Raw genomic sequence first — 52,254 nt, 5'->3', positions numbered from 1 at the left:
CACCCTCACTGTTTGTTTGTTTTTTTTTTTATAAATAATGTGCACACGTAAACAGACAGACACTTCTGCTGTCTGCTTGAATGAAAGACAGAGAGGTCAGTGAGAAAGTTGATGTGGGAGAGGCAGTAACAGTGACCGTTGTTCTGGGTTAAAACCAAGCCTCCTACTGAAACACAAACTCGGCAAAAGAGATTGTTATCGTAATCCCCGCCTCCCTTTTCGCTGCGTTAGTAGAACCCTGAAAAATGCTAGGATGTGGGTGTGTTTATCTGCTTTTTCACTTGCTCTGCTGGAAAGTGGGTGCGGCACTGTTGGCACCGGCAGCAGTGGCACTTGCACTCGTGAACCCCGTAGGAGGAGCTGTGGAACTGTGACTGGGCTGTACATCTTTCGGGATGCCGCTGTGAGAGGCAAGCTGATGACCGAAGGCTGCGCTGAATTGTGGGAGCTGCAGTTTGGGCTGGCTAGTGCTGAGAAGGTCATGGGGGGAGTTTGGAGGAGAGGAGGAGGGAGCAGAGGGTGGATGTGTAATGGAAGGAGGAGTGGACAGAGAGGTGGAGAGGAGATGAGTGTCTTGTGTCAAAAGGTTCCCAAACTGCATTGGTTCTGTGAGGGAAAGGGCGAGGTTGCTCCAGGAGGAGCGAGGAGCGCCTGGTAATCCGCTGAGAGGCACCTCCAGTAGGAGAGGAGGCTCTGTCTGGTAGGACGCAGAGTGTGGGGAGGAGATATGATCGCTGTAAGGAGACGGCACATGGTCACTGCTGTAATGGCTGCCTGGAGGAGAGGACGGCAGCGTGGGCTCGGGTTTAGAGAGAGCCGAGTGAGGGAACGTTCGCTCGTTCAGTGTACGATTTGAACCCGCAGGAGGCGCTGAGGTGGTGGCTGGTGGTGGCTGAGGAGAGAGGGATGAAGGGAAATGATCATCTGTCGAGTGATGGAGAAGATTATCCTCCAGCTCCAGACTTGGGAAGTTGTCCGATGATATTCGGCCGTTTAGGAGATCGCCCATGGCTGTCACCGTGACCCCAGAGCCAGAAAAGACACTCATGGCACGATGGTCATCAGCTGGTGTCAGTTCAGCTATTGAGTTTAAGCAAACCAGCGTGTCAGGATACGAGCCCATTGCCTGCAGCGCACGAACCAGCTCCTCTGCCTCTTCTGTGGTGGGAAGCAACTCGCCATTCTTACCTAAACGCAAACATTTTACCTTTTAACTCGCAAGATATATACATAACACAACAATTACAATTTAATTCTAAATAGCCTAGCAAATGGTTAAAATGGCGTTTCTTTGCCATTTCTACTGTTATGTAAACATTTTTATTTATTAATTGCTTACATAATATCAGAGTTTAAATTAATGCCTGCATTTGCATGCAATTACCCTCAAACAGGTCAAAGTCCTGTAGGTCATCAGGCAATCTGGGCAGGACGTCAGAAAAGTCCTCCTGATTTAACTCCAAATCATTTGGAATGTCTGCGATATCAGTGGTGATGTCATCAGGAAGTTCATCTGCACTGAGCTCAGGTGTAGAGGGGCTCCTGTCGCAAGAGAAAGAGAGAGAGAGAGAGAGCGAGAGAGAGCGAGAGAGAGCGATCTTAAAAAACGAGTATCAGTGAAGTGCTACAGCTATTCCCCATCGCATAATTTCCACCTGACGGTGTAGTAATGCAGAAAACTGAAACCCCGTGTCCAATACTTAATGCACAATGATAACTGTCAAACAAAGGACTACTCTAGAGACAGGCTTTTCTAAAGAACTCTGGACCAGGGAATTAACCCTCTCTAAACATATTTATTCCAAACTATTAGCTTTACACACACACAATCATTTTTGTTTTAAAGCACCATGGAGCTTTTTATTCCTGAACTTTATACAATGCAAACGTTTCAGGTCGAAGAGTGACTGAGAATAAAGTTTGATTCTACTAAACAAACAAAAACAGACTCAGGTGAATGCCACCAGTGTAAATGTTTTTAAAGAATCATGGACCCTAACTAGGTTGTAGAGACCAAAATATTTGCAAAGATGAAAAACTCACTAGATTGAGATTATTACACACTTAATCTGACAGACATTTGATTGCCCAGGGAAAAAAAAAAAGCATTCCTTGTAGCTAGTACTGACACGAGTACTGACTCACAACAATGCGTTGTAAACCGTACATGATAAATGATCTACACTATTTCTAGAACCAGATATATTCTCTAGAATTATCTAGAAAAATTTATAATAAAATTGCTTATGGTTCACACATGGAAACAGAAATAAACGTGTGAAAGAACTTTGTGAGGCTGAAGTGGTGTGTGCAGTAATGTACCTGATGCTGGCATGGTGGGTGGGCAGTGTCAATGTGGGTGGCATGGGCAGGTTGCCCTGTGGTAGTGCTGGAGGAATGGGTTTCTGGGGACGGCGCACTACTTTCCTCCGCTTTTTCTTGTGTTTCTTAGTCAACGCTGGTGGTTTGGTCTTTTTACGTGGCCGTCTCTGCTGCTGCTGTTGCACCCGCCTGTTACTATCCCCACGTAGGAAATTATCCTGCAGAAAACATACAAACCAAGCCCGTCAATAAATTCCTTCAACACAGTAGCAAACAGTACTTTTTTTTTTTTTTATCTATTGTACTTCTGTAACAGCCTGGTTTACAGCATAACTATATAGTGAAATGCAGTTACACGTTGCATATATAGTTATGAGTAGTAATAAAGTACTCGCAAGATTGATCCTACAGCAGAACACGAAAACACACCCAGGCAGAATGCATGATTATGTGCTTTCTGTTCGTATCCTATGACCCATATAATAGCACTGAGATAGTCTGCTGGAAAAAATTACGTTAGCAGCATCATTATCAGTTTTACTCAAGCCTGAAATGATGCAAGCAACCTGATGACAACCGAGGAACATTGTGTACCAGCCAACCCGTGTAATAAAATTGAGCTGATTGATAATGCAATTAAAGACCTCAAAACTTTCTGCTGTCATTGATAAGTGTAGCACTGCTTTGCCTATTTTGCTCAAAGCCTGTGTTACTTTTAAATACTTGCAAATCACACATTTGCTAATATATTAACAATCCGTCTTGTATCATTGGGTTTGTAGTTCATCTCCAGAAAAATGACTACAGTAATAATATTCATTTTTTTTTTTTTTCTTTCTATTTACCATTTTCTTGGCATGTTCATCACAGAGAGGTGTCTGGTGTGTGATGTCGAAGACGGGGACAGAGCACTGCTGCCCATCAGCAAATCGTGCTGTGCAGCTGGAGAAGAGCTGCTGTGAACGGTTCAGCAGGATATCTACAAAGCAACACTCAAGGAATAATACAAAACCAAAATAACCATCCATATAAGATGTGGAACGTGCCGTCGCTAATAACCAAAATAAGGCAAACTACAAAACACACATATGTAAAATATAATTGGTAAACTGGTGTTCATGCAAACTTTAGACAAAAGGATACGTTGGAAGCAGTGGCGTGTGAAAGGCAGAGATGGGTTGATGCAGGGCTGACCCTTGGTGCTACCAGTGCACACAGATTTTTCCACTTTCTGTTGTACTGGATGCCTAGAAAACATGAAATAACTAACATAAAATCTAAATCTTTCAAAATAAAATCTCTAAAGCCTTTCACACACACACTTTTTATACCTGCTGGACATGTGTGATGTTTTGCTGAGATGCTGAATGAGTTCCCCTGTGCAGTCAGGGTCTTTGCTGGCTGCATGGAGCAGAGCTTTCCTGAAAGCGTATTTGTATCTGGTGTGCCGTGTGGCAGCTCGCTCTTGCCTACACAAGTGTTTGTAGCGCTCCTGCAGGTACGTACAGAGCTGAGCCAGACGAGACCGCCGAGGCTCCTCGCGTTCACCGACAGAACTGAAGAAAAAAATCAAAACAAAAAATAAATTAGCGGAAATATTACAGCAAAGAAAAAAAATCCCCTACAGTTATTTACAAGAAGGCCTACAAGAAACTACAGCTGATACATGCTTTGCCTTACAATATCCAAAAAGAAGTGAAACTTTCACATTTGTTTTTTTGCCATTTTAAATTAATTCCTTACTGGTGTTGAGGACTCCCATCCTGCAGCCTCCTGGCCTGGGGCAATGAAGGAATTCTCTCATCATCTTCTTCTTCATCCTCATCAGCACTTTCATCAGACCAGTCCAGTCCTGAATTTACAATTATAAGTATGCATAACTCCATGAATACACTATCACTTACAGCAAAGAGCCATTTAATTGGATTTCACTAGAAATATTTAATTACAGTTTCTTTTATAATATATTTAAGTGGTAGGTAGTCGAGGTATTTAAGCATATTAAAACTTATTTAATGAGCTTTTAATACCAAGATGAGGGAAGAGGTCTCCATGCTCTTTGTGTCTGTTTGCACAGAGCTGTATAAGATGCTGTAGCCTTGACAGGCAGGCAGGGGGAGCTGTAAAGGCAGTGGGTCGCATAGTGATGGTGCGGCTCTGTGGACACTCCCAAGCACCAGCAGGTGGATAACTGGGGGAAGTGTGGAGGGTTTTCCGATACTGCTGGCCTGCTGAGGGTGGTGTGGTGGGCACCAGGGAGGCTCCTGTTGGAGCTGGTGCTGTCTTGCATTGCAGAGCCTGTGATGGCCCCTGCTGAATAAAGGAAGCGTGACCAGCATGCTGCAAAGGTGGGGGAGGTGCAGGTAGTGCTGCTGGTGTTGGAGGTGGTAGATGTGGAGATTTGGGCAGTGTGCAGGCCACCGTGACAGGTGTTAATTGCTCTGAAGTGGGTGATGGAAGGTCAGCGTCATGACGTGGCCCTTGCTGACTGAGCACCAGCCGACTAGCAGGCTTCCTCTTAGGTACAGAGTTCTTGCGTGTGGCGCTCTCCACTCCATCCACGTCCTCTTCGTAAAAGGCGAAGGGGTCAAACAGGTGTGTGCTGGATAAGGCAAGGGGAGGCAGACGGGTACAGGGTGGAGAAGGAGGCAAACCGTCTAAGCCATTAGAGGCTTTGAGAGCTAGGGAGGGCACGGTGATGTTCAGTGCTACGGAATCCAGCGCATCATGTTTCTTCTTACGCTCCTTCTTGGGGATGAAGCCCAGCACTTGCAGGTGGCTGTTACAGTATCTGAATAGAAAATATTGTAGCATTGAAAACTAATAAAAACAATTGTAATAAGCGTGTCATAAACTTTACCAAGTTAAACCAAAGTCATTTATTATAAATTAAACTAGAAATCACATTATTTGATCACTAACGCAACACTAATTATGTAGTCTTATGCCATTTGTAATCGTCAGATAATTCTGTACGGGTAATCACACACTTTACAAGCTGATCCAGGCATGTAGTTGTGAAATGTTTCTGCAAAAATAAAGGATCGACACTGTTTAGTTAGTTCCTCTGTTGAAGAAATAAAGGGCTGTTATTGCCTCATTACTTTATTCTACTATAGGTAACCAGCCAAGCACCCTGTACAGATGCAATAGAATAATGAGAATGAATGCTTTCTGAAAACAAAATTACTACTACTCTACTGTAAAAGAATAATTCAAGCCACACTGTGTCATTATTCGATGTGCAAACATTGGTTTGAATGCATACCTGCAATTTTGTAGCTCTGCCCCAGTAGTTAAGCTTCATATGCTATTCTAAAATAATACATCTTAGTCACAGGACTGTTTTGTTTCTATGAGAGTAACCTCATATCATTCAGGTGGATATAAATTACAAGTACAATGACAACTCACCTGCGGTCCTCGGCTTTGGGAATGGGGTTGGTGCATCGCTGGCTGTTGTACTTGGCCACATATTCACATTGTTTAAAGGGAGCTGTCTTGTCCTCTAAAACATGCCGTATACAGAAGGCGTATCCATTTAGTCTACGCTGCTTGCAGAGTTTTGGGCTGTATGAGCACAAAGGCTTATTGTCCACCTCCGAGAAGTGTATGTGTTTCCCCTCATACATCACGTGACTCTATTCCTTGAAAACATCAGCTGACAAAAAAAATAAAATAAATAAATATTGTAAGATGCACTTTATCAAAAATCACAATACACAACTCGCATACCAGGATGAATTTTGGGACTGAATTATTAGCATGTGCACATTTCACAATTTACATTAAATGTTAATAAGATTAAATAACCTGTCAAATTTTTTAGACTAATCAAATGCGGCCTATTTACACCAGAGACCAACAGCTGGCAATTTCATTAGACTTGACCTAAATAAATTAGTAATCGGTCATGTATTAAAATAATGCATTGAGAACTAATTTGCTAAAGTTCATTAAAACAGACTAAGGAAATAAAGCATCTATCAAACGTTTCTATTATACCACATATACCAGTCAAATTCTTTCTTCGCATATCCCAGTCACTGGGGCTTGAACCCCTGACCTTCTGATTAGTAACCCAGAGCCTTAATTACTGAGCTGCACCTCTGCCCATAAATATTATGTGCGTCATTCCATGATATATTTAAATATATACACAACGAATAAAAGCATGATCCTTACATGACATCTAATTGCACATAATATGGCCACCATGCCGTAGATGAAAAGCAATTATATGACATAAGGAAGATAGATATTAATGTTTATATGTTTGCAGGATGCACGTCCGTTACACAGGGGGGTTTGTCACAGGTTAAGTGTCAGGTGAGGAGACTAACACTCGTCAAACAGGTCTGTCAAAACCACAGTGCAAATACACTGAGGTCACTGAGGACACTAAAGCATGGGGACAGGAGGAGACTTAAAATAAATAAATTTAAAAAAGACCATCAGATCGGCAAAGCTCAGGCGAACCTGTACCATCTAGTATATGCATTATCAAATTATATGCATACAAATAACAATATTTTAAAGTGATCTTATAAATGATCCGAACTGAATTCCAGTTAAAACTAAGCGGGAAAAAGGGGGCACGGGTGTACATTTTGTGGTTTGCGTTTTACTTTCGGTTTGTGATTTCTTACACACGATGAGTAAAAGCTATGAATCTCAACACCGGACAGACCAAAAGCTGTGAAATAACACGAGATCCTATAATCAGTTTATTGAAACCTAGTTTATTAGATAACCTTGTAATATTAATAGAGATTAAATCAAAATACTAACATACAGAAATACATTTATTTTCAATAGATTATTAAAACGACTTGTGTTGCATGCAGGTTATTATAATTTATCTGTTTACACTGATGTACACCGTCGGTGCAGATGCAGTCAGAATTAAATATGAAGTAATGATAACCAGCTAAACAACTGTCACCATAACCGACCAAAATAAGCGAAAATTGTAAGGGGAAATGTCATTAGTTTGCGTCTAATATAACCAATGTTAGCTAAGAGCTAGGTATATATCATAGACAGCACTAGTTAGCTTAGCAAATATATTAAAAAACCCGCTGCGGTGGCTGGAAAACTAGCGATCAGTGCTAAAAACAAAGCCGCCGTATCCAGGAAACGAAGACACAAACACAGTTCTTGTTTATTTTCTGTCTCCTCAGTGCCTATATTAAACTATTATATTTTATACAGATTTTTGGGATTCCCTTCTATTATTTAAATAGTGTGAACTGTGTTCATTAATCGTGTTTATCTTTGTCGCAAAAAAAGTCGAAGGCCTCTGCACTCAGGCCTACTGAACACCGCCGCTAAGATTAGCCAGTTCCGCAACATGCTAACTAACGTTCCGTTTCAATACCGTGTGCATTATCGCGGTCTTAAAAAACAAAAAGATAGTCATTTTTATGTGCGAGGATAAACTCTGACATATGTGTACTTCATGTTGTTATTTTTAACATAGATATAGATCATTAGTAGAAAGAGGGACGAAAGCAGCGGCCTACAGAAAGCTCGCAATCCCCGGCCCTCGAGTGGGAAGCGTAACGGACTATAGAGCGCAGGAAAGCGGATGCCTCAATAAGAGAGCGGCCGGATGTAAGACAGTTAGGCTTACCTTCAATTAGTACAGACTGTACAGGGTATTCACTCCTGGTACACTGTGGAAATGCCTAATCTCATCAGCTGGACCAGTTATGCGTCAGTACTCGACATACCACGGAAAATACTGCTTTTTGAAGCCGCTTGCCCGCAATTATAGCGTAAAGGTGCATTAAAATGTATATTACCCTCGGCTAACATTGGAAGTGCTAGGCTGCTGGGTTTTTTTTTTTTTAGTTCAGTCCTCGGTAGACTCCTCACAGCACCACTATCGGCACTGCGGGGACATGACAACACCGTTAAGCTCGACAACAACCTCTTCTACCATATTGGAAGTTGGGCTAGGTATTAACTATAGGCGAAATGCCGAATCATTATACACTTCCATTTCTTTAAACTGTCACAAGTCTGTGGGACAGAGGATGTCCTGAAATGTCCGGCAAGCAGAGAGTTTGAGTGGGTTCTGTAAAGCATTTTGTAAGGCTGACTACACGTCCTCCCTGATGTCGAGCTAAGTTGTGTCTGTGTGTGTGTGGGAGAGGGAGAGAGAGAGAGAGTGTGTGTGTGTGTGTGTGTGTGTATTAGTCACTGCATGACAGAACAGCTCGCTCTTTCTTATTGACCAGGAGCACTTTTCGTCAAAGAGGTGAGAGCTGTAAAATTTACACACACTGTGACCTTAAAGCAGTTTCAACAGTCAAGTTGTTAGAAACTTAAAATTCTCAGTCTAAATTCTCACACACACACACGCATATAGATAGATAGATAGATAGATAGATAGATAGATAGATAGATAGATAGATAGATAGATAGATGGATAGATAGATAGATAGATAGATAGATAGATAGATAGATAGATAGATAGATAGATAGATAGATAGATCATGTGCTGTGATAAAATATAATATTCTATATTACACCCACATGGATGCATTTATTTACTTAATTACCTGATTATTTTAATGCATGTGGTCACAATTAATTACCGTCTGAATTGTTTCTAAAAATTTTCCCAATTTTCATACCTAATATACAATAATTGATAAGTGATGTAATGTATGGCCATACATAATAAAACTAGTAGCATTGACTTGTGTGAATGTAATGTATCTGACATTTAGAATTATTCCATATTCTGCAAGAGCACAATGGACATATTGACAAACTAGCAGAATGTTTCATTGTGTTTGTCTGTCCAGTCTCTTTTCTCTCAAACTTGTATGTGATGAAACAACCAGTGCATTAAAAAAAAGCTCGTCTTCATCTTGGGACAAAATAAAGGCTGGGTAATAGCACAAATTTAACAAGAAGGATAAAAATCCACTAAATACCATATTTAAATCATTAGCATATTTGTCTTTGGTTTAAAACCCCCACTTAATAACACAACTTTTAAAGCTAAACCTCAGTCTCTGATAGAGGTCTGTGACTGTTGTTTGGTTTTTTTGGGAAAAATTTTTTGTGTTAATTTTATTTGTACATGCTCATGATTTTCAGTGTCATCATCATTACACATTTTTAAAAACACTCCACACACTTTTAAAAATATTTTGTGAGAAAGCCCAGCTTTTTGTTGGGTTTGGTAGGATCCCAGTCCCTACATTCATCTCTACTTTGACTTTTCTCTGATTCATGTACCATCTCACACACTCTCCTTCCTCACTGCCTGTCACTATAAAGTCAGATGCATTTGTTGCGTACATTAAAGGCATGGTAATCTGTGTTAATGGTATATGTAGCCAAATTTTTCACCAAGACCCTTTACTAGAAATCATTATTTCTGACGGAAAATAGTCTATATGAGCATAAATCTATAAAACAAGGGACTGTTGTGTACTTTGAGAATAATTATAGCTTTTAATAAAAGTTGGCATAGTTTTCAGAGAAACAGGATATTTTGGACAAAAGTAATAAACGTTTCACAATTTGTCATTATTTCTGCTACATCTGAAGTGTCTGTCCTTGTGTGTTTCCTTTACATTTTAATGTCTATATCCTGTTGTTCAGTTCTTTTAAATATTTTTAATTCATTCCAGCTTCTAATGAAAACTAAATATTTGTTAGGTAATTAATTATCTGTGTATTATTCACCAAAATGTATCCATATTTTAAGATTCAACATTTTTGCATGTATAAAGTGTATTTTCGTGTTGGATAATAGATAAGCCACCAGCCCAGGGAAGGAAAGACACACTGGGTGGGTTTTCTTCCTGCTAATATATATATATGACAGCTTGATATCCAAGCACAACTGTGCTTAACAGTACACTTTCCGATTAAAGGTTTATGAAAACTGTTGTTTTTCCCTAAATATAATCAATGTGTTTGAATAAATAAAGACCAATATGTGAATGTTGTATATAGAACCATACAGCAAAGGGCTTTCTTTTGAAATATTTCAATTAGAACCAGATACCGATATCCATTAATCCCACAAAGAACTAACAGCTCCTATCACGAGTTTGTCACAGCACTGTCTTGCATATGCAGGAACACAACACTTGAAACACTGACTTAAATATACAGGTTTATACACCATTTACTTTAATAGGAACACATGTACATTTGCTCATGTATGAGTTATCCAATCTTTTAATCATGTGGAAGCAGCACAATGCAGAAAATCATGCAGCTACAGCAGTCACTGTTCACATCAAATGTCAGAATGGGAACATTTTAAATCAAACATGACTTTAATCTTGGCATGGTGGTTGGTTCTTAATGGTTATTTCGATAATCTCTTATCTACTGGGATATTTACACAATAGTTTGTAGAGTTTACACACAGTGGTGCAATAAAGAAAATAAATGTAAAGTGAACATTGGTTTCTGAAGGGTAAAACACCTTGTTGATAAACTAGACCAGGGGAATGGCCAGACTGGTTTAAGCTGATCTGAAATCTGAGAAAAGCATCTCAGCATGCATTAAACAACACAATTTGGTGCATGAGCTACAACAGCCGAAGACCACGTCAGGTTCCAACTCCTTTCAGCCAAAAACAAGAATCTGAAGCTATCATAGTCACATGCTCACCCAAAGTGATAATTTAAAGATTGGAAAAAGAATTGGCATTTTTTCCTATTCTTCAACAGTACTGTTTGGTCTGTGCCCTTGATATCGATCAACAATGTGTCTTAGCAGACCCTTTGTTCACAATGTTTTTCACACCATTTTACGAACCATTTTCCTCTGACCTCTCTTATCAACGTCATTTCCACCTTTAGACCTTTCGTTCAATCAATAATTTTTGTTTTTCACAGCAACTCCAGAGACTGTGTGAAAATCCCAGGTAATCAGCAGTTTCAGGAAATCTCCACCTAGCCCTTTTGACACCAACCACCATGCAACAGGTCACACTTTCCCATTTTGATTTAAAGTGGATGGTGAGTATGTCTTTCTGATACACAAGCAGAAGAAACTGAAATAAGCTGACTGAATAGGGAAAGAGGCTTTGCACTGACAGGTTAATTTCCACTTAATACCTTTTAAATGTTGTGGAAAAAAAGAGACTTTTTGCTCAGTAAACCTGTGCCTCATGCAAGCACTTTTATAATGTCTGTTTTGCAGTCTCTCATTAGTTCGGGCACATGCAGAACATGTGTAACTTTACTGTGACTCATCTTTAAGGCAGCTGGAATCTGTGTACATGAATAACAGGAAAGAGCACCTAATTAAAACAAACCGAAATTAAAAAATTCAATCTGGACAGCAGATTTATTATGAATATATTCATTAGAATATTTTTTATAGTATATTTATTACATAAAAGCAAATCAGCAGCTACATACTCAGAAAATACCTGCCTTGGACTGCCTTGACTTCTGCCTTGCAAATCTCTCACAGCACTCCAGTGTACACATTATTGTTTACTAAAAAAAAGACATTTCTTAACAAACTTCTAAAATACACAGTCCAAACTTGGGAGTGTGAGCAATATGCTGTATAGCAGTTTCAAAACATGTTATTTAGCTTTTTTCTCTGATTCAGTAATAAAAAACAAAACAAACAAAAAACCACAAGGGGAATCTGATTGCAGTTTGCAAAGAACAATCATGGTATTCATACATATTCCAAATATTGGTTCCATTTAAAAAAAAAAAAAAAAAAAAAAAAAAAAAAAAAAGGAACACCTTTGCTGTTTTCAAGGACCACATTTATCCTGACAGGCAAAAAGAATATACAGCATGCTGGCAGTAACTTATATTAGCATACACTCAATTCATGTGGACTATTTACCTTAGTCTTCTAATAACTACTTCCAGGATAATAGCAAGTTCAGTTCTCTTCAGTGGCCTTCCCAGTCCTCAGTTCCGAACCCAATAGAACGCCTCTGTAATGTGGCGGAAAGAAGATTTGCAGCATAAAAAGTGCACCTTGAAAAATGCAGGAATTTTGGACCAGAATGTCAATGAAAGGCTTCAAATTCTTGTGGAATCCATGGGATCAAGAATTGAGGCTGTTTTGAGAGCAAAGGGAGGCTCCATGCTAAAATAGTATAGTGTTCCCATTAAAGTGCTTTTTGAGAGTATAAAAGTACACATAGTTCAATAAGACAATATGAAATTAAACATTTCTTTTTAAAAATTGTGCCTTGTTTGTATAAAAGGGGTTGGAAACATGTCCTGTACTAAAGTAGATTTTCAGGTTCTTCACTTTCCCCCAAGTCTGTGAGACGTGGTCAGGACAAACCTTGCTCATATTTTCCTCTTTGCAAAATGTACAATCACCCAAACAAGACTGGCTTCAAATAAAATCAAATTATAAAAACTCCCTGGTATTAGCCCTGTATGAAATAAAAGAGAAATTTGCAAGTTTCAAGATCATTAAAAATGTTAATGATCTCAAAAATAGAAAATAGAAATAGAAAATAGATGACATAAAAATGTATATTTTCTATATGTCATCAGATTTCTAAAGCATGTACATACATACATATACACACCATATTTTAAATGTTAAAGAAGTTAGCACTTGTGTTTAACTCTTTTCCTTTAGACACTAGTGTAGACAGTGGGTTCTTCAGGTGAGCAGCTTCCTGGAACTGAAACTGTCTCAGTCTCAGATAGGTTGTGGCTGAGCTCTCTCAGTGAGTTCTTAGTGAGTCTTATGCAGGAACTCTTGACAATCCCCCACACTTTCTTATTTAACAGCCCATAGAGTATGGGGTTGATGCAGCTGTTGAAAAAAGCCAGGCTGGTAGCCAGTGGGAAGCCCACAGTCAGGACATGATGCAGCGTGATTGAGTGGTGCATAGTGAGCTCCATAAGGCTAAAGGTGTGAAACGGTGCCCAGCACAGAAAGAAAACCACAATAACCACTGAGATCATTTTGGAAAAGCTGGAAATGCGTACACTGCCAAGCTGCTTCATCTTTCTGGTCAATAAAATAGCAGTCACCGTGATGGTGAGGAACGGCAGAAGGAAGCCAACTGCAGTGCGGAGAAACACCATAGAAATGTGTATCACCTTACTAACATGTAAATTCTCATGGAAGTTGTTGAAACACACAACCTTTTTGTGATACTGTAGTGTTTCTCTAAATATTAGAGCTGGACTACTGAGTGGGATAGATAAGAACCAGATTAATGCACAGACTACCCAGGCCCCCCGCACAGTATGGAAACTTCTGTTCCAACTAGTGTGTGCAATAGCAATGTAGCGATGTAGACTGAGCACAGTGAGGAACAGCACACTAGCATACATGTTCATTGTACACACAAAAGAGTTCAGCTTGCACAATACCAAGCCAAAGTTCCAATGAAAGTCATGCAGCACATAATCAATGGAGAAAGGTAGGAAAAGGACAAACACAAAATCAGCAATAGCAAGGTTCAGGAGCAACACACTTTTAACTGACCATTTGATTTTGAATCCAGTGACCCAGATCACAATGCCATTCCCAATTACACCAATCACCATTGCTAAGGAATAGATGACCACAGAAATAAGATGCAGAGTCTCTTTCTGGACGTAAGTCTCTTCTTTCAACTCCTCAAAATCGCCATATTCCGAATATTCATAAGAGAGATTGCCATAGTCAGTTTCCTCCAGGTCCATCATTGTGGAGTTTGTATGACTGTTGCTATAAATTAAAAAAAGGGCAAAAATGTCAGAAAAAATATCAGTGTGAAAACATTCAGCAAGAAAATACCAGCAACCTACTAACTATAAAGTGTAGCAAGTAAAAATGATACTGTCACTAAATTCTTCCGTTATTCTGTTATTCAGTTTTTAATAAAAATTTTGCCTGAGACAGATCTCAAATCTGTGTCTTACTGTGTGTTGTTGCTCAAAGGTTCTGCACTAATCCACAGTTTTGATCGACTCAAGAGTCTTCAGGTCTCTTCCTGCGAGAGAGAGAGTGAGAGTGTCAGGCAGAAGGTAAAGCATTGATTAAAATGGTGGTACTAACGGCACAACCCTCTCCCAAACCTTGTGTATGGGTGTAGAATTTACACATTGTTATGCTTTGCTAATCACACCTACATCCTGTCTTCCATCCTATTGTGCAACTATGAGTTTCATGAATGCTTATGTCAGTCAGCTAACCCTTCTGTCCACAATCAGGGAAAATCTCAGCCACAGGTCACCCACACAGCCAATATTTTCACCTCTCTCAGCGCATGACTAATCCTTATTCAAACAACATGCATCATTCAATTTAAATACCTTTATATATGTGTGTTTTTTTGTGAATATTTTCTGCAGAGCTCTGGCTGTTATAAATAGTGTTAGGGTTGTAGTATATTTGTTTATACTGGATGGGAAAGTGGCCTTCTGACTTGCTCCTTGCATGACTTTTTGAAAACTGGGTAAAAGTACAGCTTTTCACTGATCATGTGAGATGGACCTGTAAATGAAAAAAGAAAAGAAAAAAAAAAAAAAAAAAAAACATCTAACAGTATAGTGGAAACTGTATTGAAGTTTGAATGAAGCAGTGACAACCCTAGACCAGTAGGGTATGAAAACCACAGTAAATATTTTTCTTTCACAAAAATTTGACAAACCAGTAGTGATGTAAATAAATAATTTCTTGTTCCATGAACTGCCCAGATATTTTGTTGTATTTAAATATATATATATTTTTTTAATTTTTAGCAGTTTATCAGGAATGAAATGTCACTATATTGAATCACATTGAAATTAGAACTTATTCCTTATTGCATAACATAACCACAGAAATGTCCTCCTTCAGATGTTTTCACACTGATTTTTAAATGGGTGTGCGAGGAAGTGTGTGTGTGTGTGTGTGTGTGTGTGTGTGTGTGTGTGTGTGTGTGTGTGTGTGTGTGTTGGGAGAGGGTAATTGATAAATGTACACTTTTGAAAGTTAAACACAATACTAATCAGGTTTAAGATGAAAGTAAACGAATAGATTTTCATTGACGATTAATCCTAAAGCACATTTTAGTAGATCTTATCTGCATGTACAATATCAGATTCTTGCATTGAGCAGCTGGTTATCTGATTTTCACATTTACAAAAGCAAGAGGAATATACAAACAATCTTTAGGGTGTGGTGCTTCACATAGTACAGATAGTTACATGATATGGTAAGTCATGTAATAGTGAAGTGGGTAAAAGAGCCTGTTATTCCGTTATGAAGCAGTACAACAGCTCGTACATTAACGGGAAAGATATTTTAGAAAAAAAACCAAACACTTACCGTTCAGCACTTCCAGCAGCAGTTCCTGCAGTCTGTGACAATGCTAGTAATATTGGAAGTGCAGCTCTTCCTCTTTGTGTTTAGTCTGCTGTGTTCAGTATGTTAGATTATGATGCGGTCTGAGCGATAGCGGTGTAGGAAGATCGTGCGCGCGCGCGCGTGCGTGCGTGCGTGCGTGTGTGTGTGTGTGTCTCAGTGCGCAGATCCTGCGACACGTCACACGCTGCGGCTGCAGAGGAATGCAAAAGAGCCTCTGAGAAAGGTCAGAAAAGAAAAACCAAATCGATCCCAAAACAAGAAAGGCCAAATACTGCACTGCAAAACAAAGACAAGTGAATATCTTGCATATATTGTAGTATGAAATGTATGTAGTATTTTTTAATTTGTGAGATTATTAAACCCCTATTCAATCCATTTGTACTCAAGTTTAAAACCCCCCAATTTTATTAGCTGATAATTTGTTGCTCTTTTTTTTAACGTTTTCAAGAAAGAAGCAAATTTGTCTGCCAGAAGAAGAACTACACGGTTGGTGTGAAAATGTGTGGAAATATAAGTTTATAATAAGATTAATATTAATAAAAAAATATATATGATGTATATATAAAAAAATATATATATATATATATATATATATATATATATATATATATATATATATATATATATATATTAGATATATTAGTATATACTAATTTATATAGAAACAAAGATTAATATTCAACATATTCAAGATATTTTCACTTGGTAGTATGATTTTTTTGCAGTACAGAAATTACAGTGCAATTTAAAAACAGGCATTATCACTTCTCTTACTATTTTTAGCAGTAGTAGTAATGATAATCATCATTATCATCATCATAATTATGATGTGTGGTGCAACGGGTAGTTTTAACACTTTATTTCATTAAAAGACAAGCTGAATCAAGTTAGAAGATTTGTCAGTTATCAGCATTAATCTAAGACAAAGTTTATCCAGTCAAATGATTCAAGTTTGTAACCAGATTGCGCAATAATTAGGACAAAAAACGAAAACAGACTTTATATGGGTTTCACAAGAGAAGGCAAAGTTAAAAACAATGCTGAAGAGAACTTAGCATTAAGCTTTGCTATCAGTGAAAAGAGTGTTAGAGCAAAGAGTGTTTAAATAAGGGCATTACATAAAATCCTCTTATCTTTCCAAAATATTGAATATACATTAAGGAATAAGAACTTCTAAGCACAGTCAAGATAAATATAATAGACATCCTGGTTCACACATTCGGATAGTCATTCTCATCGAGGATATAAAGCATCTGCCTTGATCACAAAGCAGCCTAAGCTTTCTCTTTGATCCCTCAAAACAATTGCTTGACTCTTTCAGGCCGGTAATGTGACATGCTGAAGCAAAGATCCAGCCATAAAGCATCTGCTGATATGTGCTTGAATTCTTTTTAAATATGTGTTTTGATTTGAAAAGTAGATACTGGCCATTGTTAACATTTTATTTAAGGACTGTGTGTGTGTGTGTGTGTGTGTGTGTGTGTGTGTGTGTGTGTGTGTGTAGTCAGGGGTGGTGTGAGTGTTAAAAAAACATTATGCCAGCCTGGCTATAGTTTTCTCTACAAACACAGGCTCAGCACATGCAGACTGTAGAGTTGATGACAGACTGAGCAGAAATAAGAATTCAATTTCTTTAAGTTTATATGCTGTACATATTTGTTTGATGTAACAATACAGTGTGAAATATTTAACAATATATTTTTACAGGCTTTAATGAGATAGAGGGTGCATGCTTTAAGAAAAACTTGAAACTCAAATCAATTAAACCTGCTAAAACAGATAAAATACAAATAAATATATAGTCTAAAACAAAATGACTCTTTTAAGTTCAGAATTCTGCATTTCCCAGGTTTGTTCATGAAGAAATACCATATTATTTCAGAATTCTAAAAGAGTAAAACAAACACACACTGTGTCCCCAGGGTGTCTATGCATGAATGCCAACAGGTTTCTTTGCCATGAGAGAGGGAAAGTCAAGGATATTGCTTACATGATAGTATGTTTAAAGCTGTAAAAATTACATACCGACTTTATGCCTGAATATACTTTCTTTTCTCTGTACTTTTTAACTTTTTTCTCGAAATTTTAAAGCCATGAACTTATATTTGTTAGATACTTGTGCTCTTGACTGGCACAACTGCAATGCGTTGGCATTTGAAGATTATGAAATTAAATCCGGACATTGACACAGCCATTCACATTCATGTGCCAAGCAAAATATGGGTTACCAAGCTTTAAGTGAAAGAACTTGGCCTGCACAACAGGACACTAAATATTAACCAGAGCCTAATAGATACAGACCATCTTGCATATACTCATGCACTCTTGTGGATCAATGGGTACAAATACCTGTAGCCATGGTCCAAAATCTATTCTGAGAGAATCTTCTGAGATGACTGCAGTCTGTTATAGCAGCAGAGGGAAGAGCAATAGTCAAGTGTCCACATATTTTGCCCTTATACTCTCTGAGTGCAATTTTACTTGTATAGCACATTAACAGAGTACATTAACAATGGTCCTTGTCCCAAAGCAGCTTTACAGAAATAGATTACAAATATAAATGTCAGCATCATAAATAAAGTCCCTATAAGTTTATCCCTAATGAGCAAGCCAGTCGAAAATGTGTCAAGAAAAAACTCCCCGAGATGATATGAGGAAGAAACCTTAAGAGGAACTAGACTCAGAACGTAACTGATCCTTATTTGGGGGACAGTGAATGCACACTGATTTTAAGTCATTGTCGAACATCAGCTATTCACTTGAAAGCAAAACTGTTCATGGCAGTTGCAGTCCCAAGCCAGTGAAGCAGTTTAAATTAGTTTATATACTGTTTATATTAATTACAGTCCAGATCAATCTTCATGGTTCTTGAGTTTAAACTTTCACAGTCACCTCATGGATCTTTAGATTGTTCATGTGGAACCATTCTTAGCTGTACTGAGGGGTCTCTAATTGAGAACACCATTCAGAGGTAGGGCATCATAATGAATCAGGAGGTCTGGAAAGAAGAAGGATCACTGGTACCCCAGAAGCACGTTTAGCTCTGCAATGAGAAAAAGAGATAAAGAGTAGAGGGAGTGTCAGGGAGCGAGAAACATGGGTTTTAATGTCTGCTTATTATTACATAATAGTTAAGGACACTGTGTCATGTGATCAGAGTGCAACTAGGGACTCCAGTAAGACTAGCTATGACAAAAATTATTAGGTAAAAATGATTAATAAGTATAAAACTTAGCCTTGTGAAATTTGAGTCTGATGTTTTAAAAAAAAAAAAAGAATACAGACTATACCAAGTAAAACAGGATTTATGACTACTCAGATAGATGGTCATAAATAAGAATAAGAAGTCATTGCCAGAGGGGCCTGTCTACTTAAGTAGATGGACAGACATAAGACTGTTTTAACATTTCATTAGGAAAAGGGTCTTAGAGGCAAGTTGTGTGTTTTTATGGGGACAAAATGTGGTAGTTATTTGATTTGGTCAGCGCAATTTTTAAATAAGCGACTGGAGAGAACTCTCACTGTTTATTCTCCAGAATGCTACAGACTTTTTCCTTGCAATTAACAGGTGGAAAACTCAAGCTTAGAAAACTATTCAGTATTTACATTTTTTTTCCTATATTTTTGCACAACGAAACATAAACTAAAATCTTTGTGTATTGCTTGTCTCCTTCTTTTTGTAATTTTAATAAGTTATATTTATTTATTGGCTTTAAATATTCCTGTGACAAGCTTGCTTTTTAAAGTCACAGCAATATAATTCAATTCAGTGAACTTGGAATTAATTCTTAACTATAACAAATTGCACCTAACAAGTAATGAAAAAGGGCCCTAAACAGGAGCGTACAAGGCACTGCACAAAATGGGAAAAATTGAGAACAAAAACAACAGATGTTATACATCAGCTAACCCAAAATTCCAAGATAATACATTTGACTCATTCTTTCTTGCTACATTAATCCAGAATTTCCCCAAAGCAATTAAAATGTTTAGACATTTAGACATGTAAAATGTTTTAGATATAGAAATATATAATGTATAACTATTACCAGTGTCTATATGTACACTGTACACTTTTACACTTTTTCCTACTTACTCAGATTTATTAGGATTGTCATCCATCCATGTATATTCGATTCCCCCCGATAGCCCATTCTCTTCATTTCATATTTTTTCCCTCAGGCTGCTTCTGCGCCACCCATTGACTGCGGTTTGACCATTTCAAGGCCCCAGGCTTACAAAAATGTCAGCATTTTCACTTTTTCACATGACTGTTATACTTTGTTTTTGTATATTATTGATAGTTTCTATATCCGTGGTGTCATATAAGTGGTATTAAGAGGTAGATTGATTCAGGTAGGACACCACTGAAGGCCTAGGTGTAAAATGCATGGCCCACTGCATTTCAGTAGATGCTGACTTGCTGCATTTTAGTTAACTGCAGTCTGGCCAAACATATCAATACAAATGATATTTGTTGACTCTTATTCTATATATTAGTACTTTGTTGCTAGTTGATTGTTGCTAAACTATCGCTTTCATAAATGTGATGGTAGAAAATCTAAATGTTGAGACATCTGAGTAATGTGATCTTTAACCAAAGATTTCTACATAACATGGCAAATAATATATGAAATTCTGGTTTTATGATAAATACCATTCTGTTAAATATTATGTGTACATATTTATATGAATAGTAATAGACCAGAATTATTAGAAATTGGCTTTAGAGTAGTTTTACAGTATTTACAGTTATTTTATAGTCAGCACAGTATTCTCAGTGTCAGTATTACTAAATTTGTTTACTGTATTTATACATCTAGTGCATTACCATATAATTGTTTGATTTTAAAATGCCCTGTTAGGAAAATAATTATTTAAGTTTTCACTTCTCTGAAAAGTTTCTCTTGTTATATGGAAACATAGGTTCCATATGTAGGTTTAAGGGTTCCTCCTGGTTAACAACAGGAAAAACTTTAGGGGTTTTAGGATTTGAGTTTTGGGTTATAATCAGTTATACAATGTTCCAATTAAAGTTTTAAAACTTAATGTCATCACAAATTAATTAACATGTTGCCATATATTTCTATCCACAACATATATCTAAGTACTGGAGTTTTTGTGTTTGTCTAAGTAGTATTTTAAAACTAGGGGCTGGTCGATAATTTTCATTTAATTTTAGGACAAAAGTTTATTTTATAATGGCATCTTTTTTTTGTACATTCTGATCTGTAAAGGCACTCAGCACACAGACACTGTGTGTTCTTAATATTTTTGACTCTTCCGGAGCAGCCTGTAATTTGAGAAGTTCTTTAGTCATAAGGTCATAAACTTGTTTTTCTAAACATACAGCTACAGCATCTGCAAAAACATCTGTTTAGAAACGCAGCACAATGAACACACATGTTCATGGTCAAGGTTCGTGGTTTTTTTGGGTTAGGGTTAGGGTTATGAAAAGCCTCTATCAAAGGCTTTGGAGCCATTACAACTATGACCAGGATAAAGCAGTTACTTGAAATGAATGAATAAACAAACAAATGTTGGTATTTGATGGATAAATGTAATTAACCCAGTAGGTCATTACAGACATAAAACATTTTAAAACATTAGATATCATCCAGATGATTAATTCGAAACAGACTTTATTTAACCCTGTTGAAACTTTTCCTTACATTTCAGAAATATTTTCATCTTCCAGCTGCAAACTGTTTATCCAATGAGTGTGAGGGACCTTTCTTTTTCTTTTCTTTTTTGCAGCATTTTCTTTTTTTTAGAGTTGCTCTGCACTTGTTACATTTTTGAGATATCTTACTAGTGATGTTTCATTCATTCTCGAAAAGGATATTATGCTAACACCACATTTGAATTTTGTAATCTTTTTTCTGATACCCAGGCAGAGAAATATTTCTGCTTTCATGGCTGGAAGATAAATAATTAATACATTTTTGGAACCCTAGCAGATAGAATGTATAGATATACAGTATATGGGCACTCATTTGAATTTGAGTTTTATCTTTATGGAACTCTCAATGGCTTGCATACATGACCTAGAGACAGGAAAATGGTGAATTGCTTTTGATAATTAATTTCAATTAATGAGAAATTTTAATTTCTAAAGGTTAATATATTTATTCATTTATGTTTTTCCTCTGATTTTTTTGTCCAGCGCTTCCCAGAGATGCGCAAATCAGATTGGCAATTTGGAAGTCAAGTAAACACTTTGAACTCTTGTTTAGCTCTTGTTTTAACTCTTGTTTTATCTTCCTCAAACCATTCCTAAACAATTTTTACAGTGTGTCAGGGCACATTTTATTGCTGAAAGAGGCCACTGAAAAATTTATTTGGTCTCGGACATTCTTAAAAATACATTTTCGAGAAAAGCTAGACATCATGAGGAGAAGTCGGCCAACCCTGAAGCTATCTAGCATGTCTAAGCTCGAAAAAGGGTTTGTTCGCCACTTTCAGTCCAGTGCCTACGAGCCGTACAACTGCCTTACAGCCTCTGAGGAGCGGTGCAAATTATGTGAGTATGCATTATGAGTATGCATCTTTGGTGAGTAGGTTGTATTTTTTTTTTCAATTTTTTTATGATTTTGTTATATTATTAGACAAATATTGATTCTGAACTGATCCAGATGATGTAGGTGGCACAGTTGCGGTGGTAATGTAGAGGTTTGAAGTTGTTTTAACTGGGTTTCTTGCTTTAGTAAAATGGTATTCACCCTCCATATGCAAAATGCCACTCTCTCTGTAATGCCATGCGATGTTATATTGCGTTTTTGTATAGATTTGATGGTTTCTATTATTGCGAAGTGATAGTGGTGGCATTAAGAGGTGGATTTAGTCGGGTAAGCGTCCACTGAAGGTGGACCCAGGTACCAAATGCACGACCTGCCACTGGTAGGGACTAACCACTGAATACCAGGAACACCGCCTGCCATTTTGGAGACTCCTTGACCCAGTCTTGCCTTTTTTGGCTTCAAACACATCAATGCTGAGAGCAGTTCACATATATATTGTCATTGGCTTATTTCATTTCTAATGTTGTGGCAGCACTTTTGATTAATGGGTCTAAAATTGACAACAAAGTACATGATTTTTTTTTACAAATATTTCTGCACTGACCCAATAAATAGTACTTATTTATTATAAATAAATAAATAAATAAATAAATAAATAAATAAATAAACCTACTGCAGCTTTAAACTAAAGTCCCTAATCAAACGTTCAGTAGACTACAAATGAGACACCCGCTCTGCGCAAGTGTGGCGCAGTCAGTGCCCTCATGAGCTCGACCATGCTCACGGAGCAGCAGTACTTGCGGGCAGCTGGCCACCGCCTCGCATTGCGCTGCGCTTCAGCACCCTGCATAGACTATGTAGAGCTGCTCACACTAGTGACACTAGGATGGGTACTCGCCGTATGCATGCGCAGACCTAACACTATTCAAACCGATAACTATGAATCATGCATCGGACGCTTCTCTTCCTTTTGCTCGTGACCATCCTGGTTTCCGGCTTGCAGTCGCCTGTAACGACAGCGCAGAGCGGTATGTACCTTACCCTAACTTATAGTGCCTGCTGTCATTAACTCCTACAGTTACAGCTTGCTGAAGGGGCTTGCTGCAGGGGCTTGCTGCACCGTGTGTGTGTGTGTGTGTGTGTGTGTGAGAGAGAGAGAGAGTACCATGTGTAGATTTATTTTGGGTTGGGTTAGAACAAGGACATCCTGAGTGTGGATGCTGAGGGCAGTACAGGAGCAAAGTGTCCTGAGTGGAGAAGGGAGGGAGAATTGATGCTTATCACAGTCACAATGCGTTTTTCTAGATGATGCATAATGCATAAGATGTATTCTGCAAGCATATGCATAATATGTTCAGCTATTTGGTGTGAGCTATCTGGAAAACCTAAAACCTAAATAAAACTGTTTTTTTTTTTTTAAATGATTGTTTATGTCAATACAAATGAGCGAGTATGAATGAGTCATTTATGCTACTGATGCATCATCATCATTTTTCTTTAGATTACGTAGGATAATCTCGACAACAAAATACATTACGCTGTCATCGCAAACGTGCGACACCATTTCTGATTGTTATATTTCATTTCTGCAATATATTCAAAAGTTATATATATTACTCCATGTCAATTTATCTATTACTTTAACCAGTAGAATTAGAGTTGTAATTCTTGCTTTTCATGTGTATATATATGTTTGTGGATGTGTGTGTGTCAGTGAAGAACAAGTCGGATGCTGTGTCAGTGCGGGTGGAGCAGGATGCCACTGCACCACCTTCCACACACAATGGGAGCACTCAGGAGGCCGAGCACACCATCACATACCCCTCTCGCCTCATTTACTACCTGAACGAGGAATCTGAGAGCACTTACCATAACCTGAACACTCAGACCAAGATTCCCGGCCAGCAGGGCCAGGTTAGTGTGTGCATTATTGTCCCAGTTAAAGTAATTGATGCAAATTTAATTATAGTGCATTTGGGGATCAGTGTAATAGCTTTACTAAGGATGTCAAGGTAAGAGATATGGGGCTAGAGATATTGAACTTAGAAGACTGCAGTAAGGTTTTTTTTTCCTCTTGGGGGAATCTGCCTTTTGTCTGTCTGGCAGCTGGCTGCAGCTAATCTTCTTGGCAAGCTCCATGATGCAAAGCTCAGTCTACTGCAACGGTGTAATGGCAAAAATGCATTATGTTCATGTGACCCAAGATTTTGTGGGATAATTTGAATTAGGGAGTTCCTAAATAAATTCTCTTACATTTTCCTGCTCTCTTCTATTAGGTAGTTCATTTGGCTCAAGCCAGTTTTCAGCTTGAAGCTTTTGGATCTAGATTCATACTAGACATCACATTAAACAAGTAAGTATTGGATTATAACGATCTATATTCTCAACCATTCTTTCTAGGTCCAGCATTGTTATTGTGTATTTCAAGGTGAAGCAAAACGATTGTGTATTGTTTCATTCACTACACACATGTACACATACTTAGTGTATCAGGTTTCACATTATCACAGCCTGGTCAATACTAGACATATAATGTATGCTGGCTCCATCTAAAAGACAGGGTTACAGTACAGATGGTCTATGTTATAGGAAATGGGCATCATAAATGTCTGCACAATGTAATGTTTATTCCATTGTTTTTGTAGTTTTAGACTAATTACAGAGGCTTTCAATATGTAAATGTAACAAACACTTGTTAGCAGGATCCAGATACTTGTTTACTTTGAACTGTTTTAATATTTCAATATGAAAATTTATAATTACAATATGTATTGAATATTAATTAAGGGGCAGAATTGAGCAATACATAATTAATACTTCTGTTAATTTACACTATGAAGCTGTACCTACCATAGAATCCTTAATAAGTAGATTAAGGTATTAAGACAAATCCCTTAAGACTTCAGTATGTCTTTATAATGTGACATTCAATACTGAGATGACACTAACTATTGAAGTGTGACGTGTGTTAAGTGTTGAACTTAACCATTAACGGAAAAGAAGCAGATGCAGTGAGTACAGAAGATTGAACCCTCAATTAGAAGGGCCAGACTGGCAGGCTTTCATAACTATGTACTGAATAGTGTGCTTAAAGTTGAATAACTAATTATTAGTCTGAGACTTTAAAAGGGTAAAAATTCAGCACAGGCTCCACGTTGGATGCAACTGAATATCTGCCAGGCATGAATGATGACTATTGTTCTTTCTTTAATTAAATATCACTCGTACCCCATTCCCTTGTTGGTGTCAGAGCAGTAGTGTGATAGAGCTGCTATCTGTGGGTGTAGGGACTGCTGGCTCATGTCCTGAGTAACTTTGATTACAGCAATTGAATAGAGAATGAATCGTGTCCCTGCCAGTCCTTTAACTTCATTGATATGCGGAAGAGAAACTCTATGTAAATGACTGAGTGCATGTTAACTCTCTGTGTTCTTTTTATTCTCACGCTTCCTTGCATCTTTCTTAAATTTCAAAAGAGAAAATTTACACATATAAAGGAACTTGCAAATTTTTTAATTGGACTAGATGCATTGATTTAGTGATACGGTGATTCAGACATATATAGTGGTGTAAATTGTGGGTATTTGTTTTAATGGTTGGTGTATAATATTGCAGAAAAAGGACAGCGCAGTCCTTTCCCACTTTAAGAATCCTATCCATATTACAGCCTTCGAGTCGATGCACTTAGTATGTGACATCAAATGTAAAATCACTGCTGCTGTGGCTGTGCAGCAGCAATGATCTGATCTAAATATAGAAATCTCTCTGCATGCAGCCAGTGACTTCTGCTCCTATAGTGCTGCTCTGGCCTCCTCCTCTCACTGCACCTGTGCTGCACAATTCTGCTTAGTCGTCCACATCGCGCCGCAGCCAAAAACTAAATTTACTTTGCGCTCAGACGCTTCCGGCCTCTCCTCTGCAGAGGAACAGAGGAACTTACAGATCGGTCAATTGGAGCATGTGTAATTGGGTCTTTGCTGATTCCTGTCCAGTCAATGGGGAGATTTATGTAAGGTTAGAGGTGTGTTTGGGTTGTGAAATTGAAAAAGACGTGTTTTGAATTGCCAATTGATCCATTAATGCAGTTTGTTTACGCACGTTTGTTGAAGGAAATAATACAGAATTGAATACAGACAACTATAATTGTGAACATACTGTCCCATTTAAGTTATTTTAAACCATTTAAGAGAACACAGATGAACAGCATTGTCTCAGTTAGTCCTTCTGTTTTTTTACACTTTCTCACCTGCAGCCTGCCACATAAACAATTTCCCAACACCCTCCCCAAACTTAAAAATACTTTTAATCCGATCTGTATTGTCCAACACATTCTATATTTGGATACCTATATTTAAAGCTTGGAGTGTGTGAGGTCTCTCTCTCTTTCTCACACACACACACACACACACACACACACACACACACACACACACACACACACACACACATATATACATAAGCGAAGAATGCATTTTAGGTGATGAAACTGTTTGTGCCCTGAAAACATTTACACAAGGTTGAAGAAAAATGTATCTGGGCCGAAAAGAGCAAATTAAAAGAATGTTCTATTTTGTGCGTGTGTGCGTGTGTGTGTGTGTGTGTGTGTTCGCTGAGTCAGACTCAGAAGCCTGTGAGGAAGTGTTAGAGGACATAAGAGCTGAAGGTGAATCCAGCACCCAGCAGTCTAATATTTCCATCATTGCTGTGTACCAGGCATAGATTGTTCATTCCCAGCAGTTCTAGTACAAATGAAGGATTCCTATCGTTTTAAACAACATTGTAGTGCTGTTGCTGTAAACTGACACTTCTCCACTAGATGTTCTGGATCAGTCATTGTAACGTCATTGCAAATGAGTTTAAGAATGTTAGAATGCCATCAATGTGAATGTGTATTTTTTTATGTCATGTGAACATCAATAATGAGTACTGGGAAGACATATGGCATTATCATATATATATATATATATATATATTCTACTGGAGAAATGGAGTCTTACGCAGGGCTGCAACTAAAAATTATTTTGATAATTGATTATTTATTTTATTGATTAATTGGATAAAATATATATATATATATATATATATATATATATATATATATATATATATATATATATATATATACATTTATTTTTTTATTTTTTTATTCTATCTTTTGCTTATTATAACTACATAAAACCTTAATTCATGGTATTTATGTAAAAAGTGTACATAAAAAAATGCAAAAGCCATATATTAAGATGAATGATCTTTAATGTAGATATTTTAAAGCTTATAGTGGCTGCTTGTTGAGGAGTGCATTGGGGATTTCTCTTTCAACAAATTCACTCATGCTGGGTTGTTTTTGTAAAAACAAAAAAAAGAAAACAGCATTTAAGTATGTAAGGTGAAACTATTTTGAAAATTACCATTTGTAGTTTTTTTTTTTTTATTATAATTGCAGATGGCAAGTTAACAACATGCTTTGAAAAATATATATAAAATATAATACAACATTGTTTTGACAATTTAAAAAGAAATACACAGACATTTTGCTCGGTTGTGAACATATAAGCATCTAGAATATATAATTAATTAAATTTTGTATAATAATTAAATAATACATGTAAATCATATTTGAAAACAGATAAGTTACTGTTGTAATAGACAAATGATATAAAAAATGGAACAGAGAAACACAGGCAATGCTAACAGGCCTGAATAAAAAGCAAGGAAAACATATACATTGTTGTACAAATGCAAAATCATTTGCTGAAATCCACAGCAGTAAATAAAAATGTAATCATTTACTGCTGCTGTTATTAGATTTAGTGTTTGTTTGCACAGTTTTAATTGAATCCATCACTATGTCTTGAGTGAGCTGATTGCGCAACCTGATGCTCGCGAGTCACGACAGAACAGATCCAGAAGTTACAAGCAAACAGTTTACACAATAGCACTTCATTAAACTACACCATTTTCACATGATGAGGATTAAACAGTTTTTACTTACCGAGCTGATGTTTCACCTTCATCTGTGATGCACACTTTTTCCTGCTGCCGGATGACCTGTACTCTCTGCCATTTCAAAAAGGGGTTATCTTGCCATCACACTAAGCCACATCTTGTGCAGCCCAATTATTCGATGACGGCATTCGTTGAAATAAAAGTTAGCAGGTAGAACACTGACGAGGGTGGTGTAGAACCGGTGAATCCAACATACAGATGTCATTCTTTTTCTATAGACATGGAAGCTACGATAATTGTGTTATAAGGCAAGCAAGTCTGATGATAATGAGGAGACAAATTATTTGTCCATCCTGTAATACTCTTGGGATTTGATGTTGATGCCAGTGTACAGTATGAATAAGAACCTTTAGTGGATGCACTGAAGTCTCAAATTAAAGACATGACATCAGTTGTTCACCTGTTCCCTTGTCAACATTAGACTCATTCAAAGCATTGCATTCATCCAGACACCAGTGGCCCAGTAAAAGGCCTTTCTAGTAAACAGTGTACTTCATCTTTGCCAGACGTAAAAAGAGAAAGTCTGTAAATACTAAAGTTGGAAATGTAGGCACTTGGAAACATCTCATAAAGTGACGAGCGGCTGAAAAAGTGAAGTGGCAAGGCTTTCTAATATAATATGGGTGGCAGAGGTTGTTTTTGCTGTTTGTAGGCTCTATGGCCTCGAGCAAAAAGGGTTTGACTGACTTAATGTTAGCCTGCTTATTCTGTATATTTTTTTCTCCAGGTGAAGTCTTCTTTCATAATGCAGATAGATAGATGCAATTAGGTGTCCTGGTTTCATTAAAACAGTTGCAGCAGATGAGCCAAAATGCAAGGCAATGTTTTGAAACCTAAGGCAGGCAAGTGGTCAGACAATTAGCAAAAAGGCATTAAGTAAGACCAACTCAGCAAATGTAAAACAAGTCTATGGTCAAACAGGCAGATGAAAAAGCTTGGAATAATCACAAACCCAGTGCTGAAGCCAGACTTTGCAGAGTTTGTTTGTTCCAATAGAAATCAGTAAAAGTTAATTGGGAATAGGAGTTTAACCGAAGTTTGTCGAAAGGAAATCATATTTCATGGTTTTTGCTGTTATTTACATTTACAGCATTTTATCAGTTTAAGTGGCACTGCAACACAGATTGCTAAACCAATATGTACCTCTAAATATAAAGATTAGGGATGGTGCATTGGCATAAAAGTTGCGGATGTGATGCGTCGATTTAAAAAAGTGTGCAATGGATACAAGTTGCCATTTTTATTGTGATGCATTGTTTTTAACATTTTCCGTCAGTAAAAACGATTTATCTACATATTATTAGTAGCTGCGCTATACTTTTAGATTGAAAGTGACCAATAATTTGTGACAAATATTTTATGTCAACAGATTTCCCTTGGCTAAACTTTTTCTCACTGCGTTCTCTCAGCACCAGAGACCGAGGTGTGTCCTGAGCCTCATAGAATATAGATTAACATGGCAGAGGTAGAGCTGCATCTTCTTGGAGACAGTACAGGAATAGAATGTCTGGTTTTATTAGAATTTGTGCTTTTTTTTGAACTACAAACGCCTGTTTGTTAAAGGGTTACAAAACAGAAGGCACTTGAGTACATTTATAGTTTGCTGTCTGTCTGAACCAAAGAAGTAAAAGTGATCTGTACCACATCAAACATCATATTGTTTTCCATTGCATCTTATTGAATTAAATCGCATCGTGTTGAATCAAAGCTAAATTGGACGTACTGTACCGTAATAGGGGTGAATCGTATCGTATTTATTAGTAGCTGCTTTATATGTGTTTTTAATGTACCGTATTGTTGGCTATGCATCGAGATGCAAATCGCATCAGCCTCAGTTATAGAGATGCACATCCCCAAAAAACATAATCAGAATGTCACATTTATAATTACTATGGGTTCAGTATAACTGTCCTTTACTTAAAAAGACTGCAGAAATTAAGGATTTATGATGTTTGGTTATTTTTGTTTGTTTTTTTTTTGTTTTTTTCTGAACACTACAACTGCTTTAGTGTTAATGTGCATGAACAAGAAAGCCAGTATTGTCTAACTTCATTTCTACAGTATTGTCTTCTATCAGAGATTCTCATATTGTGCTCTGGAATATGAATACTGAGCAGAGGAAACCCACTGCTGTAGAAAGTCATTACATTTGTTTTCTGTCTGTGTTACAGTGACCTACTATCCTCCGATTATGTGGAGATTCACTATGAGGAAGGAAAACCCATCATGTCGAAGGTAGTGGTTTATTCTTACAGCCTGCTGCTTTTACTCTAATGACCTTTTTATTGACTCATAATGGGGTTTTTTTTTTATTCAGCAGAGGTTTTTGTGTTCGTTCAAACAGTTTGTTGTTTAAAGTTGTAATACACGAGCTGCTCATTTTAGCATCAGTGATCATAAGCCTCATTTTCAAATCAATTCTGGAACAGAGAGTGGAAAAGGATGGGAATCAATAATAAGACAGACAAAGAATAGGCAAATATATTAAAGAAATATATATATATATGTGTATAAGAAATATATACATTTTTGGGACCATCAGCAGAGGCATTAGTGGTAAAATTTCAAATGAGTTTGATTAGAATTAACAAACGTTTTACTCTCATGTGCAATCAAATGAACTTTTCTCATTCTGTTTAAAAAGGCCAATTTTTACCACTGTCTCAGAAATTGGAAGATTCCATGCCAATTTGTTTTCTGTCTTGTTATACACTTTCACGAATGCACATTTATGGTGTAATAAGGACTAATAATCTGAATGATGAGAACAAATTGAGCATGTCTGCTGCTTAATTTAATCATTTACTAGACAGTAATTAAAGATCGTTGGTTTACATTTAGTACTCATCACAAATTATACAGTTATAAACATTCACAAAACCAGTGTCTATAAATTGTACGTTTTCAGAACAATACTGATAATACTGTACTGCTAAGACACTGTAAGTACTGCTATAGGTGGTAATACAAGCGTAAGTAATTCTTTGTGACCACAGCTAAGTAGCAGCCAAATGCAAGCAGAGAAAAAATGAGCTAAATTTACCTTTGAATGAAAGTTTAAAACAGAGAGAGAAACTGAATAATAAAGAGAATGATAGAGCTAAACAGCATTAAGTAAGGCAAAATGATTAGTCACTGATTCAGCATTGCTGCAGCTCAGATCCCATGACCATTAGACATTACTCTGCAGGAATAATGCAGTGTGAGAAATCTGGCAGCGTGGGAGAGGAGAAAATGAGAGATTGAGTGGGAGAAAGTGACTCAAAGATAAACACTGTTGTGAGAGTGTTACTGAGAGGTGAGAGAGAATTAGACTGTAATGTCAAATAAACATAGCGAGTACTCATTTATGGACAGGATATATAACCTTGACTTAATAATCAGAGAATATGACAGCATTGTACTGGCGATATTTAACTGACTTTTAGGTATCTATGTCTCAGAAGCAACTGTGATGTATTACTGAAGAAATGCTTTAGTATAATCGTATTATGGAATATTGTAAAAGTTGGTTGGAAACTGCAGCCTTTTTTATTCACCTAATAAAATTGTTTTGTCCTTGTAACTACTCAAACATGCTACTTATTGTGAGAGCAATTATCATGATCACAATGGTTTAATTACACTCATTTCAGTATTTTAACCATACATCTTATTTTGATTTCTTATTTTATTCTCAGTTTACTTGTTCTTGGCTCTACTTTGTTATTATGGCCTCTCTCGCAAATCTGATGACCCGGCACATAAATCTAATCTACAGAACAATAGTCCAGATGAAATAAAGCAGCTCTGCTTTCTACTTGTGACTTTTTAATCGCTTTTCTGTTTCCTGCTATTTTTACCCTGCTCAGACATGATATGAACTACAGCTTGATTTCAAACACTGTTCTAGGCAATTTTTTGTAAGATTTATGATCTATGTAAGATTTTAAGGTGCCTGCAGTAAGATTGTGTGTGTGTGTGTGTGTGTGTGTGTGTGTGTGTGTGTGTGTGTGTGTGTGTGTGTGTGTGTGTGTGTGTGTGTTTGTTCTCAGGGCGGAGAGCACTGTTATTACCGTGGCCAGGTGAGAGGGAATGAAGCATCTAGTGTAGCACTATCAACCTGTGATGGCTTGCAGTGAGTATAAACACAACAATTAGTCTTTGTTAGAATCACACTTCATAAAATCCACATCTAAAAAAAAGTGCTTGTACTACTTCTCAGTGCTATTTTTCCTCTCTCTTTTTGCTGCTGCCAGTGGCATGTTTGATGATGGCATTCATGTGTATTTTATTGAGCCTTTGAAACACTTGATTGTAAGTATGTTTAAAAACCACTGATAATCCCAGGGAACTATAAAACCATTTATTACTACTGCTGTTTTCATTACTGTAATAATCTTTACTAATGTTCTGTTTATAAGCTAACATTTACTTAACATTAATGCAATTACTAATAGTTTTTCCAGCTGCCTCTAATGAACAGCTGCTGCATTATTTACTAATGTATTCCATTTTATGTGATACGCAGAGTTTTATTGGTAATGAAACTGGTTCAATATGTAAGGATGAAAACTTTAGGGATGTGCTGTAACAGGAAGATAATGTTGAGATGGTTTGCAAAATGACAGATCTTCCACCATGAAGTTGAATATTTTTCTGTATCAATACATCCTAAAATGTTTTGTTCTTCTTATACCACAAAATAATTTTTTTTTATTAATTAGCAAAATTCTCATTTACTTTATCAAAACTTTAAACAGAGGTCTCTTTACCAGCCTCTTACTTTAATTTGCAAATGGTAAAGAGTTAATAATGCAGAGACCTTTGTCTTAAAGTCTCTCTCATGGCAGGAGACATCATGCCCATTACACAGTTTTTGTAAAACTAGCCATATCAATGATACAAAATGTCTATATAAGTATATCATTTTCTTTGTTACCAAAATGAGTAATAGAAGGTTTCTAAAATCCGCTTATTATTAGTCTTAGATTACGTAGTATCTGCCGGATTCCAGTGAGCAGGTTGAGAAACAGCAGTATATTAGAGTGAGCCTATTATGAAAAACCTGTGATCATTCTTACAACCACTACTGTTACAGTTAAGTTAACCAACACCAGTCAAAATTGAGTATTTAAAAGTGCCAAGGTAAAAATATTACTACTAAATTAAATAATGGTAGTATTTGTGTACATTAATATGTGCATCATGTGTACAAATTGCAATGTCTGGTCTTTAGGATGGAGCAGCTAGACCCCACAAACTGCACAGAATGCCCAGCTTTCTAAGCTCTCAAAAGCCCAAAGATGCAGGTATACTCAAACACTTTTTGGCCTACTGTTAGGATTCAGGTTCATTACAGCATATTCATCTATTGCAGATGGTAGATGCATCTTACGTACGTACAACTTAAATAGTTGTGTCCGAGCTCATTTTCGACTTTATTTTATTATAATTTTTTCCTACAATGTTTTTTTTTTTCTTTCGGCTTCTCCCATTAGGGGTCGCCACAGCGGATCATCCGTCTCTTTACTACTCTGTCCTCTACATCTGCCTCTTTCAAACCAACTACCTGCATATCTTCCTTCACTGCATGTCTTCCCTTCCCTCACTCCATAAACTTCCTTTTTGAGCTTCCTCTTTTCCTCCATCCTGGTGGCTCCATCCTCAGCATTCTCCTACCGATATAGCCCATGTCCCTCCTCTGCATGTCCAAACAGGCATTCTCCTACCGATATAGCCCATGTCCCTCCTCTGCATGTCCAAACAGTCTCAATCTAGGATTCCTTACTTTGTCTCCAAAACGTCCTGCATGTGTTATTCCTAGACTGTATTGCAGCAAAAAAGTGTTAGAAGAATGGCTGTCCCTGTTCCATTAGACACAGAGATAGGAATATGGTAATGAAGTAATTAGTTTCGAAGTACACTATATTGCCAAAAGTATTGGGTCACCTGGTCATAAATATCGTATGTGATATTTAAACGTTGCATACCAAATTTAGTCCCAATTTGTTCTTATAATTCTCTCCACTCTTCTGGGAAGCTGTTCCACTAGATTTTGGAGTACGCTTATAGATATTTGTATTCTGGCGTAGGGTGAGGAGAGCTGGGGTGCAGTCAGCATTCCAATTCATCCCAAAGGTGTTCAATAGGAATGAGATCAGAGCTCTATAGCAGGCCACTCAAGATATTTCTCTCCAATGCATGTAAACCATATCTTCAAGGAGCTCACTTTGTGCACAGGGACATTGCCATGCTGGAACAGGTTTGGGTTTCCAAGTTCCAATTGAGTGTCTCCAGCTTTGTGTGAGCAGTTTAGAAAAAAACCCACATATAGCAAGAAAGGTCAGGTGACCCAATACTTTTGGCAATATAGTGTTTGTGTATAAGAACACATCAATTAGACAAAAACCTAACTGCTCATAAACAAGTACAAATACAAATTCACATACCAAGGAGTAACAGATGTCAGTAGTAAGAATGTGTTTCTTTAGGTGTTGTTAAGTATTTACAGGGTTTCACAAACAGCATATATAGAAGCACTGCATGTGCTGTATGAACCCTTGTGTGTAGTGTTCTTAGGATAGGCTGTGACCAGTATGAAGCAGTTTTTGAAACATTACATATGTGTGTACAACATAAATGGGTAGGGCTTGTTGTTTTACATGTTACTTAGTTACTTATGCATGCACCCCTCATATGAGTCACTGAAATTGTGGAACATGGATGAGATAAAGAAAATACAAAAATTAAGAGCCACAAAGGAATATGTCATAAAGTGCTTAGTGACAGGACAAAATAAAAAACACATGTTTGGGATTGTGTGTGTGTTTTATTTTAGATACTGAGGACCAGCTGGATGACATGGCTTGGCTCCGGCGCAGGAAAAAGCGTGCTGTAAGTCTGGGGTGGGGCCTCCCCCGCACCATGAGATCATATAAATGCAGTAGAGCTGTAGTCAGCGGCACAGGGTGTGTGGTATTCCCCAAAATCTGTATTTATCATGCAAACCCGATTCCAAAAAAGTTGGGACACTGTACAAATTGTGAATAAAAACAGAATGCAATGATGTGAAAGTTTCAAATTTCAATATTTTATTCAGAATACAACATAGATGACATATCAAATGTTTAAACTGAGAAAATGTATCTTTTTAAGGGAAAAATAAGTTGATTTTAAATTTCATGGCATCAAAACATCTCAAAAAAGTTGGGACAAGGTCATGTTTATCACTGTGTGGCATCCACTCTTCTTTTTATAACAGTCTGCAAATGTCTAGGGACTGAGGAGACAAGTTGCTCAAGTTTAGGAATAGATATGGCTTCTCTTTTGACCTATAGAGTTTTAGCCGGCAACGGCGAGTGGCACTGTGGATTGTGTTCACCGACAATGTTTTCTGGAAGTATTCCTGAGCCCATGTTGTGATTTCCATTACAGTAGCATTTCTGTATGTGATGCAGTGCCGTCTAAGGGCCCAAATATCACGGGCATCCAGTATGGTTTTCCGTCCTTGACCCTTACGCACAGAGATTGTTCCAGATTCTCTGAATCTTTGGATGATATTATGCACCGTAGATGATGATAACTTCAAACTCTTTGCAATTTTTCTCTGAAAAACTCCTTTCTGATATTGCTCCACTATTTTTCACCGCAGCATTTGGGGATCCTCTGCCCTTCTTGACTTCTGAGAGACACTGCCACTCTAAGAGGCTCTTTTTTATACCCAATCATGTTGCCAATTGAGCTAATAAGTGGCTAATTGGTCCTCCAGCTGTTCCTTATATGTACATTTAACTTTTCCGGCCTCTTACTGCTACCTGTCCCAACTTTTTTGGAATGTGTAGCTCTCATGAAATCCAAAATGAGGCAATATTTAGCAAGACATTTCAAAATGTCTCACTTTTAATATTTTATATTTGAACTATATTCTATTGTGAATACAATATAAGTTTATGCGATTTGTAAATTATTGCATTCCTTTTTTATTTACAATTTGTACAGTGTCCCAACTTTCTTGGAATCGGGTTTGTATACAGAACAAAACAGTCAGTTACCATATATCAGTTACCAAATATTGTAAAACTAATCTTTCTACAAAGCTCTGATGTGGTTTATGGATTAATGCACAAACCTGAGATCTAATAAAACAATGCTCAGAAAGTCACTTAAACAGTGTTTCAGCTATTCTAATGAGCAAGCATGCTTGATCTGTAACTTCTTTCACCATGCTATGTGACTTAAGCAGTGGTACCCACAAAGCTGAATTGGAATTCAGGCAGGTTAAATGTATTATAGTAAATTGATCGAATTATAGAAGCATGTGTCTAATAGTAGACTACGACTGCTAGGTTTGATGTCTCATAGTTGCAGAGTCTATAAACCTATGCAAGTAGGAAAAATAACATCAGTCTTGCCTGGTGTTTAAAGCTTTGGGAATGCTTTTACCCAAATTCCTACAATCCAGATTAAACAGAAATTCAGAAAAAATATGTGCAGACCATGCAAATTTATCATTTATTCATACTGCATACCAGACAAAAGATAAACAACAACTAATTGAGAGCACACATCCCTTGGTACTGCAGAAATATTTAATAACCACTTTAATGGGTTTTTTTCCCCACTCTTTAATAGTTTTGAAATGTGGCACTTTTCTGGTTTCTATCATTATTTCTCTTTCTGTTTTCAGATGCCAAGGAATGTGTTTGAGGAGATGAAATATATCGAGCTCATGATTGTCAGTGACCACAATATGGTGTGTGTTTATGTCTGTGTTTTTGTGGGTGGATGGATGACTGTGTTTGTGTTTAGGTGAATTCACGACTTGAGAGGTTGTATGTGTAAATAGTCACACATTGCATTTTACTCTCAAGTGGAATATGATCCAGTTTATTTCAGACATAGTTATTAGATGGGAATTTTTTTATTGGCTTGAGACGTTTGGTCTTTGGGTCTAGACACATGAGGTTTGTACATTGGTTGTGTAAGACACATTGAAAGCAGTAGCCACAGGAGGGCGCTCATACCACTGTCATTTACATGTCACATTCAGGGAAGCATTCCATTTTACATCTCAGTGAAGGTAAGTAGGAGTAAGACAATGTACATGTGTGAATGAGAGGGAGGGCAGTGAAGTGGTGTGGTTGCAGGGAGAAGAGGTGGTGAAGCTGGAAGAGTTTAGGTACCTGGGGTTAACAGTGCAAAGTAATGGAGAGTGTGTTAGAGAAGTAAAGAAAAGAGTGCAGGCAGGGTGAAGTGGGTGGAGAAGAGTGATCGCAGGAGTGATTTGTGATAGTAGGGTATCTGCAAGAGTAAAAGGATAAGTTTCTAGGACTGTGGTAAGAGTTAAAAATTAGTTTATTATTACTACAGCGCATGTAGGACGTTTTGGAGACAAGGTGAGGGAGGTGGTTGAGAAGGTTTAAACATGTGCAGAGGAGGGACATGGGGTATATCGGTAGGAGAATGCTGAGGATGGAGCCACCAGGAAGGAGGAAAAGAGGAAGGCCAAAGAGGAGGTTTATGGATGTGGTGAGGGAAGACATGCAGGTAGTTGGTTTGAAAGAAGCAGATGTAGAGGACAGAATAGTATGGAGACTGATGATCTGCTGTGGCGACCCCTAATGGGAGCAGCCGAAAGAAGAAAAGGAAGACTCCATTTTACCTCTCAATCTACATGACAGTAACATTTTCCCAATACATGCTAATGGTTTTATAGTTTGTTTATCTTATCTCTTCAGCTGTTTTTCCAATCTGAGTGGGTTAATAATCTGTAAACAATTAACATCTTAAATAACCTTTTTATATTAGTTCAGGATTTAAGTTTAAGTGCAGTCCATCCCAATGGTAGAAGCTTAGGAAAGCTTCTACCATTAAGCACTGTTCTTTGTGGTTCTTTTGCACCTCAGGGGAACTCTTAACGCTACAAGAAGTTTTTGCCTTTTAGTAACACTGCCAAAGAATCCTTAAATAATGACATAAATTTGAATAACTGTCTCTAGAAGTGCATCTTTCAGTATTTATTAGCTGCCTTTAATTGAGTTTCTTCTTATTATTATTTCGGCTGCTCCCATTAGGGGTTGCCACAGCGGATCATCCGTCTCCATATCACCCTGTCCTCTACATCTGCCTCTTTCACACCAACTACCTGCATGTCTTCCCTCACCACATCCATTAACCTCCTCCTTGGTCCTTCTCTTTTCCTCCTTCCTGGTGGCTCCATCCTCAGCACTCTTCTACCAATATAACTCATGTCCCTCCTCTGAACATGTCCAAACCATCTCAATCTCGCCTCCCTCACCTTGTCACCAAAACGTCCAACATGCACTGTCCGTCTAATAAACTAATTTCTAATCTTGTCCATCTTTGTCACTCCCAACAAAAACCTTAAAATCTTCAGCTCTGCTACCTCCAGCTCCACCTCCTGTCTTTTACTCAATGCCACTGTCTCTAAACCATACAACATCGCAGGTTTCACCACAGTCCTATAAACTTTCCCTTTCATTCTTGCAGATACTCTTCTATCACAAATCGCTCCCGTCACTCTTCTCCACCCACTCCACCCTGCCTGCACTCTTTTCTTTTTTTTGCTTTACTTCTCTAACCCTGCAACCACACCACTCCACTGCCCTCCCTCTCATTTATGCACATGTACTCTGTTTTACTCCTACTGACTTTCATTCCCCTTCTCTCCAGCATGTACCTCCACCTCTCCAGCATGTACCTCTACCTCTCCAGGATGTACCTCCACCTCTCCAGGCTCTTCTCAACCTGCTCACTACTCTCATCACAAATCACAATATTGTCCACAAACATAATAGTCCAGGGAGACTCCTGTCTGACCTCGTCCGTCAAACTGTCCATCACCACTGCAAGGGCTCAGAGCCGATCCTTGATGCAGTCCAACCTTCACCTTGAACCAGTCTGTCGTTCCTACTGCACACTTCACTGCCGTCACACTGTTCTCATACATGTCCTGCACCACCCTCACATACTTCACTGACACACCTGACTTCCTCATACAATATTACAACTCCTCTCTTGGCACCCTGTCGTACGCTTTCTCTAAATCCACAAACACACAATGCAATTCCTTCTGTCCTTCTCTTTACTTCTCCATCAACATTCTCAAAGCAAATAAGGCATCTGTGGTGCACTTCCCCGGCATGAAACCATACTGTTGCTCACAGATGGTCACCTCTTCTCTCAGCCTGGCTTCCACTACACTTTCCCATAACTTCATGGTGTGACTGATCAACATTATTCCCCTGTAGTTACTGCAGGTCTGAACATCTCCCTTATTCTTAAAGATCGGTACCAGCACACTCCTTCTCCTTTCCTCAGGGATCCTCTCACCTTCCAAATCTTGTTAAACAATCTGGTTAAAAACTTCACTGCCATCTTTCCTATTTAGTTTATTATTTTTTAATTGTATTTTTCTTTACTTTTTTACTTTTACATTTGTATGATATACTAAATGTGATTTTTATATTTTGTATAATTTCTTACAATTGCTCATAAAACTTATCCAGATTTTTGGCACTTTATTAAAGGAATACATTTACATAAAAGCCTGTGTAAATATAGGTTATTATTCGTGCTGGTGTTGCTATGGTTGTTGCTGTTACTTGTGGATAGGTTTCTAATATTTTTTCTCTTTTTTTCTAACTGATATTATTGGTGCAGTTTAAAAGACAGAAGACCAAACAGCAAACACGCAACTTTGCAAAGTCTGTGGTCAATCTGGTAGATGGGGTAAGTTCCTTAGTACTTTATACTTAATACTTTTTTATTAATTGTTCAAATTCTATTATGCAGCATGCTGATAATAAAATTATAAGTACATACATAAATATTTAAATAGATACACTGTTTATTAGGAACACTATTATAATATAGTGTATGGCTTCCCTTTGCTCTTAAAACAGCCTCAATTCTTTATGGCATGGATTCCACAAGATGTTGAAAACATTTCTTTGAGAATCTGGTCTATGTAGATTGAGTCATGCAATTCCCGCACATCTTAAGTGTTCTATTGAATTCAGATCCAGTGACTAGGAAGGTCACTGAAGAGCATTAAACTCATTGTCATGTTCATGAAACCAGTTTGGGGTGACTTTTGCCTTGTGAGATGGTGCATTATGATGATCAAAACAACCATCAGAGATTGTAAATTGTGGCCATGAATGGATGCACATGGTCAGCAACAATACTCATCTTGGTTGTGCCATTCAAGTGATGATTGTTTGGTATTGTAGATCATCTGCCCCATGGTTTGATGTTTAATATAATCTGAAATGTTTTTCTGCTCACATAGAGTGATAATCTGAGTTCCTGTAGCTTTCCTGTCAACTCACTCCTGTCTGGCCTTTCTCTGCTGACCTCTTTCATCAGCCAGCCTTTTTTGCAGAACTGCTGCTTACTGAATGTGTTTTTTTTTTTTTGCACCGTTAACTAAACTCTAGAAAATGTGTGTGTAATACAGCAGTTATACGTATGCACAAACCATTTTTTTTCTGTCTGTAGGTCTTTACTGAACAACTGAACACACGTGTGGTCCTGGTTGCTATGGAAATATGGACTGATAAGGACCGTATTCCAGTCAGTGTGATGCCACTGAACATGCTAAAAGACTTTGCCAAATATCGACAGCAGCACATAAGACAGCATGCAGATTCAGTGCACCTTCTCTCGTGAGTCTGCTTCTTTTCCACACTCCTGCATATTTTTAAGAAATAGGACTAGTCACACACTCAAATAGTTTCATGTTCAATTGAATGTCCAGGCTATTGAATTAAAAAAATATTGTAACATAGGTTTTGGAATTTGTATTATTATTATTATTATTATTATTATTATTATTATTATTATTATTATTGTAAGTAGCAGTAGTAGTAGAAGTGGTAAATAATGAATCTATTACATTGTGCACTATGCTACTAGATTGTGAATATTGCTAAGCATACGGTTCATAAAGGTGCCAAATTCTAGCTTTTAATTTTTGTCATTCAGCACAAGATGTGTTTTTTTTATTACCTTCTTTTGTGCTAATTAACTAATAGACACTCTAGTCAAAACAGCTCAGTTAGGACTTATTCCATATGCTGATCACACTCTATTATAGGTCTGAATTTAGGACATGATGAATCAGCATACCAAAAGATTCCACATAGCAGCAGCATAAAATATCAAAATCCCCAAAAGGCTTCTCAAACTAGAGAGTTATATAGTAAAAAGGCAGCTGCTGACACAGTTAACAGTTATAATAAGCTGCATATCACTGTAAATACAGAGGTATTCTCTCAGTTTAGTGTACTCTTTGTATCCAGAGAAAACCAGTAAAGTTCAGAGAAAACCACAAAAGTGAAGGAAGTACCCCTTCCCGCTCAGCACACCACACATTTTTTACTTCCACCTACTGCCAGTTGATACGGATAATCAATACAAGCAGCGATTCCTGGAGTCCAACCATAACCGCACTTACAATCAATTTCAAAATCATTGGGACACTTTAATCCATAAACTACAGGATGGCTACATTGTCATAGTAGAAGAGACCAGCTGGATAGAGACTAAATCTAATAGTATAACAAAGCCAAATTGTTTCTTTATATGTAATCATATATTGGCAGAGACTGAGTCTGTTTTATGTATCTACAGTAATGTGACATTTCACTACCGTCAGAGCAGCGCTGCATTCTTCGGCGGCATGTGTTCACTCAGTCGTGGGGTTGGAGTTAACGAGGTGAGATAATAAAACAGGTTTCCAGTTATGAATTAATTCAAAACTACAGTTTTGGTTTCTTCTGTATATGCTCAATAGTGCAGCAATTTAGTTTAGTAAACATACAGGTGTATGCAGCAGATGTAATTTTTAAGTATATGATAGAATGAATTTTCATTTTATGTTTATGTATAATGTGTAGTATGGATCTGCTTGGACTGTGGCTGTCTCACTATCCCAGAGTCTGGCCCAAAATCTAGCCATTCAGTGGGATCCTACATCCCACAAGAATAGTATGTACACGCATAGAGACTTTCAAATTATAAAACCATACTTGGGGGATTTTGTTGCTTTGTCATATTTCATGTTAAGGATCTGTCACTGTGTGTTGCATGTGCTTTCTGTCTCAGAGGAGTGTGGCTGTGCTGACTCATGGGTGGGTTGCATCATGGAGGACACTGGGTGAGAATTTAATCTACCGTTGCACACACATATTTAAAAATTTTCACACCTGGGGTTATAATGACAGGGTATGGAGTCGGAGGGGGTTCATTAACACCATTGTTGTTATTTAGATGCATCGTAATTATTTAGATATGCCACAAAGTGTTTTTATCCCTTTCCCCCCAATGCATAATTGTATGTGGGTATACTGTGATGACAGGGTTTGATTGTTTAACCAGGTGGTTCATGGACAATCAGAATTTTTTAGCACCAGGAAGTAGATGTCAAATCATGATAAACCTGATTGTGCTAACAGTTTTAACAGCACTGCTAATGATGTGGTACACTCCAAATAATATCTCTCTATTGATTTCACATTTACACAATGTTTCTTTTGGCACTGGCATGTAATCTCCTACTCTCCTCTGCTGTAGAGTGCAGCACCCACGAAGGTTTTCTAAATGTAGTATTTCCGACTATAAGGAATTCCTTCTGAAAGGTGGAGGATCGTGCCTCTTCAACAGGCCTAACAAGGTAAGAGCTGTTCACTCTGCCAGCTGTTTTTCATCTGTTTATCTTTATTCTAGCTGTAATGCATGTAAATATGCAAAGTTAAACTACAGCTAACCAAATCAATATTTTTGTGTACATAAACAGCTTGCACACATCACAAGTATCACAGTATGTAAATATGACAATGAATCACTTGCCCCATCAAGTCTTTCTAGGAAAATGTGACTCATAAAGGCAAGCTGTCAGAACTGGTGAACAAAACAAGTTTAAATAAGCTAGCTTTATTATAGTTTTGGCTACACACACATTATACTGTGTATATATATATATATATATATATATATATATATATATATATATATATATATATATATATATATATATATATATATATATATATATATATATATATACACTTCCTAAGGGTGATGAGGGGAGAAATGGCTACTATCATTCTTAAAACTTGTACATTGATTTTTGAAATTTAGCTTTGCATTAAGCATAATTCTACATTTTAAACACTGTGTGTGGGGGTGGAACAGCATCTGTTGGTTGGCATCATTGCTGGCTCAAAGCTGTAGGGTTCATTCTATTTCAATTCTAAAATTGTTCAAATTTTTATTATCTTTATTTATTGAATTTAGCATGTTTGTCATGTCTGTGTAGGTTTTCTGTTGGGTTCTCCAGTTTTTTCCTGCACATTGGTGAATTGGCAACTGTACATTGTGAAAAGTCTAGCGAGAGATCATTTAAGGGCATCATTTAAAGGTGTATTCCAAGTGATCAGAGTGTATTCCATGTTCAGAGAAATTAATAAGCAAGTAATTACTCAACTTGATGCAAATCGGAAGTAAATGTTTCCACCCTGCTATTGATCCTCAATAATATCATCAATAGCAGGTTGGCAACATTTACTTCCTATTTGCATCAAGTTGAGTAATTACTTGTTTATTAATTTCTCTGAACATGGTAGGACATGAGTGTTAAATGAGATAAAGCCTTCTTTGTTCAGCAAAACAAATGCACCATCAGATATTGCTGCATTTAAAGTGATCAGAGGAAGAGCCCAGGCTGAATTTAGCTTTAAAAACCTTACAATTATAAATTCTAATTCTACTTCATGATTTTCTGTGATGTTAAACTAGCATGGAAATACCACATTCATTATATTAACTCTATAACAACTCCAGCAGCATGTAATTCAGAGAACAAAGCACATGTTCATCTCCTTAAATAAATAAGACACCGATGTGAGGCCTTTACAGTCCCACAAATCACTTTAAACCCTATCACAAATGAACAGAAATTTGCAGCTGAAAGTTTTGCATTTCTTTTTTTACTGTGGCATGAAAAGTGTAATATGTTTTACCTATGCAGCTGTTTGAGCCGACAGATTGTGGGAATGGATATGTGGAGGTGGGAGAGGAGTGTGACTGCGGTGTAAGAGCTGTGAGTCATTGCTTTCACATTTTGCTTTAAAAAAATAAAAATTGCTTAATCGGGTGATGTTAATTTTATATCGTTTAACAGATAAAAACTATTTATTTTCTGCCTGTCAGAGAATTGCTGATATAAACTGAAGGGGTTGAACATTGTCTTTATTGTAGGAATGCTATAAGGTTTGCTGCAAGAAGTGTTCTCTCTCAAATGGAGCACACTGTAGTGATGGGCCATGCTGCAACAGCACCTGTCTGGTGAGTGAGTTTAACAACAGACTCATGTAAATCAATTGATTCACCCTTGTTTAGGGAGGATTCATTGTCTGTTCCATCTGTGTCTTTGTCCTATTTTGAAAAGAACATTTTGATGAATTGGATGCTTTTACGCTAGCAATCCCATTTATCTTTTACTCTCCTTCTGTCTTCCTTCCTTTTCTCTTAAAGTTTTACCCAAGAGGTTTTAGCTGTCGGTATGCAGTGAATGACTGTGATATTTCCGAGACCTGCTCAGGAGACTCTGGGCAGGTAAGAAACAGCATACCACTTTCAGTTCTATCTTTTTGTTTCTTACTCTGTTAGTGCCCAGTTTTATGAGTAGTGCTCTGAATATATAAATAAAATGAAATAACAAAAAAAAAAAAAAGATTAATTTCACTTAATTAAGAATATTGTACAACAGTTAATACACCTTAAATGTGCACATGCAGAACCAATTGCTAATCTGTAAAATTTGAAGGGTTATGCCAGCAAAGCACATTCACTGAGGCTATGTCTTTCTGTCTGCAGTGTCCTTCTAACCTCCACAAACAGGATGGCTCATTATGCCACCTTGACCAGGTATAAAGTGCTAAAGGATGTAAAAAAAAATATTAATTATTCATTTTTTTGGTTTATTGTATTATTAATTATTTTATTATTGTATTGATTTTTTTTTTTAATCCGCACAGGGACGATGCTATAGTGGAGAGTGTAAAACCAGAGAAAACCAGTGCAAATATGTGTGGGGTCCAAGTGAGTGATGTATTTCACACAATTCATAGATCTTTATTTTAACTTCATGTATATTGTATTACAGTGTCATTCACGAATCAAAGCGCAGCCCACAATTACCTTGAATCACAGATACAGCAAAATTTATGCCTCGAGGCATAAATAAACATTTTAAACAAATCAATATCCTTTTCCAAAGTTTGTATTTTCTTCCAAAGCACTGTCTCTTTCTACTATTCTTCCTCCATCTCTGTCTGATTTCTACATCTGGGTAGAGTCTGGGGGCTCGGAGAAATTCTGTTATGAGAAGTTGAACACAGAAGGATCTGAGAAAGGGAACTGTGGGGAAGATGGAGATAAATGGATTCAATGTGGAAAGCAGTGAGTCTCTAAAGTGCACATTGCAGTGTATCTAGTCTTGGGAAACTAGATTAATTTGATTAATGATTGTATATATAAAATGCATTTTTATGCATTGTATTGTAATATAATGTAATGTATTGTAAACACCATAATGCATAACTTTATTAATTAAAATGTAGTCCTCCAGATAAACAGTGCTGCTGTCATTACCTTTTTGTGGCCTTTTAAGGGGTAATACAATAACGTAATCATTATTGAACTAAAATGGTATTATCTAGTTTTTAAGTGTATTTACTCCACAATAGATCCATTTAGGTGTGACATATTGTGGCCATATCAAATTGTTAGATAGTGGCACTGGATTTTTTACTGAACCTCACTTATTGTATTGCATAACAAAAATAGGCTTGCATCCATGTCAGAATTGTGCATAATTGATAGCACTCTGTTTTTTTTTACATTTGGTGCAACTGTATGAGTAAAGATTACATCTGTTGTTACATCTATGTCTGAATAAGAATTTTTTAAAGTATAGGATTTTCACTATGTGCACTTAGAATATACAGAATATTGCCCTCTGTGACTGCAAATATACCCTCTTATTGTAGAGATGTGATGTCTATTGCTGCTGATGTAATCTGCATTTGCTGCATTGGCAGTATTTGTATTTTTTACTGCATTGTCAGTATGCTGGTCTGTCTATATCCTGTAGTCATTAGTAAATGTCTCTGCTTACAGCGATGTGTTCTGTGGGTATCTGCTGTGCACTAACGTTGGGCCAATGCCTCGCATGGGAAGAATAAAGGGAGAGATCACACCCACATCCTTTAATCATCAGGGCCGACTGATTGAATGCAGGTGAGAGGAACATGCATCCAGGCAACATGCATTGTTGCTCAGCTATACTGGATAAACTGGATGTTTAAATTTGCGCCATTGTTTTGCATCTTAGCGGCGGTCACGTGTTATTGGATGACGACACTGATCTGGGTTACGTAGAGGATGGGACACCATGTGGGCCGTCCATGATGTGCCTTGACCGTAAGTGTCTGCCCATACAATTCTTCAACATGAGTGCCTGTCCTGCTGGGCCCAATGGTCGCATCTGCTCAAGCCATGGGGTAAATACTCATCGTGACTAACTATCAGATTAAATTCACTGCACTGTAGAAAATTTAATAGAAGTTTGATTTATGCACACTTTTGCACAGTACTGTATGATATATTGTATGATATTACTGATATGCACATACATTTTGCATAGTTAAATTATTATAATTTTGATCAAATTTAAGCCAAATGTAAGATTTTATAAATATCAATATAAGTAAATATTATTCGAATGTGTCCATCGCTGTATGGCTGACAGGTGTGCAATAATGAGGCGACATGTACATGTGATGTGACATGGGCCGGGACTGACTGCAGCATACCTGACCCCCCTAAAGTACCCCCTTCTAGTGAAGATGATGAGCCAAAGGGTTTGTTATTTTGTTATTATTTTTCATTTATTCATACACATACAAACAATGTACTGTGTTTCAGAGATTCCAAACCCATGCTTGGATTAAAGTTTAACTTGTAAAATAAGTTGATGGCCCACAAATATCAAGCACTCTTTAAGCAATACCCGCAGATGAAGCTGTTGTGGAAGAGCAGCATGGTCAGTAATGATGCGTCCTCTCTCTCATGCACAGCAAATGTGGCCACTAACAGGCTGATAGGGGCTCTAGCAGGGACTGTTCTGGCCCTGGGGGTTCTGTTTGGAGGAACTGGGTGGGGACTTGAGTAAGCATTTTTTTCCCGTGGTGCTGCTGCCCTGTGTTTGACAGTGCAGTGACCTGCCTATGCTGGTGTTTGATTGTCTTTGTGTGTACAGTATGTGTAGTGGCTGTATTGTGTAGCTTGTAACCATGGTGGTGTGATTGAGTGTTTTTTCCTAAGTCTGTGTAGTATCCTGTGATTGATTGTCACCTATTTCCAAATCTCTTGTCCATTTTGTCTTTGCTATGCATCTTCTTGTGTTGTTTATCATTGATACTGACATTCATGTCAGTTAAGTCTAATCTTCTTGATTTTCAGGCCTTAAATCAATAGCTATTGCGTGGGGTTTCAAAACTGAACTCTATATAGGTTATATAGCATCCTAAAAATCTACAGTATTTTCTAGACAGATCCGATAAAAAACTTTCTTTCGGCTTCTCCCATTAGGGGTCGCCACAGCGGACCATCCGCATGTTTGATTTGGCAGATCCGATACTGATCAGTAATCAGATTTGCACTGTATACGAGTCTAAATGTAAAACAATTCAAGGCCTGAAGGCCTCTTAATTGCACTGTCTCACATTTTAGCCATGAGTGTGGTGCATTTCTGGTACAAAGTTTGCGCCGTTCTTTGCTCCAAGAAACAGTTGAACTTAACGGTTTTTTTTTTTTTTTTGGATATACATTTTACTCAGTTGGCACATTTACACAAAGCAGTTGTATAAATGAAAGGACATAACTGTTAAGAGAATAAGGATCTTGCTCAAAGGCCTAAAAAGTGGCAGTTTGGCAATGCCAGGGATTGAACATGCAACCAGCAACTCAGAACCTTAACCACTGAACCATAACATCTCTGTTGACATACAACTGCCCTTTTTATAAGATAGTCTAATAATCTAATATGCAAATCTGGTATGGTTCTCAAAACACATTTATAACTTTATCAGCAAAAACTAGCATTTTACACTGTACATAAACACATTTTGCATATGTAATGTTAAGTGATGCCATTACAATTTGATTGTGGCATGCTTCATATTAAAAAATCAAAAATTAAACGTTATTTGCATAGATATTCTGAGTTTTTTTGGAATTATATTTTCACAGCATGCTACTATAATTTCTGAATGTGATATTCATATCACAAACAGCTAACTCTGTACAAATGAAATGTATTTTGGAATTGTTTATCTTTCATCAGCAGGGCTTGACGATAGCACTGTAAGTGCAAATAAAAGTTAATAGAATGCAATACATTGAAGAGCAGAACTGCTTAATTGGGCAGAAGTAGACATGTTTGTGCAAAGAAGTTAACCTGCTTGAACAAACAAACATGATTGTTCCATGTAACTGTAAACTCTTTATAACAATGTTGAGAAACCACATTTAAAGTAAATAGTTTGAGTTTTAGTCAAAGTAAAAATATATATTTTCCCATGCTGCCCCTCCATGACAGGACCTAGTGCCACCAACCTGATCATTGGCTCCATCGCTGGAGCCATCCTGGTGGCAGCCATAGTGCTGGGAGGGACAGGCTGGGGCTTTAAGTAAGGACTGGCCTGCTTGTGTTTATCTTGCAGACTACAACATCAGTATGTCATACACACTCCAGGAGTTGGGCTTCTGCTATAGACAACAAAATGCTCTGAACTTAAAAATGTAATCTATCTTAGAGCCATTTCCTGTTAATTTTATTATTTGTGTATTAGGAAAGGTAGAACATTTAAACTATGGCAGAACCTCCAATGAACTGAATATGTGTGGTAAAAAGCTTGACATGCATGCTAAATTTAAAACTTCAGTTGAGATACGTGAAAGCTACTCTGTCTGGGCACTGATTAAACACAGGCTTGTATTTGATACAAGCATCTTGGCATGGGTAACATCGCAGCACATGAAGTTTTAGTAATCATATGATTAATGAAATCATATTTTATTAATTCTGAACTGTTTATAATCATCTGCCACTGAACTCAGTCAGTGTTTGGTATGAGGTTCACTGGGCATTTCATTATGCCCTTTAGCCAGAGACTAGTTAATGATACGTGCCTATAAAACTGCAAAGACCTGGTATGGCTGAACTCAGAAAATATGGCATGCCATGTCAATTCTTCTCCTTTTTCTTTATGAAATATTAAAAAAAATGCATCACTGCACCTTTATCATTAGATGTCATTATATAAGACATCTCTTTGACGCATGGTCCCCCTCAGCTTCCATGTGAATGCCATTCTTCTTTCTTTTTCAACAGTTTTTATGGACGTTATGAAAAGACACCTTCTGGAAAAATATTATTATATGTATAAGCTCTTTGGACAAAAGTTAGTCATGTGATAAATGAATCCTGTTCCAGCAGGCCAGGATTCTATGTGTATTTTAAAATCATTCCTGTTAATTTTAGCAGACCCATTCACTGACTGGTATACTGTACATCAAAATGTACGCAATGTGCATGCTTCAACTGCATGATTTAGTCGACCTCCAAAAACCAGGTGTAGATCGACGGTTTATGCGTAGCTGTACAAAAGAAAAGTGGATTGAGATCTAAACAATGGCTTTGTCATGCTGAACACATTCAATGTTTTAGCTTTTATTGTATATCTAACTCAAGGGTTTTTTTTTGTCTGTTTTTTCTCTACCCTCTCAATGACAAGAAACGTCAAAAAGCGAAGGTATGACCCGAACGCATCCGCCATCTAGTGGAGAAAATGGATGATGATCCTCCAAAGCTTCTTAAGTAATCTAAAGCTGGACTACAATTTTTGCTGCTCTTTTTGAGTTTTAAAGCATAATATTTAATAAAATGAGATCAAATGGTATACAGTAGATAACAAATCACATAGTTTTGTAGAATTGCAGCTTTTCAGCTCAAGTTTCAAATCCCAAGATCACCAATTTGATTTTATTGTCATGCCTCTTCATTCATAATGAAAAAACCCACTCTCATCACCTCATCACACCACAGAGCACCAGCTACTCTGACACCTTGGCCAAAGGGCTGCATGGCTACCTATGCTTACTGATACTTGACAGAAAAGAGCAGTAAACCCTCTGAAAGGGAAAGAAGAAAATGTCCTTTCACACATATTGGGGAACAAATAGGCCATTGCTTTGGTACTACATCAGTGTGAAAGGGTGAGTTCTGCTCAATGAACTGCAGTTTATACTCTGGGATAGATGTTAAATCACTACAGACTGCAATGTCTTCAGTGGTTTATTACACCAAGTTGAACCCAGCTGCATATAGGCCTTAACATATTACACATATCACATAGAGGCAGGAAGTAGACTTGACTCTACTGCTGCACAGGCAGGGAACGAGTTAAGATGCTGATCTAAAGATCATTTAACAATGACGGTTTCAGCATTAGGCTTTGCTTCTGATGGAGCATGTCATGTAGTAGGCATAGTTTGAAACGGTCATAGAGCCAATTTTTCAAGTTCAAAAAAAATATATGTAGGTTTAAATGTATAGGTTTCAGACAAAGGTATGTAAAATAATCCATATCAGTTCAGTGATTGCTGAGGAAATCAATCTGGATAAGTGGTTTTTGACAGGGACTTAAAGCCAAAGAAACATTTCAGGCTTTGGGGTGTCTAATAGAGAACACCTTATCCATTCTGTAGGATTAAAGGCTTCCAATTAAACAGAAAATAATTTCGGACAATTTACCATATCAAAGGGATGTCATGAAACAGTAAGTCAAAAAGTGACTAACATACAGTATAAGCCTGAAGATATTTCATCATTTATCCTCATTCTGAACCATTTTAGTTGGTCTAAACTGCTGAAGCAATTATAAGTAAACTTCTTCAAATGTACACTGCAAGTGCAAGTTCTGTCACATTGACTTATTGGTCCGGAACAATTTGGTACCCGGAATATTGAAAACATTCATAGACATCCCGGAATAATATGGACTCACACATACACACACATGTTTCATTTTGATCTTGGATACAGTCTTGTACCAATCTTGTGGCACTTCATTTAGCTCTAACTGCTAAACCTTTAAGGGGCAATTGCTTTGCTGCATGCATTCACAATAGTTGACTTATTACTATGTAAAACAGTCCCCGAACCCAATAAGAAACATATACTACAAAAGGATACGTGTGCATGTCAGCAACAGAACAACTTTTATTTACTATGCAAAAAAAGAGAAAAAGAAATAAAAAATATTGCACAACCTCAACTAAATAAACTAATGACAATACACCAAGATTGCCTGTAAGGGCATTCTCATCTTCTTTCTCTTCTTCTTCCTCTTCTTCCTTCTCTTTTTTATATTATCCAAACTATTAAATATATTGTTTTGCTTCATATTACAGAAAATTGGTTGGCAAACTTCATGTGGGTATTAAATGAATGTATTTTGATTTTATAGGAGGGAATGTATTGTGTCAGGTTTGGAATAAATCTGGTAATTATTTCCTTGTCTGATATTTCAGGTGAGGTTTTAATATCTCACTTTATTAAAAATGTAATGCTTTATTTTTCATTAATTACTGGCAACTTCTCTGTTGTGAGCAGGGGACATACACACTTACCACCTTTACTCACAGTACATGTGCAGACATTCAATTAAATAAAAATATATATATATATGATCAATAAACTTAAAATGTTTTAAATTTTAAGGCATATTTTTCTATTTATTTTTTTTCCCCCACAGTGTTTTTCCTTTGTATTGCAACTTTTACTTTTTACTAGTAAACCTTTGTGTAAATGCATAAAGACACCAGGGCGGGTCTGCAGACAAAACTGGCTACAGAAACACCCTTCTTGATGAAAAGGAGGGGCCATCCTTTAGAAACTGTAATAGAATATGATTTCAGCTGTTGTAAATTTCCCGAGCCCTAACT

The 52,254-nt window shown here is 37.3% G+C and overlaps 3 protein-coding genes across 12 annotated transcripts in view; 1 reads left to right on the top strand and 2 right to left on the bottom strand.

Annotated features, from left to right (window-relative positions):
- The window catches only part of ino80da (INO80 complex subunit Da), an 8,524-nt gene extending 427 nt beyond the window's left edge, over nucleotides 1-8,097 (bottom strand). The window contains exons 1-10 of the mRNA XM_083536774.1: nucleotides 7,958-8,097; nucleotides 5,737-5,983; nucleotides 4,353-5,113; nucleotides 4,066-4,174; nucleotides 3,654-3,878; nucleotides 3,466-3,569; nucleotides 3,168-3,301; nucleotides 2,323-2,540; nucleotides 1,385-1,542; nucleotides 1-1,188 (exon numbers count right to left, since the gene is read on the bottom strand). The exon at nucleotides 1-1,188 is cut by the window's left edge and continues 427 nt beyond it. Of these exons, the coding sequence (XP_083392900.1) occupies nucleotides 278-1,188; nucleotides 1,385-1,542; nucleotides 2,323-2,540; nucleotides 3,168-3,301; nucleotides 3,466-3,569; nucleotides 3,654-3,878; nucleotides 4,066-4,174; nucleotides 4,353-5,113; nucleotides 5,737-5,954 (2,838 nt within the window). The 5' untranslated portion in view covers nucleotides 5,955-5,983; nucleotides 7,958-8,097 and the 3' untranslated portion in view covers nucleotides 1-277. The remainder of the gene's footprint in view (nucleotides 1,189-1,384; nucleotides 1,543-2,322; nucleotides 2,541-3,167; nucleotides 3,302-3,465; nucleotides 3,570-3,653; nucleotides 3,879-4,065; nucleotides 4,175-4,352; nucleotides 5,114-5,736; nucleotides 5,984-7,957) is intronic.
- Nucleotides 8,098-11,655: 3,558 nt separating this feature from the next.
- On the bottom strand, nucleotides 11,656-15,781 carry cmklr2 (chemerin chemokine-like receptor 2). 2 transcript variants are annotated; one of them, XM_083536802.1, is made up of 3 exons: nucleotides 15,608-15,781; nucleotides 14,218-14,288; nucleotides 11,656-14,023 (listed from the first exon to the last, which is right to left on the bottom strand). In XM_083536802.1, the coding sequence occupies exon 3, from the start codon at nucleotides 13,999-14,001 to the stop codon at nucleotides 12,934-12,936; it is 1,068 nt and encodes a 355-aa protein (XP_083392928.1). In that variant the 5' UTR covers nucleotides 14,002-14,023; nucleotides 14,218-14,288; nucleotides 15,608-15,781; the 3' UTR covers nucleotides 11,656-12,933. The 2 variants fall into 2 exon arrangements, with proteins under 2 accessions (XP_083392928.1, XP_083392929.1); XM_083536803.1 differs by having other exon boundaries at nucleotides 14,218-14,274; nucleotides 15,602-15,732.
- Nucleotides 15,782-22,021: 6,240 nt separating this feature from the next.
- Nucleotides 22,022-51,984, top strand: adam23b (ADAM metallopeptidase domain 23b). Of its 9 annotated transcripts, none has more exons than XM_083536775.1 (27): nucleotides 22,022-22,169; nucleotides 23,882-24,081; nucleotides 24,444-24,520; nucleotides 30,345-30,408; nucleotides 32,208-32,290; nucleotides 32,412-32,469; nucleotides 33,392-33,464; nucleotides 33,533-33,550; nucleotides 34,994-35,049; nucleotides 36,842-36,907; nucleotides 39,838-39,906; nucleotides 40,678-40,844; nucleotides 41,812-41,896; nucleotides 42,078-42,168; nucleotides 42,286-42,337; nucleotides 42,754-42,853; nucleotides 44,210-44,281; nucleotides 44,440-44,526; nucleotides 44,716-44,796; nucleotides 45,058-45,108; nucleotides 45,219-45,282; nucleotides 45,537-45,642; nucleotides 46,363-46,482; nucleotides 46,577-46,745; nucleotides 46,994-47,105; nucleotides 48,845-48,935; nucleotides 50,043-51,821. In XM_083536775.1, the coding sequence occupies exons 1-27, from the start codon at nucleotides 22,037-22,039 to the stop codon at nucleotides 50,086-50,088; spliced, it is 2,391 nt and encodes a 796-aa protein (XP_083392901.1). In that variant the 5' UTR covers nucleotides 22,022-22,036; the 3' UTR covers nucleotides 50,089-51,821. The 9 variants fall into 9 exon arrangements, 8 of the variants coding, with proteins under 8 accessions (XP_083392901.1, XP_083392902.1, XP_083392906.1 ...); XR_014532720.1 differs by lacking the exons at nucleotides 22,022-22,169; nucleotides 33,533-33,550 and adding exons at nucleotides 22,892-23,195; nucleotides 47,322-47,412 and having other exon boundaries at nucleotides 50,043-51,984; XM_083536777.1 differs by lacking the exon at nucleotides 22,022-22,169 and adding an exon at nucleotides 22,892-23,195.
- Nucleotides 51,985-52,254: the final 270 nt, after the last annotated feature.

This window comes from Silurus aristotelis, assembly GCF_946808225.1.
Source record: "Silurus aristotelis genome assembly, chromosome: 3".
Classification (NCBI taxonomy): Eukaryota; Metazoa; Chordata; class Actinopteri; order Siluriformes; family Siluridae; genus Silurus; species Silurus aristotelis.
Note: the sequence above shows the minus strand (reverse complement) of the source record. Positions and strands in the feature narration are given on the sequence as shown.

Coding starts and splice junctions, on each gene's coding strand:
- adam23b (XM_083536775.1), top strand. CDS start 22,037: ATGAGGAGAAGTCGGCCAACCCTGAAGCTATCTAGCATGTCTAAGCTC. Junction 32,470..33,391: donor AGCCTTTGAAACACTTGATT/GTAAGTATGTTT, acceptor TCTGGTCTTTAG/GATGGAGCAGCTAGACCCCA. Junction 44,797..45,057: donor GCTCAGGAGACTCTGGGCAG/GTAAGAAACAGC, acceptor TTCTGTCTGCAG/TGTCCTTCTAACCTCCACAA.
- cmklr2 (XM_083536802.1), bottom strand. CDS start 14,001: ATGATGGACCTGGAGGAAACTGACTATGGCAATCTCTCTTATGAATAT.